Consider the following 72,089-nt stretch of genomic DNA (forward strand, 5'->3'; position numbering starts at 1 on the left):
ATGGTATTGTTGTCGTAAAAGGAAAAGTATCATCTATCATAATGCGGATGACCCTGTGTTTCTCTAAATTTAATATCAACACTCAGTATTAAACAGGTTTGATAGCCAATAATCTCACAATCTCATGATAATATCTTCTTTTTGGAGTTTTCTTTACAAATCCAACTGATTTCAGCTTTTCAGTGCAGTAAGGATATTAAATAAGTAGTCCTACCATGGCTCAGGTGGCTCCTCTCTGTCTCTGAAGTGAAGATCTCTTCTAACAACCCTCATCCTTTCTCCAGAAGTTTGAGTCTTGAATCTGAAAAATTATGATAAACTGTTAAAAACAAACTCATGATTATTTTTTATAGATTTTCCACAAGTTCAGTAACCTGTTGTTCATTTTAGACACTTCAATGACAGCCACACCCCAAAATGGCGGCAATTTTGCGATCTACATTTACAGCGATTGATAAAGAAACTCAACTTGTCACAGTTTGTTCATCTTAGCTCCTAAATCCACTTAAGAGAAATTAAAAAAAAAAAAAAAAACTCAAAATATCCCAAATAATTATGTTTAAACTATTGCTGTTTGGTATGATATCATATTATCTCATATTTTGGCGGCATAACAGGAGGAAAATCAAGGCTATAATAAGCTAACTGATAGATTTAAAGTTTTACTCACCAAACGTCACTAAAATCTGGACAAAACCAGTCCAGTAATGATGGGGAATAAACACAGAATCCTCTGGAATAATAAACTCAACTTAACAATCACAAAAACAGAACTATCCTCATTTGTTAAGCTTATTAAATCACAGTTTAAACTCTGCCTGTCCTCTGACTAACAGTCCTCTCTCCCCACTCCTTGTCCCACGCAAGCAGGTGTTGCTGTGGTAACAGTGACTGGCTTTTCCCGCTTCACGTCTTAAAGGAACAGTTTTAATTACTCTCAATGTTTATTTGCACTGACTTCAGTAAACTAAATTAATTTAAATATATTGAGTAAATGAGCTTGAGCTAAAGCAAAACATATCTTTATTAACTAGCATCACTCTGTGTACCATAGAGGGTAAAGAATAATACAAATAAAAAAATCTGCCTTATTGTTTTAAAAAAACTAAAGCTTCCTTCTTAACATCATTATATCTTACATTGATTAAATGAAATGATAAACTTACAGCAGCATGTTTAAGTAAAGAAATAGCTGCTTAGGTATACTGCATCCACCTACAAACAAAAACATTTAGATTTGACTTACCTTATCACTCTGACTGACACAATCTCTGCAGACAAAATCAAAACGCAAACACTGTGTCCTTTTCTCTAACTCGGTCAAAGATACAGATGATTAAAAAAGTCAGAAGAGTAGTGGTGAATTGATTGGTCAACCCAGTGGTGCAAATTGACTTACAGCGTTAAAATGACAACTACAGAGATGCATGAGTTGCTCAAATAACTCTTTGTCTGAGACAAATATGAGAGATGGACGAGGAGGCTTGGAACATAACACAGAGTTTTACTCACCTGTGTTTACCTGTCATGTCTACAGGATTTATTTAGTTTCTCATTTAAGTATTCATTCAGCTTTGTTTCTCTTGTCTTGTGCTTCCTGTTTTTTTTGTTACTTACCTTGTGTCTCGTTTCAGATTGCCACTTCCTACCTGTATCCAACATCTGTGATTACCCCGTGTTTCAGCTGTGTGAAATTGTCTCCCAGAGTATTTAGTTCTCCCCAGTTCTTTCATTCCTTGACAGATTTTTTCTGGTGAGTTTACTTGCACTCCTGGTGTTTCCTAGTTGTAATTGACCCAGTTTTGTATTTTTGACTGAGTTTTTGCCTGCCGATTTGGATACATTTGCCTGTTTATGAACTCAAAGTACTGATTTTTTGTCTGATTAAACAGACTTTAAATTTGCCTTTGAGTCTTGCATGTTAGTCCTCTGTCTGATTCAGTGTAACACTTACCTGTGATGGATAGACTCCATCTTCAACAGAGTCCAGCCTGATAGTCACCGCTGGTTTGATGGAAAAAGAGAAAAAGAAGGAAAGCTACAGAGGGAAGACGCTTGTAAGACCCTGATGTAATTTTTGACATCATGATGAATATTATTTTGACTTTTACAACATGTTATTGTTTGAGAGTTTAGGTATGAAATGTTACAGAGCTTATACGTAAACTGGGAATGTTGTTTGAGAAAAATAAAATATTTTTTGTTTTTAAATTGCTTTATAGGTAAATGTGTAGTTATTTATAGGGAATCTACATTTTTAACTTCTATAAATAAAAATAGCAGACCATGGGAATTGTTGGATCTACAATTTTTTCTTAACCCTAGATGGCGTTGTTTTCCTTTTTTAAATGCCAAAAATTATCATCAGGGGTGTTATATTAGAGCAGTTAGGCTTAGTGTAGGTTTGAAGATGAAGGGTACACAGAGTTTATACCATATAAAGACCTTACACACACAACAAAACACAGACCTTACTTAAATTAGCAAGAACTGGATTTTGTGGGTGCATTTCATTTCATTTTACTGCAATAAACTGGAACATTTCCCATAAGAAATCATAGGTTTGGCATATCGAATTCAATGCTCTGTATATCAGACAGATAACATTTACTTGCCCACCAAAGTAATTAAAAAAAAAAAAAGTTTTGGACAGTCACCTTAATATTAAGCATTACTGCATCATGGTGTTGTCATAAAAGGAAAAGTATCATCTATCATAATGTGGATGACTATGTGTTTCCCTGCTTTAATATCAACACTCAGTATTAAACAGGTTTGATAGCCAATAATCTCACAATCTCATGATAATATCTTCTTTTTGGAGTTTTCTTTACAAATCCAACTGATTTCAGCTTTTCAGTGCAGTAAGGATATTAAATAAGTAGTCCTACCATGGCTCAGGTGGCTCCTCTCTGTCTCTGAAGTGAAGATCTCTTCTAACAGCCTCACCTCTTCTTTTCTCCTAATGTTTAAGTCTTGAATCTGGAAAAATTATGATAAATAACTGTTAAAAACAAACTCATGATCATTTTTTTATAGATTTCTTGCGAGTTTACGCTGACGTTCAGTTGAGACACTTTAATGACAGCCACACCCCAAAATTGCGGCAATGTGGCAATATACATGTACAGTGCTTGATAAAGAAACTCAACTTGTCACAGTTTGATCCTCTTAGCTCCTTAATCCACTTAAAAGAAATAAAAATAAAAAACTCTCAAAATATCCTAAATAATTATGTTTAAACTATTTCTGTTTGGTATGATATCATATTATCTCATATTTTGGCAGCATAACAGGAGGAAAATCAAGGCTATAATAAGCTAACTGACAGATTTAAAGTTTTACTCACCAAACGTCACTCAAATCTGGACAAAACCAGGCCAGTAATGATGGGGAATAAACACAGAATCCTCTGGAATAATAAACCGGACTTAGCAATCACTAACTAGAACTATTCTTGTTTATTAAGCTTATTAAATCACCGTTTAAACTCCGTCCTCTGAATAACGGTCCTCTCTCCTCACCACTCTTTGTCTCGCGCCAGCAGGCGTCGCTATGGTAACACTCCTGCTTTTCCCGCTTCACGTCTTAAAGTAACAGTTTGCACTCGTCTCAATGTTTATGTTCACTGACTTCAGTAAACTTATTTAATGTGATTAAATCGAGTTTATAAGTTTAGCCCTGAGTTTTAAGACTATATAGGCCTACACCTCTGTCAGAATCTAACACGGAGTGTTTTTACACTGTAATCCAGGACTTAAGGATTATACAATGAATTTCACTTCTAAAGGTCTATAAATAGGCCTACATGTTAATGTTTTTAATGTTTCTGTGTTTAATTTATGTTGTAGCTTGATTCAGTATTTATATTAGAAATATCTGGAACAAATATCAAAAATATCAGTTTAACCCACCTGCCTTTGATGTAAACAAATAACTCTGCACTGTGATGCTCATTCTTGCATTTTAAAATCTTTTTTGTAATATTTTGACATTCTATTTTTTGTCATTTTGATTTTTCTTTGCTGGGAATAAAATGTTTTCTTTCAATGTGTTTTGTTTACCTTTGCAAGGATAATTTTTATGTCCAGTATGAAGGATTTGGAATTGAATTTTTAATCTTATACTATTATTTACTACTTACATTTACTATCTCCTTTTATGCCTCATTTTGCACAGTGGGGGGCAGCATTTTAACTTTGTTGTACAGTACAAGACAACAAAGATATATTTTTTGTTCTGTACTATCCTATTCATCTTGATAGCAGCAAACGGCTGGTGTAACTCATCTTGCTTTTTTACATTAATACACTGCAAAATAAAAAATAAAAGAGAAAATTATAAACTTTTTTTGACATTTGTTTTTAAATCCCCTATTTGTAAAATATGTCACATGAGAGCTACACATTTTACTGACATTATCAAGCTTTTGGAGAACATATGGATTGTTTTAGTCTCTGTAGGGCTTCCTGGTCAAATAAAAACTGATGTCATGCACATGTGCAATAGCTACAGGATGAGCAATGTCATCTTATGAGAGAACAAAAAGAAAAATCTGTTTACACCATACTGCACAAGTAGCCCTTCATCAAACATGATTGAAAAGCTCTGACACTGAGGCTGCACGCTTCATGTAGCCTACCTGTTCAAGCTCTGTGTGTTGAGACTTGAGACACTAGAAACTCTTAACACTTCCAAACACCTGAGTGTTTTTCCCACAGGTTGCTGAAACAAACTGGCAGCTCGTGGAGGAAAGAGCTGGAGAATAAAAGCTGCTACTGATTGTCACTGGGTGCTTCCCAATGTGCCAAAATGCAATCTCCTATCTCCTCTCTCCTCCGCGACACCGGAAGTTCTTTGTGAGCAGCCATATTGGAGGACATTCCAAAGCGCCAAATGCGCTCGGAGGAGAGAGGAGAGAGGAGACTGAGCTGGAGGAGGCATAATCGAGGAAACACAAGTTCAGGCTTCGCGGAAGTCTTCTCACTGACAGACACGCCCCCTTGTGACGTATCAGAGCCGGCTATAAAGCGTCAGCTGACCAGATGTGTGAAACGTGAGCACCATGGAGCAAGATAAGCTGTTTAACTGTACAACCTGGCTCACACTACAGGATTCTCGCCCCGATTTAACCCCGATTTGGTCCTCCCCACAACCAGGGAAGAAATCTGGTCGGGGACTAAAATCCCCAAGCCCCACGATTGTCTCACAGACTCGTCGGAGCCGCCCCGATAATTTTCCAACATGTTTGATATTTATCTGGATGATTACAACATTCATTCTCACTGAGGATGACAACAGACAATTAGAAAGAGCCACAGAGACCAAACAAGTGAAACTGAAAGGCTCCGGGTCAGCTGACTGCGCGCTCCACTGGCCAACTCGAGCCAGTTCAATAATGCCTTTAAAAACAACACATAACCACGCCATTTTCATGCAGTAGCAAACTGTTGTTTTATCAGTGATGGGTGTGAGATCATGCCATCATTGGCTGAAACAGCAACAGTTTCACCTCTGTCCCTCTGCGTGCGTGTAATGGATGAAAGGCACCGCTGCAGACAGCTCCTCTTCTCTCTCCTCCTGTCCCACCAGTGATCTAAGCAGTGCTTATAGCAGAATAAACACATTATTTATGAACACAAAGTGGCCCCAATATAAGAATTATAAACTATCAATCTGGGCCTGGGAAAACGTGACATTTTTCTTTTTAATTCATGAACATATTCATTTTAAACTGATCTAAAAGTGAATATGAATTTTCCGAGCGCTCTGTTGTTTACATTATTTTCCTTAGTTTCTCCCGTGCGTTCAGACCCGTTTATCTAGCTGTTACGCCATCATCGCTAAATTACGTCGCTTCATGTGACGCTCCGGAGGAGAGGACATCTCAATGCTCATAAAATGAACCTCCTCGTCTCCTCTCTCCTCTCTTCGTTTCCTCGGGTCTCTGGCATGCATCGGGGGGGACTAAGGCGCAAGTGGAGGAGGCGAGTGGAGGAGGCGAGGATGGAACTTCGGAGCTTTGAGAAGCACCCCTGGAGAGGGTTGATGGCTTGCTTGGTGAGCTGCAGAAAGAGGAAGCAGCAGCACCAGTGGCAGCTTTGCCAGCGATGAGGGGGAAAAGAGAAGCAGTGATGGAACTTAATCCATGAAGACCACGATGGATCAGAAATCAGTCAACACAGGGTCAGTATTGTTATTGCATTTTAGATATCTTTAAGATGTAGATTTTTATTAGTTACTCAAGTTTATCAAATCAAGGGAAACCTAAAGTTTGATTATTTTTTGACAAAATCATGATATGTTTGGTCCTAAAGAAACTCGAGCTAGTATTAAGAAATAATTGGCAACTTCGATTCTGCACATAAAGAATTTAATCTCTGACTGTTGAGTAATACAGCAGCATTGGAAAAAATACACTAAGTTGGTAAATTTACATTATAGTGTGTTTGTGTTTGGTTTGTGTTTATCAAGGACGTCATGAGCTCAGTCTGCCTGAGTTGGCTTGTGAAGCCTGCAGAGCCACATGGACGGCTGGAATTGATGACATTCTGTAAAGTGACGACTGGCCAGCTACCCTTCACTTTGTAACTATTTATGCCACAGATGTTTTCTTCTCATTTGAAGAAATGAAAAAGACTGCTCCTGGTCTGTCCTGTCGAGCATTTTAAAGAATTTTAGATCAACAAACGGTCTGCTTTGGTATTGAGTATTAAGGTTATCACTCCGTTTTCATCTCTTTAAGTTTTAATTGAACAGCTGTGTCCATAAAGTTGATATTTTAAGTCATCAGCTGTTAATGTTGTTTTTTGTGGTAGACCTGGAAGATCTCAGCTGACAGCTTTCTCAAAAGTTTCTCTGAGTGGGAGGCTGTACGATATGAGGTGGACAGCATCTGCAAAGAAGAGCCCTTCATCTGTCCTTCAGGCAGCTCAGATATGCTCACAGTTTCTGTGGATGGAAACCATAAACATTACTGTTTTAAGAATGCAGCAAAGTACTATAAGATTTTTATAATGTCATCGTGTTTGAACTGAAAACAAAACACAACTCTCTGACTGTTCACTGATAAACCTCATAAGATAAGATTTATTCTGTCCCTTTGCTGTACTTAGATCTGAGGAACAGGATGTTTTTGACAGTGTCTTCATAGCAAAGGACAAAGACGTCACAAGATTTGTCAGCTACATACAAAGCACAACCAAACATGTAATATTGTCATCATCATACAGAAACACTCATCTCCAGTTGAAGAGTTTAGAAAGGAAAGTGTGGATCATTTCATCAATTAGTTTTTATTCTGTAGGTCTCTGGTGGAGGTATTTGTGGAGGGGAATGATCAGCAGCCAGAGAGACCTCCCAAAGATCAAGCAGCGAGCTGGATGAAGAGGGACTGGAGCTGCAGTCTGTCCACACAGGGTGCTCCTCTGTGCCCTCAATATGTACAGGGGAGAAATATTCTCATATCCCCTGAACATACAACACAAACTGAGCAGTAGTATTAGTCCCACATTTCTTCACCAGGAGGGGCCGGATTAAGACTGGGGGAGGAGGTGGAACAGGTCAGTGCCTTCCTCTCTGGTATAGCAGTGACCACAAAACATACGGCAAAAGCAGGTGAGATGGCAAAATGATATAAAGTGTCTGAAGGTTTAAGAAAGAAGTGGAATAGTGAAAACCTCCTGTTTTCTGTTGCAGGGCGTACAGACACGCTGACTCTCATGTCCATGTGCTGGAATCAATCAAAGATCAATAACTTGTCCACCTCACTGTACCACACATATCTGAAAGTAACAGCAGGAGGTTTTGGGGGTGAATAGTCTTTCATAGCAGTTCTTGAGGCTCTGGGCTTCAGCGTCAGACTTTGATGTAGTCATGATCAATAAATGAACATTTTCAGTCTCAGGATTAATGATAACACCTGCTGGTAACATCCTGTATGAGCTGGTTTGTCAAGAAGCACTGAGGATATATTCCAACACTTTGTCCTGGAGTTCCTTCATCTCTCATTTGGAGTCATTTACTAAATGGTTTCCCTCTTATTCTATGGAGAGAAGAGATGTTTAATGTTGGTTTTCATTCAGGAGCAGAATTTGGACTAAACCAACTTCAGTCCAGTTACAAAGTTCAGCATTTCCATATGTGGAGAAATGCTCCAGATTACCCACAATCCTCATTTCCCTCTTTACATCAAACTAAATAAGACAAACTCTGATGATGGAATGAATATTATTAAAGTGGATATGAATGACTCTGAAGATTTCAGCCTCTTGTAGTTTTAGGAGTCAGTAAAGAGGACAGAGGTCACCTCATGGACCAATGCTCCAAGCAGCTCCTCAGCTCCGTTTACTGAGGAGTTTTATCTGCTGCTGCTGGGATAATGTACGGTTAGAGGGTTGTTGAATGAAGTAGAAACAGGGTCAGACCAGACCTGATGCCGTGCTGCAGTGAACCTGACTTCACCCAAACTTACTGTGATCAGAGTTTAACAGCAGAGAAAAGAGAAATATGAAAACAGTCACTGAGAGGAGCCTGAAACAGATCTTCATCATGGCTCAGTTTCTAAACACTTGGTTTGTGATGAGCTGGGATTAAAACAGAGTTTGACAGATTATTAAGAAGAAAATGCTGAGCACAACTTTATTGAAATCAACATTACACAGAATTAAATTGAATTTATTTATTTAATAGGGACGATGCAGTTTAACATAGTTCCATCACTAAGTATGAATCTGATGTGCTGCACAGAGAGTTTATAGCAAATGCTAATTTCCAACTCTTGTCCCTAGTTGGGCCTTTAAAAGTCATAAAATGTACAATATTTAACAGCATAAAATAATTTTAAAAAGTTTACAAAACAACAATAAAATACATGTTCATATCAGAACAAGTAATCATACAACTCAGTTCAAAATGAATAAATACAATTTTTTTTTTGGCAAACTAAGAATGATCACAGTTCTGATTTGCTTTTAGCCAACACTTGACCTTTGTAGAGAAGAGTTTTAAGTCTGTGATTAGTTTGATTTCGGTTGGTAATAAATTCCAGAGTTTAGAGCCTTTAAAAGAGAAGGCTGATTGTCCAAATGTTGACTTACATTTTTGTATGCTACAGTTTCCATTCACCTTGCTTCTTGTAACTCTGCTGCTGTTCTGACTTTGGATAAATTTGGATAAGGGTTCAGGGGCAAGATTATTGATACATTTGAAAACTAATTTAAGGAATGAAAACTGCATGAAGCTTTCAAAGCTCAATAGATTGTATTTTTTCAAAATGTGGCAGTGGTGCCATCGGATAGGTTTTTTGTCCATTACTTTGAGGGTTTTATTATATAAGGATGACAGACTTTTGATTGTTGAGGGTGAACCCTGAGCCCAAACTGTCATGCAGTATGAGAAGTGAGAAAAGATCAGAGTGCATGAATATCTGAGCTGCCTGAATTGGTATGTACTGCCTTTTTAATTTGAAACAGTTTAAATTGCTTTTTACTGATTTAGCTATTTTCTTCACGTGTTTATCAAACCTGAGCTGAGGATCTAAAATGACTCCCAAGAATTTGAATTGATCGACTTCTTGTATTTCTTGAGCCTTTATCTTCACACAAAATCTTTCAAGTTGACACCGTTTCCTCTTGGAGAAGCACATCGACACTGTCTTGTTAAGGTTTAAAACGAGATGATTGCACTCTAGCCACTGCTGGACTCCATACCTATGGTCAGTCAAGATTTCTGCTGCCTTGCTAGGGGACTTAGCAGGAGCATAAATGACTGCATCATCAGCATAAAGCTGGATGCCAATGTCTGGGCACGTTTTGGGCATATCATTTATAAAAAGACTAAAAAGCAGAGGGCCAAGAATTGACCCTTGGGGGATTCCCATTGTGTTTTTTAAAAGGATGATGTTTGTCCATCAACTTTTACACACTGTTCTCTATTTAGAAGGTAAGACTTGAACCAATTAAGTGAGTTTTTAGAGAACTTAAAAGATGAAAGCTTGGAAAGTAGAATGTTGTGGTTGATAGTGTCAAATGCCTTTTTTAGGTCCAGAAACACTGCCCCCACAGCATTACCACAGTCAAGAGACTGTTTTATGTTTTCAACAAAACAAGTATTTGCAGTTTCTGTTGAATACCTTGATCTAAAACCAAACTGTTTAGGGTGAAGAAGTTGATTGGTCTCTACAAACTCTACAACCTGTCTGTCACAACTTTCTCAAGTACCTTAGACAATACAGGGAGAATTGAGATGGGGCGGTAATTGTTGACCAGATCATAGTCACCCATTTTTGAGATTGGTGTGATGACAGCTTTTTTCCAGTGAATTGCAAATGTATTTTCTCTAATTGACAAATTAATAATGTGAGTTAGGGGAGCAACCAATATGGAGCTGTACTTTTTCATGAATTGTGCATCCAAATTATACATGTCTTTTGCCTTAGAGTTTGACAACTTTTTGATTATTTCTGAAACTTTTGCTTCATTTACCTCTGTGATGTTAAACTGGTTGCCTTGTTCTGTAGCTTCCACATGGTTTGTTGTTAAACCATCAAAGTTATGTGTTAACTCTTCAACCGATTGAACAAAATACATATTACATATATTATTACATATTACATATTACATATATATATTAATCAATCCTGAGTTTGTGTCAGATTAATTTTCTGATTCATGATTTAACAAAACAGTTTGTCTAATATATGAGTCAAAGCTAAAATACATCAAAGAAAAAATTCTGGATGATTTTTTCATCATAGAGATGTAAATGAGTAAAGTTGAGTGATCCAGTTTTCCTCTGAGTCCTGCTCTTTGATAACATTCAGACTGATGTGACAGGATAGAAAGAGTCAAAGGATCAGCTGAAGTTTGTGTGTGTTAGTGCAGAGGCTAAACTCTTCTTCAGCAGCTGTTTGTGTTTGTGTAGAGAGGAGGAGACTCTCCCTCCTACACACAACACACACTCACTGAGGAACACACACTCACTGAGGAACACACACACTCACTGAGGAACACACACACTCACTGAGGAATCAGGAGACAACCAAAACCCAGGATAGAGAGGTTCAGTGAAGGTGGAGCTGAAGGTGTGGAGGTGGATCAGTGAGTCAGAGGAGACTCTGTAGAAGGACAGAGTGCCAGCAGGACAGTCCACATACACTGCTACTCTGTCAGAGTCAGAGGAAGGGGAGAGAGGGAGCTCTGTTCTTCTGTTATTGTGACAGACAAAGTAAAATCCATCAAAACAGATAAGACTCCAGGACTGATCATTAGATCTAAGCCTACAGTCATCACTGTATCCTTTCCTTTTGATTCCTCTGTAACTCACTGATATATCAACCTTTCCTTTCCACTCCACCTCCCAGTAACAGCGCCCAGTCAGACCATCTCTACACAGCAGCTGCTCAAAGCGGTCAAATCTGTCTGGATGATCAGGATATGACTGATCCTCTTCCACATGTGTCACCTTCCTGTTGTTTTCAGACAGTCTGAGCTCTCTGTGAGCTGTGTTTGAGTCCAGAGTGAGTTCACAGAAATCTGATGGAGAGAAAAAGACACAACACAGCAGCAGTTTATCATCAGACACACCTGAAGGCTTCATTCTTTGTTAGCTGACAGTCTGCTGTTTGCTCATCAGGAGTCAAAGTGATTCCACACTTACACTTCTTCAGACCAGGTTTTAACCTCTGCTGTCCACCATGGTCCACCCTGGAGGAAGAAACACAGTCAGAGTGATTTTCTGTTCAACATGAGTCCTAACTGCTGCTCAACATGAAGCAGTGATCCTCAGTTTGTCCCTGTGACAGAGAAACAGGCTGAAACTCATCTGAGCCAACTGTCTCCATCACTCTGTCACTTTTTCTGACAGTGTGGAGATCCTGGAGGAAAAGAAGAAGAAAAAGAAGAAGAAAAAGAGTCAAAAAGCAAAGGCTGCCTGTTGCTCTTTGGATCCATAAAGTCCACGTTCTGCTTCTCATGTCCTCTTTGAAATGAGGAAGGCCAAATCCTGCTCTACCTCTGACCTGTCTCTTTAAAGTAGTCGCTCTTTTTAGGAGTCAGGAGGAAAAATTCACCTCTATAATATTTGATCCTGTTCATTTGATCAGACAGCACTGTCTCCTAGAGATGAGCTCTTTCTATTTCTCCATCTTTTCAATCATCCTGATGATCTGACCATGGAACATCTGCCTTCTTTCTGCTCACACACATTATTAGTGGATGAACGCTCAGATGGACTTTTTCTGTAGAGAACAGAACCATCAAAGAAGTGAAGACATGCTGCTGTTTCTATTAAACAGAGTTTTTCTATTTGATGCTCTTCTGCTGCTCTGTGTGTTTCCTGGTTCAGCTCCAATCACTGCTCTGAAAAGAATCAAACAGATTCAGTCTTTGAGCTCTTGTTGTCTGCTTTTACCTCAGTGTGTCCAGTCTGCAGAGTGGATCCTCAAGTCCAGCAGAAAGCTGCTCCACTCCTGAGTCTCCTGGATGGTTGTAGCTCAGGTCCAGCTCTCTCAGGTGTGAGGGGTTGGAGCTCAGAGCTGAGGCCAGAGAAGCACAGCCTCTCTCTGTGATCAGACATCCTGACAGTCTGAGGTTAGAAAAAGAATCAGACAATAAGAAAAAGTCCACTGATTATCACCATTTCTTTATCTCTGACCTCAAGCAGGATGAGCCAAAGACCTGACCTGAGAGTTTCCAGTTTGCAGTGTGGACTCTTCAGTCCAGCACACAGATTCTGGACTCCTGAATCCTGCAGGTCGTTGTTACCTAGGTCCAGGTCTCTGAGCCTGGAGGACTGTGAGCTGAGGACTGAGGACAGAGCTTCACAGCTTCTCTCTGACAGGTTACATCCATGAAACCTTTGAAGACATGAACATTTTATTAACCTGTTACTTTTAAAATAATTAAAAGTCATGTTTGTTTTTATTTATCAGTACGTGATGATTTCTGTGTCCTTCTTGTATATTTTTTTTCTAGACAACTTTGGAAAAGATTGACTGAATATGTTGACTTTTCACTTTTCTTCACTGATAATTTAAGGGGCTTCAGAGTCATAAGAGACTTTGTGTGTTAATGTCTCTTAAACTAACTGCATTATTTTCTGACACAATGGGCTCTTAATTTTGTAGACCAGGCGCAAGCGAAGGCGCACCTGCCCTGTGCCGGCCTTTGCCGCGCAGACAGGGCGTGACCAGAGCACTTTGCAAGTTTCCTGCAGTGCCAAGAGAGGCGCAGTCAAGGCGCAGTCAAGGCGCAGAGGAGCGCAGAGGAGGGCAGAGGAGCACAGAGGTGCGCGTCCACGCCTCCCTCCGCGCAAATGGAAAAGAGGGAGGAGAGAATGGAGGTGATTTCAACACCACAATTGATCCATCTATTGACAAAACATATAATCCCGCTAATAAACGTCCCTGGCAGTCCACAGCATTACTTAACCAGTTCATGGGTGATTTTGGTCTTTGCGATGGTTGACGACTGCTACATCCCTTTAAAAAACAATATTCTTTTTATTCTCCAGTCCACAAATCATATTCAAGAATTGACTTTTTTTTAGTCAGTAATTCAATAATCAAGAATATATTAGAATCACATATACACCCCATCCTCATTAGCGATCATGCACCTGTGTCAATAATTTGAAGACCAGACCACCCCCACAAACGCAGTACAAGATGGCGACTTAACACTTCTCTGTTACAGGACCCAGAATTTGACAGTTTTATAAAAAGGGAGTGGGCTTCCTTCCTAGACATTAACAACACTCCAGAAATATCACCCTCTCTCTTATGGGAAACAGGAAAGGCAGTTTTACATGGACACATCATCTCCTTCTCCGTGAATAAAAAAAAAGGAAAAAGAACAGGAAATTAAGCTAGAAAAGAAAATTCAAGAACTAGAAAACATAAACTCTACCAACCCCTCTGAAATAGTATATAATGAACTCAGAAAACAGAAATCTCAATTTTTACTACAAAGACTGAGACATGAGAAGTTTGAACATTCGAACAAATCCGGCAAATATCTTGCAAATCAAATTAAACAAAACCAAGAAAAAACAACAATCTCTGTCATCAAAAACTCAGCAGGGAAGCTTACACAGTCTCCAGATGAAATAAATGAAGTGTTTCGACAGTTCTATGCAAATCTATACTCTCCAGACAATGACAAAAACCCAGAAGACATTAAGTCTTTTATATCCAGCATTAACTTACCGAATCTCACCGGGGAACAACAAGAATCACTTGAATTACCATTAACAACAAAAGAATTATTTGCAGCTCTCATACTCATGCCAAACAATATATCACCTGGGCCTGACGGCTTCCCTGCAGAGTTTTACTAACATTTCTGGTCAATCCTGTCACCCATATTCATCAAAGTCATTGTTGAAGTCAAAAGAAAGTCAAAAATTCCCCTCCAACATGAACACAGCCACAATTTCCCTCCTGTTAAAACCTAATAAAGATCCAACTCCTCCATCCAGCTACCGTCCGATCTCACTAATCAATACAGACATGAAAATGATAAGCAAAGCCCTAGCCCACAGATTAGAAAAGGTAATTCAATTTATGATCCACCCAGATCAAACTGGTTTCATAAAAGGAAGGCATTCTTCTAATAATACAAGGTTATTTAATTTAATGCAGTACTCAGTATTACAGTCAACAGATACATACATAGTCTCATTAGACGCAGAGAAAGCCTTTGACAGGGTAAGCTGGGACTTCCTGTTTCCTGCACTGGAGAGGTTTGGTTTCGGACCATTATTTATTCACTGGATTAGGACTCTCTACACCTCACCCTCAGCCACAGTCATCACTAATGGGCAAACATCCCAAAACTTTACATTGCACAGGGGAGCTAGGCAAGGGTGCCCACTCTCCCCCTCATTATTTACTATCTTTATTGAACCCCTAGCAGGGGCCATTCGCCAGAATAGTAACATTATCGAGACTCCAACATCTCATCACAAAATCAGTTTATATGCAGAAGACATATTGTTATATCAGAAATCCCAATCTAGATCATTAAAAGAAACAATTAATTTAATCCGATCATTCTCCCATCTATCAGATTATTTAATAAACTGGTCTAAATCAAGTATTCTTCCCATTAAAAACAGCGGTTGGGATGTGGCAACCCATACATCACCTATCCCGATATGCACCAGTCACCTGACATACTTGGGTATTCACATCTCCTCCAGGTTGTCAGAGCTGTTTAATCTAAATTTTACACCACTGTTGAAAACAATTACAGATGACCTTGGACGATGGATGAACCTACCAATATCTCTCACAGGCAGAATAGCTTCTGTTAAAATGTCAATATTACCAAAAATAAATTACTTATTCTCAATGACTCCAATTCACCCTACACGCACTTGGTTTAAATCTCTAGATTCCATCACTTCAAAATATTACTGGAAAAATAAACCAGCAAGGATTAAATTATCCACACTACAGAAACCCAAACATCTCAGAGGCTTAGAAGCCCCACAATTCTTCCACTACTTCTTAGCAAACCAACTGCAGTATATCACAAAGTGGATCCACACTAGTCAATAATGCGACACTTGGTTAGACATAGAAAAAACATTTTGTAAAGAAATAAAAATCTCAGACCTACCGTTCTTAAATCAATCAGTTAAACTCCACCCATGTTTTAAAAGTCAAACCATATCTACAGCTCTGAAAGCTTGGTGGAAATTCCACAAAATCACAAACACCTCTTTCACTCTGTCAGACTACACACCAATTTGGAACAATCTGGATATCAAAATCAACAAAAAATCAATTAACTTCCATACATGGACCAGGAAGGGAATCACTCATTTTAGACACATTTTCACAAATAACACTATGCTGCCATTCTCTGATCTGGTCCAGGAAATCGGCATTGGGGAAAACCATTTTCTTAAATACCTACAACTTAAATCTGCCATTACCTCTAAATTCGATATCACTCGTACAAACTTAAACTTACCCGCCTCAACTTTGGACCTAATTAAAATCAACCCCATAAAGAAAAAATCATTGTCCAAAATATATGACATAATTGCTAACTTAGACAAATCAATATCACTACCAACAACTAGAAAAGCAATTTCTGAAGAAATTGCGCTGTGAATGCAGAATGCTGAAGCAGCTTGCGCTGAACTGCTAATGCAACAAAAGCTGAACCTGAATGACTGAAGATATGTCTGAAAATGGTTGAAAAAGTCTTGAAAAGCTTGCGCTCAACTGCTAATGCAGAATGCTGAACATTAATGACTGAAGGTTTGTCTGAAAGTGGCTGAATGAAGTCTTAAAATGCTTGCGCTGAACTGCTAAAGCAAAATTCTGAACAAGAATGGCTAAAGTTATGTCTGAAATCATTTGAATTAAGTCTTGACAAGCTTGTGCTCAACTGCAAAAGCAGAATGCTAAACATGAATGACTGAATTTATGTCTGAAAATGGTTGAAATAATTCATGAAAAGCTGGCACTCAACTGCTAATGCAGAATGCTAAATTAACCTGCCATGAACTCTTGGATGAAAGGAAACTAATGGATGAATCAATTAAATGGATAAATGAATTTAAAGTTGAAATGGCTGCATCATTTCAAAATTTGAAGCAATGAATTAAATTTTAAAGAACAGTTATGGAAATAATGGCCTGACTGAGGGAAAATGTAAGTCGGCTTTCTTAAACCCTGTTAAAATGTAATCCTGTGTGTCCTGTGTGTGAGTTTTTTAACCATGTAAGCCTGTAGGCTAAGGCCCATCTGAAGCCAGATGTTGCCATGGTGATCATTGTTTACCAACTGCCATCAGAGAGCTGGTGGAGTCTGGTGATGCCCAACACCCCTTTTGAAATCAGGGTGTAAAGGTGCTTGCAATTCTGACAAAAAGAATGATGATGAAGCATGAATCAGTGTTATCTAAAATTGGATTTAAAAGTTTGAATGGCTCAATCAATTCAGGAATTAAAGGAAGGAATTTAAATTTAAAGAAAAAAATCTAGGAAAATAAGGAGCTGACTCAGGGAAATGATAGTCAAATGCTGTTAAAGTGTGATACTTTCTGCCCTGTGTGTGTGTGTGTGTGTGTGTGTGTGTGTGTGTGTGTGTGTGTGTGTGTGTGTGTGTGTGTGTGTGTGTGTGTTCAATCATGTAAACCTGTCTGCTGAGGCTTATCTGAAGCCAGATTTTACATTGGTGATCAATGATAAATTAACAGACACATGCTTGTCTTTGTTCCTGGATGTTTTGATGAGTTACTATAAACAGCTGCATGAGATCAAAGGTTTCCACGGAGACCAGCTCGTTAAAGGCAGCAGGTGCAGGTGCACAACTTTGCCCTTGTTACTGTAATCTTATGAAGATTTTGTGGCAAAGCAAGAGTCCGAATCTCCTGTCACCTTGCCAAAACCGTGAGGGCTAGAATAAAAATGAACACACCGTAGGAATCCTGAGACCCAGAGGAAGCTGTCCGTCTAAATTTCATGCATGAAGGTCAAGAAACGAACCCACGAGAGCGATAGATAGATGAGGGAAATTTTACTGATCTCTGAGAAAACCCCTCAGGAATTAACATGGAGGTATATGGGGATTTTTTTGAACTTCTCATGACAGTTGGCCATTTTGTGAAAAAGTGCTCCATCCTTTTGCTTTAAAAACCACTTTGTCAGAAGCAGGACAAGCCCTCCTCCATTTTGACATATAATATGCCTATGTGGAGTGAACATTGTGACCAAAAGAGCAGTTTACCCAGAATTTTTTCAGGTTTGTTTCCCCCTCTCCCTGCTCTGTCGTTTGAATCTCCCACTCTGAGCCAAAACATTCCGTCCAATACACACCAATGTTAAAACGGCTCGAAGAGCTGAAATGCATCATGACCTTTGAAGGGTCATTGTGAAGAAACTATGAATGCTAGGAAACATTTGAAACCCACTGAATGAAGCCAAAAGATAGCTTAATATTTTGAAGTTCGAATGGAGTTTGTAGCTGAATGTATGACTGAATGAGAAGGGTTTGAAGCAGGCTGAAAAAATGTCCTGAAAGGAGGAAATTTTGAAAATTCCTCATTCATCTCTATGAGACCAAAAAACACACAAATTCTGAAATATCTCGAAAAGTATTTGTGAAAAGTGTCTGAAGAGTCATAGCCCCCTTGTCCCAACTGAAACACACGTTTTGAAGTTTGAACGGTGAAAATCGGTTGAAGTTTGTCGGAGTTTTAGCGGTCCAAAAAAGCGGGCGGAAGAATGAAGAAGAAGAAGAAGAAGAAGAAGAATAAATTTTTTTGTCACAGAAGAACATATGCTGTGAATGCATTGCTGCATTCACAGCAATAAAGTGGGAACAAGACCTGGCCCTCACCCCCAATGCTGACTTCTGGAACCAAATCTGTGAAAACACCTTCTCTATGAGCACCAACAGTAATACTCAACTAATCCAGTACAAAATCATCCACAGGGTTCACTTTACAGGGCACAGGATGTTTAAAATGGGTTTAGCACAATCTGACACTTGCACCCACTGCTCCCAAAACACTCCAGACACTTACCTTCATGCCACCTGGAACTGCACACCTGTCCAACAATTTTGGGTTGATAGTATCACATCTCTCTCAAATATTCTGGGCTGCCCCATCCCTATGTCCCCCTCACTGTGCCTGCTTGGGGATTTATCATCATTAAACCATAAAATGAAAATAAATAGACCTCTTCTCATAGCTCTAACCATTGCTAAGAAAACTATTCTCATGAACTGGAAATCAAAACAAGCAATAAATATTACATTTTGGAAAAACCTCCTTGCCGACCACATATCAATGGAAAATCTAACTGAATCAAACAGGCAAAGGACCGAAGACCAGGACTCAATATGGCAACCTTTTCTAGCATATTTATATTCCTAACCAAAGATTCCTCTCATGAAAGCTAGTACTACCCCCTCGTGCTCTGTTCTCTCGTTTTGTTTTTTTTTTCTGCTAGTTGTTTGTTTTTGTTTTCCCTCTCCTCTACTTGTTTTATATAGCACGGATTCCTGGGAACTAAAGAGGAGGAAATAGCACAGCTTCGTGGGTCCCAAAGGAGGTAAATATACTCTGGTGATGGTGGTCGGAGACATATTTCCACTTAAATACCCAGGTTGGCCCACTACCTTGTGGGGCTAACTGGCCTAGCGGCCTCCTGTGGGGTGCTGCGGTGCTCGGTGCCTTCCCTCGTGTTCCCTGTGGCTGCTGGGTCTGTGTTCAGTCAGCGGGGTCTGGGGATGGCGCTGGCCTCCTCTTGCGGTGGTGCCTTGGCTGGCCCTGGGGCTTGGGAGTGGTGGGCTCCTCTGCGCTGCACCCGTGTCTTTTCCTTCCTACTGTCCGCCCTGCGGCCTCCTCCTTCCCCCTCACCTGCTCCCCCCTCTCCCTTCGCGGGGGGTTGGGGGCCCCTGTCCACCTGGGGTCGGCCGCTGGGGCCTGGCATACTTCCAGGGGGGGCTGCATCATCTTGGCTGTACCACTGGGTCTGGGTGGGGCGACTCCAGATCCTGCCATGAAGCAGGGGATAATGGCGGTGGGTGTCCCCTGGTGCTGGTCCTACCTCCTCTGGTGGCTTGGGCAGGGGGTGGGCACCGGGGACTCGATGTTTGGGTGCCCTGGGGTCCTCCCCTGGGGGGCAGTGTCCGCCTGAGTGAGGTTCCTGGTGGGCACTGGGCCGGTGGTTCTGGTGCTGCAGTCTACTGGGGGGGGAGTGTTCATGCTGAGCGCACCTGCTCACTGGGGCTCGTCTGGATTGTCGCTTGTGGGTCCTGGGTCCTTCTGTTCAGGGAGCCATTCGGTGGTACTCCCGTGCCCTCGCGCTGTTGTGGGTGGTTTGGCCCGGCCCTTACCAGCCCTGCCTCGTAATTGCACTACACCACTCACACATTGCACCTTTGTTTATATTATCACTTTCGGGCAAATTCATAACACTTAGGGTTCTGGGGGTTGGGGGTAACAGGGGGTTGTCCCTGGGCCTGGCGGTTTGGGGACTGTGTGGGGGGGCCCCCACATCAGGGGTTAAATAAAGTTTAGGATGATGGAGTAGCCTACAGGAAGGGCTGGTGATGGTCACTATAGCAGTTAATCATATTCACATCTCTCTGACTGCTAGAAAAAAAATGCATTGGTCTTTTCAACGCTGTCATATGACACAGTGCTCAGCAGAAAAGATAATGCAGACAAGGGAAGAAAAAAAAAGAGGGAAGAGAGGAGCCTTGAGTGGGTTTAACACAGCTGAGCGCTGTTTTTACCAATTAAATGAGTGCCTCTCCTCGCCTTTAAATGCCCTGCGGCCGAGGCGCAGCGTCTGATTGGTCTGAGTGATCCCCAGCACCACGGAAACAGTGTCTGGATAGACCCAATAACAGAGACGGTCAGAGCCGCTGTCCCTGCAGCAGGAGAATGGACAGCGGGGTGCATCGGAGGACACGAAGCGCGTCACCGTGTGGGCCAGCTCCCGGGACAGATGTAATCTGTTCCTTTGTCATTAATAGGAGTATAAAATGAAGAGACAGTTACACAGCTGGCTTATCCATTCAGAATACTTTTGATCCACCTGCACTCCTGGTTTGTCATCGCCAAATAGCAGAACCTTTGGTGATATACTGTATACTCTCCCAGTGTCTCCACCTCATCCTCCTTACAATAATATTCTCCATCTTTTTAGATCATGTTAAAAATAAAGACTAAAACAGAGAAATATGGGGAAATCACAGGTAAATCCTGAGTGACATACATTTATTTTGTCTCTTTTTTCTTCGTCTTTTCTCTCCCTCTTTTCTTTGAATTAAATGAAATGAGAGAACCAGATATATACTCAGTATCAGATGTTAAGTCTGTTTATTGTTTAAGTGTAAGATGTGCGTCAAATTTCCAGCTGCCGTCAGGTTCACTTTCCATTATGACAAACGGCTTTAATCTGACATCAGATGTGACGGGACAGTTAATATAGATATAAATGTATATGCTGGTTCAGACAGTTACATTAAATAGTGATTGCTGTGATTGTTTATTGCATTAAAATGTGCCTGACACTCTAGAAACCTGCCTCTGAGGCTTTGTTGGCATGTGCGCACATGTGCGCCTGTCGCTCCGCTTTGCGCCGAGGATAGACCTGGGCCCTATTCTACGAAGCAAGTTCAGCCTAGCGAGATAACCTTGGAGCTACCTCGCTGAACTGAGCACAGTAGCTGGCGGTCTCGCTACTCGGTTTTACGACGCAGGTTATCAACCTCATAAGTGGATCCAGCTCGGCAATGAGCGCGTGCACGCATATAAGGCGGAGCCTGCTGCATCTGACCAATCGCGAACATGGAGCAGTCTGGAGCGTCAGAGCAGGCCAGAGAGAGAAGGCCCGCATACTTCACACAGGAGGAGCAGGAGGTGATCATGAGGAAGTATGACGAGCTGAAACATGTAATTAACGTTAAAAGCAGCACCGTCGCTGCTGCTAAAGCACAGAAGGAGTGCTGGCAGAAAATTGCTGACAGTCTAAATGCGCAAGTGTAGTGCAAAAAAATCTTTTGTGCCATTATCATCCTGAAATAGAACTGTTCACCATGCACTTTTACTGTAACATGCACCATACCTAATTTATTTCTTAGATTAATTTATTCATTTGTTCATTTCTATCGTGTTTACATTTTTTGTGATATGTAGCCCACATGAGCCCTACATGAATTCCTGTCACAATTTTGATACGGGCTATAAAATATTGTCATGGAACAGAAGTGTTGGCATTGAAGATCTTATTACGGCAATGAGAGTTCTTCATTCCCTTTAACTACCTGTAGAAAGTGTCATGTACTACCAACCCCTCCCTGGAAAACCGGTAACTTTCATAAAGGTGGTCATCCTAAAAAGTTAGTGGGTCGGTGCGGTCCCTGAAAACTCTCACGCGCCGGAGTGCTCCTCGGACAATGCGAGCTCCGATGTCCACGGGATCCTCTAAGAACGGACAAGCCATTTTTTCATGAGGGCTCATTGGTCAGTGTGCCATGGAGACTCGCCTCGCTGAGGAGTGATCCCGTGTCGTTGAACAGGGAATCCGGAACCTATCCTCAAAGCTACCTCGCTAGGCAGTAATCCTGCTTCCTAGAACAGGGCCCAGGTTGGAGCTGGCGAGCTTTCAGCACACTTTTTTGGCACGAAATTGTCACTCCGCCAACATGAATCTGCCAACACCTCCTCCTGGTGCGCCGTCAACTCCCCTTGGCCCGCAGTCACACCCATCTCTACACAGACAATCTACCAAATTGTCAAATTTGCAGTGCACAGTGGTGCACCGCACGAAATTAGCACTCCGCAGGCTGCGCCAGCGGAGGCCCTGCGCTGCGCCACAAAATTAGAGCTCTAAGAGTTAAATTTCAGTTTCATTCTGACCTGAGAGTTTCCAGTTTGCAGTGCGAACTCTTCAGTCCAGCACACAGAGTCTGGACTCCTGAATCCTGCAGGTCGTTGTTACTCAGGTCCAGGTCTCTGAGCCTGGAGGACTGTGAGCTGAGGACTGAGGACAGAGCTTCACAGCTTCTCTCTGACAGGTTACATCCACTCAGCCTGAAGGAGATCATGGAAAGAGAACAAACAGATGTTTTCAGTGTCATGAACAGAATTCATTCTGTTTCTAATGTCTCACTCACTCACTCATTTACTCATTCACTCATTCACTCACACAGCTTTGTTTGCAGCTCTGATCACTGGCAGCAGCCTCAGAAGAGCCTCCTCTGAAGCAGAGTATTTCCTCAGGTCAAACTGGTCCAGATCTTTGTCTGAGGACAGTAAGATGAAGACCAGAGCTGACAACTCAGCAGGAGACAGTCGATCTGTGGACAGACGTCCTGATCTCAGGGTCTGTTGGATCTGCTCCTCTAGAGAACGATCATTCAGTTCATTCAGACAGTGGAACAGGTTGATGCTTTTCTCTGCAGACACATCCTCAATGAGCTTCTTCTTGATGTACTTGACTGTATTCAAATTGGTCCAATAGTCACTTCCTGTCTGTGAGTCACTTCCTGTCTGTGTCAGCAGACCTCTCAGGAGACTCTGATTGGTCTGCAGAGAGAGACCCAGGAGGAAGCGCAGGAACAAGTCCAGGGGTGCTTCCCAATGTGCCAAAATGCAGTCTCCTATCTCCTCTCTCCTCCGCGACACCGGAAGTACTTTGTGAGCAGCCATATTGGAGGACATTCCAAAGCGCCAAATGTGCTCGGAGGAGAGAGGAGAGAGGAGAGAGGAGACTGAGCTGGAGGAGGCATAATCGAGGAAACACAAGTGCAGGCTTCGCGGAAGTCTTTTCACTGACAGACACGCCCCCTTGTGACGTATCAGAGCCGGCCACAAAGCGTCAGCTGTCCACATGTGTGAAACGTGAGCACCATGGAGCAAGATACGCTGTTTAAGTGTAAAGCCTGGCTCGCACTTCAGCATTCTCGCCCGATTTAACCCAGATTCGGTCCTCCCCACAATCAGAGAGGAAATCTGGTCGGGGACTAAAATCCACCCCGACGTTCGGCGAAGATTATCTTCTAGTGTGAGCTGTTGACAGATGAATCTTTAGCCCCACGATCGTCTCACAGACTCGTCGGAGCCGCCCCGATAATTTTCCAACATGTTTGATATTTATCTGGATGATTACAACATTCATTCTCACCGAGGATGAAAACAGACAATTAGAAAGAGCCCCAGAGACCGGACAACAGACAACAAGGCTTAAAGTGAAACTGAAAGGCTCCGGGTCAGCTGACTGCGCGCTCCACTGGCTCACTCCAGCCAGTTCAATAATGCCTTTAAAAATAACACATAACCACGCAATTGTCATACAGTAGCAAACTGTTGTTTTATCAGTGATCGGTGTGAGATCATGCCATCATTGGCTGATACAGCAACAGTTTCACCTCTGTCCCTCTGCGTGCGCGTAATGGATGAAAGGCACCGCTGCAGACAGCTCCTCTTCTCTCTCCTCCTGTCCCACCAGTGCGCTAAGCAGTGCTTATAGCAGAATAAATACATTATTTATGAACACAAAGTGGCCCCAATATAAGAATTAAAAACTATCACTCTGGGCCTGGGAAAACGTGACATTTTTCTTTTTCATTCATGAACATATTCATGTTAAACTGATCTAAAAGTGAATATGAATTTTCCGTGGTCGAGCGCCCTGTTGTTTACATTATTTTCCTTAATTTAGTTTCTCCCGTGCGTTCAGACCGGTTTATCAAGCTGTGACGCCGCCATCACTCCAAGACTGACGTCATGTGACGCTCCGGAGGAGAGGACATCTCAATGCTCATAAAATGAACCTCCTCGTCTCCTCTCTCCTCTCTTCGTTTCCTCGTGTCTCTGGCATGCATCTCTGGTGGGCGGGACTAAGACGCAAGTGGAGGAGGCGAGTGGAGGAGGCGTGGATGGAACTTTGGAGCTTTGAGAAGCACCCCAGGTGTCCGTTTGGACTCTGTAAGGCCCTGTCCACAGCACTCTGATGGAGATGTGTCACTGCTGGTTTGGTTTTTCTTTTTCTGGAGATCAAGGATGTTGTTGCTTGTTGTTGTTCCATCAGGTTGAGTCCAGACTTGGTGAAGGTCAGATGGACGTGAAGAGCAGCCAGAAACTCCTGAACGCTCAGATGGATGAAGCAGAACACCTTGTCCTGGTACAGTCCTCTCTCCTCTCTAAAGATCTGTGTGAACACTCCTGAGTACCAAGAGGCTGCTCTGATGTTGATGCCACACTCTGTCAGGTCTGATTCATAGAAGATCAGGTTTCCTTTCTGCAGCTGCTCAAAAGACAGTTTTCCCAGAGACTCAATCATCTTCCTGCTCTCTGGACTCCAGACAGGATCAGTCTCAGCTCCTCCATCATACTTGATGCTCTTTACTTTGGACTGAACCAGCAGGAAGTGGATGTACATCTGAGTCAGGGTCCTGGGCAGCTGCCCCCCCTCTCTGGTCTTCAGCACATCCTCCAGAACTGTAGCAGTGATCCAGCAGAAGACCGGGATGTGGCACATGATGTGGAGGCTTCTGGAGGTCTTGATGTGGGAGATGATGGTGCTGGCCTGATCCTCATCTCTGGATCTCTTCCTGAAGTACTCCTCCTTCTGAGGGTCACTGAACCCTCTGACCTCTGTCACCATGTCAACACACTCAGGAGGGATGTGATTGGCTGCTGCAGGTCGTGTGGTTATCCAGAGGCGAGCAGAGGGAAGCAGGTTCCCCCTGATGAGGTTTGTCAGCAGCACATCCACTGAGGTGGACTCTGTACCATCAGTCAGGACCTGGTTGTTGTGGAAGTCCAGAGGAAGTCGACACTCATCCAGACCGTCAAAGATGAACAGGACCTGGAACTCTTCAAACCTGCAGAGTCCTGCTTCTTTGGTTTGAGGGAAGAAGTGATGAAGCAGTTCCACCAAGCTGAACTTTCTCTCTTCCAGCACATTCAGCTCTCTGAAAGGGAATGGAAATGTGAACTGGATGTCCTGGTTGCTTTTGTCTTCAGCCCAGTCCAGAGTGAACTTCTGTGTTAAGACTGTTTTCCCGATGCCAGCCACTCCCTTTGTTAGCACTCTTCTGATTGGTTCCTGTCTTCCAGGTGGGCCTTTAAAGATGTCTTCTTGTCTGATGCTAGTTTCTGCTCTGTCTGGTGTCCTGGATGCTGCTTCAATCTGTCTGACCTCATGTTCCTCATTGACCTCTCCAGTCCCTCCCTCTGTGATGTAGAGCTCTGTGTAGATCTGGTTCAGAAGGGTTGGGTTTCCTGCTTTAGAGATCCCCTCAAACACACACTGGAACTTCTCCTTCAGCTCAGACTTCACTTTACGTCTGCACTCTGCAGCAGCAGCTCCTGAATGAAGAAAACAGAAATGTAATGAATGATGTGAAGCCACAATCAGTCTGATGAGTTTCAACTTTCAGACATCAGGATGGATTTGATTTGGCTCCTCTCTGAAATCTCTTCAGCTCATCAGTTGTGAACAGTTTGTCACAGCTCATAGATGTGATCCAAATGTGAGCGTCATGTTAAGAGCAGAGTTTGAAATGTAAACCTCTCCCATGTTGTCTCCATTTCCTCTTTCCATCATGTTAAATGTGTTCAAATCCTCTTACTGCTCTGCAGACAGTCAGCCAGCTCCTCCTGCTTCATTCTCCTCAGGAAGTGCAGAGTGATCTTCAGGAAGGCCTCTCTGCTCCTCCTCTGCTCTTCATCCTCATCCTCCCTCTGACTCTCAAAGCATTCTGGGTAATCTGGACTCAGAGCTCTCTGGATCTCCTTCAGCTGGCTCTTTACGAAGCTGATGATGTTCTCCTGGAGCAGCTGGAAGAGAAGAAAATGTCAGGTTGAACTTGTAGAAGGTCAGATCAGATCATGTGTGACAGACAGAAAGCCTGCTGGTCTGCAGAGTCCAGCATGGAGACTGGATCACAAAGCTGCTCCACCTCTTAGTCTGTGGATGCTCCTGTCATCTACAAATCAAGTTTCTATGAAATGAACTCTGCTGACAAAGTCTGAGTCTGTGTGAGAGCAGCATCCAGCATGACCTCTGACCTGTGAGTGTGAGCAGCTCAGAAATGTGCGGCTTCATTCAATCAGTCAAACACTGAGTGTGAAGAGAATTCAGGCAGAGATGATGTTTGCAGTGTGATCAGGAAAGCATTCAGAAAGCTCCAAACACAATGAGTGTGTGCTCTGAGGCTCAGGAGGAGCTGTGTTTGGACATTTACACACCATCAATATGGAGTCCAGCTGTGTGTGATGCTGCTGGGCAGACTGACCAATGGGAGCCTCTGATCTCTGAACTCTGAGGAACAAACAGAAGATCATGGAGTGTTTCTAACAGAGTGACACACAGTGTTCATGTGATAGACTCTATCTGCTGGATCCTCCTACAAACACAGGACACACATGAAGAGACATGCTGAGTCCAGGTCTTTCTGCCTCCAGTCCTGTTTACTGCTGTTGGATCCTGATAGAAACACAAAGACTGAAACATGTTCACCTTCACAGAGAAAACACCAAGCACAGTTAGGATCAAATGTTTCACACACAACAACAGGAAGTTACCTTTGAAACACTCACCTTTCATCAACACTAAACTCTGATGATTTGAAATTATGACGTATACCCATAGAGTCATCACTCTTTAAGGAGACACAGCTGGGTCCAGGTCCAGGAGAGTCTGGTCTCTCATGTTTGACCCTGACAGAATCACAAACACTGATGAATAAACGCGAACAATGAACATTTTCCAGGTTTGGGTTTTGCTGAAATTTACCACAAACTTTTCTAAAGTCTGAATTCTGATAAAAACGCTGAGATGAATTCTTACTTTAGACGATCAGACTGACGCACAGATTTGAAGTCATGACGTATATCCATAGACCTGTCACTCTTTAAAGAGACACAGCTGGGAGCAGGTCCAGTACAGTCTGGTCCATTCTGACGCTTTTTGCTTCAAAACACACACACACACACACACACACACACACACACACACACACACACACACACACACACACACACACACACACACACACACACACACACACACACACACACACACACACACACACACAGCTGTAAGTGTGAATAATGATGGTGCAGTGATGTTAGTCCATGGACAGTTAGAGATCCTGGTCTCACCTCTGAGCTCTGGTCTGGCTCTCATGGTCCCCACACAGAGGGAGGGTTTTAGAGGGAGGGGCTCCCTCCTCTCTGTCCTCACTCTGATCCATAGCAGAGCCCCCACCTTCACACAAACACAACAACATGTTCATTCATTACAACAAGCTTCACAGCACACACAGCAGTTCTCCCTCCTCTCAGTCTTGTTGGAAGACGTTTGACCTCTGACCTCTTCATCCACGCTCTTCCCTTCACAGTCTCAACAGTTAATGAATAAAAGTGTCTGAGCCAAGTTCAGACCTGTTCAGCTTCAGGTGTCATATGAGATCCTAAAGAAAGGTCTGTGATCACCAGAGAGCTGAAAACTGAGTTTCTTTCTTTTTAGTGTTTTAACTCTTTCAAACCCTGTGATTCAGCTCCTGTCACACCGACAGAGATCCTCTGCAACAACTTCCTTTGTTTCTTACTTTCTATTGAAGTTATAGCAGCCAAGACAAGATAGACACATCCACAAACCAGACACATTATGTAAACTCAGAGAGCGCAGAGCTCCACCAAGCATATTGTGAATGTCACCAACACTTTATTCCTACTTTAATGTTATACTACCTTTCAGCAGACTGTCTGCTACAAATTTGGTGTTAGTTGCAGGTTTGTACAATAATTTGTTTCCTGACGGTGTTGAAAATTATGATGACCCAGTTAGAGCTGGGGGATATATGGAATATACTCGATATATCGCAGGTTTTTTGCAAGTGCGATGTATAAAATGACAATATCATAACCATCGAGTACAAACAGTCATGTAAATGTTTTCAGACGTCAGAACATAAATCTCTTTAGTGATTCGCTCGTTTCGCTCTCTGCTGTTCAACCGGTGCTCCTCTCACAGCGAGCACCACACTCCCACACCCACCCACAAAAAATTGGCCTGCACATGCATATTTTAGTATTAGGAGAGGAGAGCAAAAAGTCACTTGCGCGTCTCCTCTGTCACAGGCTGTGGGTTCCTGCGGCTTGTTTTCTAGAGTGTTGTTGCTTATTTGGGTTTGCTAAGCTGCCGTATGATCCCTGCCTGATTTTCTCCCTGCCTGATTGTCTCCCAGCTCTCCACAACGAGAAACAAACGCGACATGTTTCATGTGACAAGTTTCACTTTCCCTTTTCTATGAACTCTGCACCCCCTACTGCAAGCTGCCATTTTATCAGAAATCACACAAGATTTTGTGGCAACACCACAAGTTTATACAAACATCGAATAACAAACAGAAGTCTGAGCTGCAAAGTAAACAGAGGGAGGAGATGAATACAATACAATTCAACCAGACCCCAGGCTAACAGGCAGAAGTCACAAGAGTCCTTTCACCATGACCAACATTATCCAGGTAGCTGCTTTATGGAAATGAAACTAATATTCAATTGTTTCCAACTTGTAGTGTAATACAATATAATATAATATAATATAAAATAATATAATATAATATAATATAATATAATATAATATAATATAAAATAATATAATATAATATAATATAATAATATAATATAATGTAACATCATATGATATAATATAATATAATATAATATAATATAATATAATATAATATAGTATAATATAATATAATATAATATAATATAATATAATAATATAATATAATGTAACATCATATGATATAATATAATATAATATAATATAATATAATATAATATAATATAATATAATATAATAATATAATATAATGTAACATCATATGATATAATATAATATAATATAATATAATATAATATAATATAATATAATATAATATAATATAATATAGTATAATATAACACAATATAATATAACATAATATGATATAATCAGCCAGTTGAATAAATCTGAATGAATTATTTACTGGAACCAAAAATTTGTAACTTCATAAAGTTTGGTTTAAATAAAAGGTTTGCTGAACTTTACCTGATTGCGATATTCCCTTTTTGCATTCAAATTTAAAAAATCCAACTGAAAGGTCTGCTTGAATCATTAAACTGATATCATTTTATGCATCAAACAGTTGGATTTAACATTAATATAGTGATTTAGAGGAGGAATCAGAATATCAAGATATGTATCGTGTATCGTGATATGGCCTAAAAATATCAAGATATTGGTTCTTGGCCACATTGTGCAGCACCTAGACCCAGTACATATTTCATATTCCAGATCTTAGTATCCAGAATATTGCCAGGATGTAGATTGTACTTTTAGATCTGTCAGAAACTATAATAACCTTGTCTTGTATTGTTTTGCAAAGCAATCTGGGCATTTATCGTGGAGTTATATACACATATGGTGAAAACGGCTCTATCTCACAACGATAAAGAATCCTTTGAAAAAATCCTGGATCCAGATGGTGATCTGGATCAGCTCCAAAATTTAATCACTTCTTCTTTATCTCATTTTGAAGATTTCCTGAAAATTTCATCAAGATTCATTCATTCATTACTTTTTGAGTTATGTTGCTCACAGACAAACAAACAGACAGACAGACAAACTCTCCCAAAAACATAACCTCCTTGGCGGAGGTAATGAATGAGAAATTATAATCACATATTTCATATCATTTTTATTCTATAAATTACTGCATATTTATTGTTTGTTTATATTTCATACAACCAACTTTCTCTGACTAACAGGTGGCGATACACCTTCCTTTTCAGTGCCAAAGTTATTGATCTACATAAGCAGCACATGGCTAATTGAATATTATGAGATAAACAGGAAGTAGGGGCTGGTTAGCATGCTCAGGGCAATCCAGGCTCACAGCAGTGAAGAACTTTAGCTGATCTTTCCATGGCAAGACTAAAGCATGTTGGCTGGATGTTAAAGTTTAAGGTGAACAGCTGTTGCACCAGAGAAACAGTGATACAGCCCGAGCTAAAGGCTAATTAGCCCTTAGCTCAGCTTTCTTCTGCTCTTCTGTCCACAGATCTCTGTGTTTTATCTCTTCTCAGTATTAAACTTCGTCAGCCAGTGTGGTGTTGTCATAGAGACCTACATGTGCCATAGATCAATCCAGTCCTGGTCGACCCAAACTGGAAGCTAAGAAGAAGTGATTTAAAATAACCTGTAACCAGCAATATTGGCACAGATAATCTCATTTTAAAGCATGGATTACATTCAGGCATAAATCTAGAGGGAGACTTTTTCAAGATCACTTTCAAAGTCCTCACAGCCCCTTTAAGTGACTTATTTTTAGATTTCACCTGTGAGACGCCTGAATCTCCCTTGAGGGATCAATAAAGTCATTCAATTCTGTTCTATTCAAACTGCAGAGTCCTTTGTTGAGGTTTTGTGTGAAGGCATGTGGCTGTGAGCTGCTAATGATAGCTAATAAGCTATGGGCTGAACAATTAAACAAATTCAAGCCAACATCACACTGTAATGGAGTGCAACTTTCAAATAGCATTTCAAATAGGCTGCAATTAAAACAAAAAAGGTTTTAAAGTGCAGGTAAAAAGCGCAATCCACACGTTTACTTATTTCAGTGGTTGAGCCAAAATGCTTTTTATTTACATTTCTGCACTTTAGTTTGTGTTTTGTTACTGATGACAGATCAGTAAGATTTTTATACATTTCATATGTATGTTCACACAGTGTTTTTTTTATTATTTTATAAAAAATTGCATTCCACATGTTGACATATTTCAGTGGTTGAGCCAGAGATTTGAGCTGATTTACATTTTTACACTTTATTTAGTGTGAGATTCATAGAAGAGAGGATTCATATTTATTTTTCAGATTATTGTTCATACCAGGCCTGTTGCTCTGCAGTGCTTTGCTCCTTTCTCTGATTTTATCCAAGAAAATTAAGGATAACATTATTACACATCTACAAGACCTGAAGTTAAATCAATCAGTCAATGTTCTGCTGTGATTGTAATAGTTAAGTTACATTATTTGTATCAATTCAAGCATCAATTCATCTTATTTCATCATAACATGTAGGCCTGGCCTACAGGAAAGACTTTTTTATAATGTTGACAGTATCCTTTGTTGCTATCAGATTATTTTCTAAAAATCGTTCAGCCTTTCTAATAAGCTATGGGCTAACCTGGAGTTTACTGGAGCTGCCGGTCGTTTAATGTGTGAAATTCAACAAAAAGCATAAAAGAAGCAGCTAGCCATACACTATGCTCTTTTCTATCCAACTCAACGTTTTTTTTTATTGTCAGCTGGAGTTTTGTACTAAACTATGTGGCTCCAGTCTTGCCCTTGTAAGATATGACACTGGATCAGTGTTTGTTTATATAGATATGTGACATTAAATCCTTAATCTGTGAAATATAACTTAATGTAACTTAACTTCTGTAACGGTTTTATTACAAACGTCTCAGCTGCTGTCACAGTGAGCAGGTGGTCGTAGACATCGCTGTTCCATGGCAGCCGCTGAAATGGTGACGAACACGAGTCAGCTCTAGGATTGGTCTATAGGGCGCTCGTCAGTCACGTCAGCCGAGCTGCGCCTCTCACTATACAAATTTTGGATCTTCATGTTTTCTGAACAGCAGAGTTAGAACTACTCCACATTGTGTGTTGAGGGTGATGAAGTGATTCAGATCCAAGTTTTTTTTTTAGAAGCAGCCTGTAAATTTCTTTATTTTTTTATATAATCTTGCTTAGATCCGCTTCTTGTCTCGGTGCGTATATGTGGTTTCCGGTCTTGTGCATGTGGATGTGCTTCTTCTTTGAAAGCATCAGTTTGACTTACTGCGTCACATGGCTAACCCTAAATCTACAGTTTACACATACCACAAACTTTAGTTATAGTATTTACCTTTAGGGCAAAACATTGAACCAGAAACACAACTTTTATTACCTAATGAAATTAACTGGAGCCAAAACAAAAACAGAATCTTATTTTGTTATCAAATAAAAGACGTTATGAACCTCACCAGCAAAAACACAAAGTGAAAGTCAAGTTTCTGTGTGTGTCAGATCTCCAGTCGTGCTCTTTAACCTACTTTTAACATCCATAAAGCTTCTTTAAAGTTCACACGACATTCCCATGGATTCCCACTCGTTTTCAAAGCGTACAAACCTGAATAAAGAGGAGGAGAGAGGTGGCGGGTCTTCTTTTCACTGCAGCTTCACTCTGTGTAGAAGGAGGAAGCAGCGACGGTCCGTTATCAGAGTCCCTGCACAGCGCCACACTGCCACCTACTGGACAGAAGCACACATTGAATCATACTCAAACCCCTCAGTCACACACAGAGCTTCAACCTGACGTTCTTGCTCATAATCAGCTGATTTCAGCTATATGGAGACAGTTTCTGTGAGGACACTTTGTGATTCCATTCTTAGCATGAATTACAAATCATAACCCAGCATATGACCCATTTCTGAACTCCTAAAGGTTTCTTCTTTCTTTAAATGAAGGAATAAATGGTGTCTGACTTTCCCTTTAATGAAATTGACACAAAATTATTATTTTGTGATGTTTTTGGTGATTTAGGAGAGCAAGTGAGATATAACGTGACACATCTTATTACTGTGGACCTTCGCCTTAAATCACTGTATTGCCTGTAACTGAAAAATCAGATGTTAAAAAAATCTGGAAAATCTTGACACAGGCTGAAATCCAATTCACCACTGCATTTGGAAGAAAAAAAATCTTAAATAGCTGTCAATTGCTGCGACCACTATGTAGCAAATGGTTAACAGAGAAAGTAAATGAAGAGTAAATCAATAATAATCTGACATCAAAAATGAAACATGAAATGTTTAATAAAACACATTTAACTTCAGTGTTTTGTGATTCAGCTGCATCACAGGTACCAATCTGTGTGAGATGTTCATGGTTTACTCCTGTGCACGCTTTTGTAAATACTTTACACATTTGCAAATTTGTTAAGACATTTGTGGATTGACTCACACATTTGTGGATCAGCTCATGTATTTGTGGATACATTTACACACACACAAATTTGCATTTATACATTTTGGAACTGATCTGACTCCATAGTAGTCTGTGTTGAGTTGGAGAAAGCCTAAGCAAAGCTGGTAAATGTCTCGAGGCTTCATTATAGCAGTATGCTCAACACATAACAACAATCATACAGCAATGATGACAATACTTAGATATTAAAAACTATTTCATTTATTGTTTTTTGTGCACATTCACAAAGGATACGTTGATGTGTGATCCAGTTTGCCACAGTGGGCCAGTTGCACACAGTGTGGGTGGGCTTTTTTCTGACAGTTTGGGATTGGATGGACGCCAGGGTTGATCTGGTCTCCCTCATTTTTTTTTTAAATGATGCATTTAACGATGAGCCCTGCTTCAATCTGATTTTTCTTTAGAGAAGGTGAGGTGAAGCTGGCCTCTGAACTGACAGAGAAGGCATGAGGGACACAGTGTAAAACACAATGGCCTTGATCTGAGAAATGTTTGCATGTATAAAAACAAGTGAAAACTGTAGATCATATGACTAATGGACGTAGTCCTCCCCCCCTGATGTCACCCGTCTGCTTTTGAAATGGATTTTTGGAGCAAATCGGCTATAGCCATGTTGGAAGTGATGAGGGCTTTGATTCCTGCTTTGAATGCTTTTTGTTTGTTTTTTTGCTTGGTGTGTTTGTGACTTCTGGTACTTCCTCAGCCATTCAACCATCACTTCAGCATTGTCTCATATTTTTAGACTGGAGGTTGCTGCTTGATGCAAACTTGATGCCGTGTGCAAAGCTGATTTACATGAAGGATTGCGTCTGTCAAATGAGTGAAATAGCACATGCAATCTATTTAGCTTGTTTGTGTTCATGAGTAGAATATATGCAGATCATCTGCACAAAATTCTGGCAGGAGATGCAACTGTCATCATTTAGCATCCACAAATGCTGTAAACAGGCAACAGAAGTGAGTCAGACTGCAGGCGTATCTGGTGTATTTGAGGCTTAAAGCAATACCAGGAGCAGCAGAGGGGAGTGAAGAAGGAAATGTGAGGTCAGCAAGGAACAGGAAGCAGGAGGAGGAGTTAAAAATGTCATGAATCATGTTTCCAAACTTATGTTTATGTTTTTAAATGTTTAATAATCACCTCCATGATAATGTCTGTGTATCTGTTCTCTAGTTTATAAAAAGTTTCACTCAGAGAGTTTGACAGAACAGACAGTAACAAGTAAAACATTGGAAATAAAGTAAAATGTGCTCAAGCTGATCAGATGATCCTTAATCTTAGTTTTAAAATAATCCACATGTAAACAATAATCTAGTCTTTGGAAACTCTGTAGCTCTTAATCAGAATCAGAATCGTCTCTATTCACCAATTATCTTCAAAACTATACCAGGAATCTGAAGAGGATATCAGGCTAAATATATCTGTAATGTTAAAATTGAATACGTTTCTAAAACTAAAATGCTCCAGGATGTGATTAATTATCAGTTCATACTGAAACAACATATTGGTTTTATCAAAGGAAACAACAAGATTAGACATATGTTAAATTATAAGACCTGATGAGCTGATGTTAACAATGTTTGTTTACAGAGTAAAGTTATAACCCAGGTTCATTCCTTACTGCATCATCGTCTTCTTAAGATTTATTTTCTTCAATTATTCAATTACAGGTTGTTTTAAGAAGCACCTCTGTTACAAATGACAGACTGAATGAAGTGTTGTGTTCACAGTCTGTTTACAAAATACAAAAGACTCATTGAACACTTTGTGTTTTCTTTTTTCAAACAAAAAAATCACAGATGGACTTGTCTTTCCAGTAATTTTTCTTTACATGAAACCATCTAAAATTATCAGCACTCCGTACTCAAAGCACTTGTTGGTACTTTGTTCTGTTACAACGTTATGTTTTGATTCACTGACACAACAAGCACACACCACACGGTGGTGAAATGAATGTAAAGGGTCAAATAATAAAGAGATAAAAAAAATAATAAAGTAGAAAAAAAAACAGAATATGAATAATAAAATGGATTCCATCGGGCTCTACCTCGGGGACTGTTTTGAGGTCCTCCAGGATCCAATCAGTGAGTGACGTCCCGTACAGAGCTGTGTCCATCAATGAAAAACCTTCTGCTAAGGCTGCTTCCATGGATCCTTTCTAAACGTTACTCCTATCTCCCTCCTCTACCCTCCATCCTCTGTCCTCAAAGCAGCTTTGAGAGATCTGGAAGGCCCCTGAAGGTAGATCCTAAACTCTGAACTGCAGTCTCCTCTGGCCTCAGCCAAACAGGAAGCACTTACTGACCCACTATTATAAGACATACTAAAGGTCTAAAGGCTGCTCAGAGGACAGAGGATGGAGGATGGAGGAATGGGAGGAACGATGAGAGAGGATGGATGGAAGTCTTTTCACTGACAGACACACCCTCTTATGTGATGCCACACTCTGATTGGATGCTGCAGCGGCTTTGACTCTGCAGAAACTTTACATCACCAGAGTTTAATAACAGTGAAAAGACAGACCTGAAAACTGTCACTAGAGGGCGCCCTGACACAGATCATAAGCATGAGTCAGTCTGTGTGTGACAAGCTGAAGTAAAATAGTTTGATGAGAGAATACTGAAAATAACGTACATAGAGTCAGTATAACAGAGTGTCACCCACAGGTCTAAACATGGACACATTACAGGAGGACACGTGTTTGAGTTTTTACAGGATCTGCTTTTATTTACATCTTTTTACATTAATTTTCTTCTGGATTCATAAAGTAGATCGGATAACAGTGAAAGTCTCAATCAGCTCAAGTGGCTCAGAAATCTGTTCTTGTTACAGAGTGTGACATGTGAATTTTTATTTTTACATGATCTTCAGAGTTCCTGAGTTTGCTTCTTGAGGTGAGCTCATAGAGGAGTTATGATTGGACCCACACTGAACTTTGGTCCAATATTCAGACTGAACAAACATAAGGTTAAGATGCTCATCATGATAAATTATCCAACAAATCAGCATAAAAACAGCTTTAATCCAAGAGTCCAGATAGAGTCCAGCTGAGGATCATCATCATCCATTCAGCTGTCAGAATGATGGGAAGCTGTACCAAGTTTGTGTCTCTCAAGTGTCCAAACAGTCTCAGAGTTTGGACATTAACTGTGACTCTGAATCATTGTTTATTGAGTAATTTTAGTCCTTTTTCTGAATCTGCTGTAAATTAAGTGAATTGTTTGAGGATAAACTGGAACAATCCTTCACTTTTCATCCTCATTATCAGTTTGTCAAAACCATCACAGCCAATTAAACACAATTAACTGTTCTTATATGATCAAATACAAGTCAAACTATGTACGTCTTAGTTATAAATAACATCTGGATTTACATGCTTAAAGATGCTGCGAGGAGGATCTGTTTTAATTGCACTCCCTCGCCACCTTGTGGCCTGGAGTCTCACTCACACTGTTGTAAATAACATTGAGTGAGGTGTGTGTTTGTTTTGGAATTTAACTGAGATCAGATGGAAACAAATTTTCTTCATTCAAGACAACTTTTTACTGGATACAACGCGCCGAGGTAAGGTATTTATCAGAACAGTTACGTAGTGCTATGGTTTGAAATGTGACATCAAGCAAACGTTTAAGCAGCAGGGTGTATGTAGTGCTATCGTCAGCCTCTGCTGTATCTGTAGGCTCATGTGAGCCAAGTAGACACTGTCAGTTTGTCTGTAGTTTAGTAGCTGTTTACATTTAGCTCAGCTGACAGCCCGGTGCTCTAAGACATGTCTGTAATGTGTAACATTAGTGAATCCTGGTCATGTCCTACCAGTCATCTACCAATCAGAGCTAACGTAACCTCACTCTTCATTTATTGATAGACTCTAAAGTTTGAACAGACCACTGCAGAATAACTGCTGACTGTGGGTTGGAATCAACATTAGAACAAACAGTTTAGCCCCTGTGTTAGCATTTAGCTCGTGCTCTATCTCTCTCCTGTTTATCTTTCTTCTGCTCTTCTGTCTTTTTTCTGTCTGACAGTCAGGCTCCAGTGTCCACCATCACTACAAAATTAATCACAGAAATTGTTTTCAGCAGAGAAAAACACAGATCTCTGTTCTTTCTACTAAACTAAACTTTGTTAGCCGGCGTGCTGTTGTCATAGAGACTTTGCTGTAAATAAATCTGGACCCGATCGGGAAGCAAAGTAGGAGCATTTTACAATAACCTGTAATATTGGAGCTGATAATCTCATTTTAAAGTGTGGATTATGATAAGGGATATATCTAGAAGGAAGTCTTTTGCAAACTCCTCACAGCCCCTTCAAAGCTAAAGATTAATATAGAACATGGTGAAATTTAGAGAAAGAAAAAAGACATAAAAAAAATGTATAAAATGCATTTAACAACTGAACTACATTCTAGTGTTGTCATGATACCAAAATTATGGTTTGATACGATTCCTGCCAAAAAAAATTTTGATGCCAATACTTACTTCAATACCAATACTTAATCGATATCATGGCAAAACCCAAAACATCAGAAAATGAATAGAATAAGGAGCTTGACAGGAAGGCTCAAGTGAGTTTTCTGAAATCTGTTTGTGTGTCTGTGAGGCGGCTAAGGGGGATTTGTAAATTGTGCTAATATTTCACACACACAAACACACACACACACACACACACACACACACACACACACACACACACACACACACAAAGTTTTATAGATTGCATGCAGAATCAATTCTTAGAGGGAACCTGAACTCATTTATTATTCTCAAGAATAATTCAACTAAATAGAAAACCAGAAAAAAGTCATTGTTGTTCAGTAATGAGCAGGTAAAATAACCCTGTCAGACTTTAACAGACATCTATTGTTTTCATTCTCAGCACAGTATACTCTAATGGTGCGGCCACACCAAACACGAATTTGTGGCGCGATTACATACAAAGTCAATGCAAAGACGCGTTTAGCCGCCAATTCACCCCGGGCGGCGCGATTCGCGCGTTTGGAGCGGCCCGTTTGGAGCGGCCCGTTTGGAGCGGCCCGTTTGGAGCGTTCACGCGTTTGGGGGGAAGACGCGAATTCGCTCGAGTTCAAAATATTCCCCCACGACGTCATTGTTTTGAAGACGTTGGGGGGGAACTGCCGCCTGCTCTGGCTCCAACCCCGCCGGAGGATGGAGGAGAAAACAATCTGTGTGGTGTGTCATTATTCAGAGTTATATGATACGACGTGTGTATTCTACAGAGACCGGAAAAACAGGAGCAGGCTTGGTTGAAAGTCTCTGAGGAGACAGGTTTTGAATGTAAGTTCTGAAAACATTTGTTCCCAGCTGGATCTGCCTGCACGGGTCATCACTGAGTCTGACTGTGTTTTCCTCAGTGGAGTTCTGAGCCTGATAGAGAGGAGGGAGGAGTGGGGCAGGGGCAGAGCCAGGGAAAAGATGGAAGTTCTCCCTGCTCCTCTCTTTCCTCCAACCCTTCATTATCCCCAGGAACCTCCGGGAACATGGGTCGGGGGTTCGGGTGGTCGGGGGTACGGGGTGTCGGAGGTTCGGGGGATCGGGGATGAGATCGCAGGGAACAGCCAAGCAGGGCTGGTGGATTACCAGGGAGAGGCAGAGGCATTGATTGTGATCTCCAAAGCTTTCACACACTCTCCTGTCATGCTTTGGAAACCACAGCTCATTGTTTTTCAGATGCACTTTTGGACTTTCGGTCTTTAAATGAACGAGCTCTCTACTCCGCATGCGCAGTACCCCGCTAACGCACGTTCGCCCCTCAGCTTGTCAAAAAAGTCCAGCGGCGAGACTCGGGCGTTCACGCGGCGCGTGACAAGCCATTCGCGCAAGTAAATTCGAACTTACATTCAAAACCTGTTCGCGTTTGGTGTGGCCGCGACTTTAGTTGCTAGGTGCTGCCCAAGTAGCTGCCTGTTGCAGCAGCTCTCTCTTCTTTGTCTGTTTCTTGTAATTTTTTTAGTCTCTTTTTCGTCATCTTTGTATTTGGAGTGGATCATTACTTTGTATGGTTCATTGTTGGTCATGGACACCAAACTTTTTGTGGCTTCAGTGATATTTTTACTACTTTTCTCCTGTGTTCGTCTGGAGATCCTACATGTAACCATGGCTGCATTGTTTACATGTGAAATTAGCTGTTAGCAGCCTGTAGCACGGCAATGCTAACTAGTGTAGGGCTTGATGATTTCCCCTGAGGTGAGGAGGAGGAGGTGAGGACGACGTGCTGGTTCTCTGGTGTGAGCTAGGAGATGACGACGAGGACCTGTCCTTCCATCCATCGTTGTTGGGAACGTGGGATCTATCTCGGGTGGGATGGACGAGCTAGCCATGCTAGCCCAGCAGCAGAGGGGCTGCCGGAGGGCAGGGACGCATCGTGCTGTTCACGGATGTGACTGACGGAGCTGACATCGGACGCTAGCGCCACATTGGAGGAGCTTCGCCTGCTGTGAGCAGACAGGATCCAGGAGACAGAGACTGAACAGACTGCTGGGGAGGCTCAGTCCTGGACCCTGTGGAGGTGGAGACTGGCTGGGCTGGAGAGTGATGGACGGGATGTCGTCATCTATTTTCTTGTGGACCTTTTTGCACTTTCTATACACTTTCTTACTTTTGTTTTCTTAAATGCTGCTGTGACTCCTGAATTTCCCCTCGGGGATAAATAAAGTATATTCTATTCTAGTATAGTATAGTTTAGCTTATACTGTGTGTGTTGAGGCACTGAAAACCACACTTTTAACATGAATACTCTAAAACAAAAGTACCCGTGTAATTTAAGCTCTTTCACAGATGCAACACTTTAATGTCTCCTATAGGTTTCTATCATCGTTAAAGTTATAAAACAACTGGTCACTTATTTGAACTGTGTCAACACCACACAGCTGTGAGACTCAGGGCTGCATGTGCTCCACACAGCTCATGTGTTTGTGATGCTGATTGTTTGTCGTATCAACTACAAGCAGTGGAGAACTAGTTTTTTGTTTGGGCGTGTCGTTCGAATCTGTCACTTTTGCTCCTTAAGGAGGTAAGGATGCTGAAAGGTGAGGCACTTCATCATGTATGTATCGCATGAGTGTCATGATGACACTCTTGATGTGGATCAACGTCAATGAGGATTTACAAAATTAAACCTAATGGCTCTGTTGCTAATTGTGAACATTTCTGAAGACTCCGTTGTAACAGCTGGATGGATCCACCAGTCACTCATGTCCCTTCAAATAAAACCTTGTTAATGATGAAAAACCTCATCTTAGCCTCTTGGAGTAATGCATCACTAATTAATGCTCCCATGGTGAGCCGAGCTTTGCTGGGAGAACCGAAAGATGACATGGCTCCCAAAACACATAAATGGGACACAAATGCAAACACAAATACAACCACAAATACAATAATACACACAAAAAATACAAACGATACAGAAAGGCTCTTATAAGTGCCGTTGGTTACCTGTGTGTGTGTGTGTGTGTGTGTGTTTGTGTGTGTGTGTGTGTGTGTGTGTATGTTGTGTTTGTAAATGGAAATGGAAATGTTGCTATGAAGCTGCAAAAAAAATGAGAGAGAAAACAGTATTAGAGAGGTTTGCAAATAAGGGATCATTCATCATTTTCCCAGGCCAAATGTATTTTAAAAACAAAACAATCCCTACTGTATTCATCAGACAGCAAAGAGTATTCACACTGAGAAAAGCAAGTACCCACACAAGTAGGCCAGCTGTAGTTATTTCTTTCCTCACTGTAATCTCTTCCCTTTGTTATTTGTGACTTTGAGCAACCTCCCCACAGTGTCATGAATGGAAAATTGGGTGAGCCCCTGCTAAATAATCAAATCCACTGGAAAGAATCTAGGGCCACCTACATCGAAACTGTTATAGTTCTACATTTTTTTAAATTACCCTGTTAAATTCTGTCTCTTTCTCAGTCCAATAACTACAGAATTCATACTTTTAACTCAACTGGGTAAATGTTTATTAACAGTTTCACATGTGTGTATACAAAGTTGTAGCTCAGCCCATTCATTCTGGGTCCCTCACTTAAATTGGTCCGTAATGCAACGGTTGTACAGAACATTTTAGTTCCTAAGGAACATACACATTAACAATAACTCCTATGTGCATCCTTTCTCTTTTCTGAGAGTTTTCTCTTTTCATATCACTGTAGATAAATCATATTCAACTTAAGCATCTGAAGTAACAAACAGAACATAAATGACAATAATCATCATGTAAACAAAGTGTTATAATTTCCTTTCAAGCTATTCTGACTTCGCATAACTCTATGGGAAGTTTCACAAACATTGGCTATGAAAATATTCTTAAAAGTTGTATGTAACGATTTGAGTATTAACATAGATCAAGATTTCAGAACACTTAATTATAAATCAGGAAATTTCAATCCAACCAAACGATTCCCTTTTTTTTTTCTCTCTTCCTCATTTTTTTGTCTCTCCTAACAAAGAAAACTTAGCCAGTACTGCTCAGTTATGTAAAGGTCACAAAGTCTTTGAGACGTTGTGGTTTCACTACTGTGCGACCAGCTCTGCTGGTTTTCGGGGTGTCACTGTCACTCGTAACAGTGGCTGCATTTCTCTCAGGGTCAGCACGGGAAGGAGCAGGCACTGGGTGCTCCTGGATCTCAGTCCTGATGTTATAGGCCCTACTAATCAGAGAGCAGAGCCTGAGGATAACCTGGATAATGTGGGCATCATTTTGGAGGGTGCATGTTCCTGATGAGCTAACAATCCACTTGCCACTTAAAGGCCAGAGGCCTATAGCATGAAGTACGGTCAACTTATCCGCGGTAACTCACATCTATCCAGGATTGAATAACCGTAACAATGGCAATCTGGATAATTGATAGCACGACGCAAGTTATCAACATGGTAACTCAACCCAGGATTGTCTCATCAAGAGCCGTGACGGCAGCTGACCAATCACAATCATGAGCGACTAAGAAAGCTCCATACTTCACCTCTGAAGAGCAGTGGCTGATAATGCAGCAATACAAGGAGAGAAGCAAAAACTCGGTAAGGGGGACAAGCGAGAAAGACAGGCTAAAAAGACAAGCGAGAAAGACAAGGCAACAGCGGCAAACTCGGCTGTTCCGACCTCACTCCAGTGCTACCCCGCACATAACACTGGGCTCTGCTCCACTGTCTCAGCACAGACACGCCGAGACTTACGCCGCCATACCAACCCCTGCTCCGGTCCCGGAAGGAAACAACAACAGAGCTGCATGTCCAGCCAAATTTATCTCCCCCAGAACAACTGTTGAGCCAATCATTGGTTCCGCCCCAGCTGCAGCACATCACCGCTGCTCAGCCGGTTACATATTACTGGTGAGTGCACACTTTTACGCACACACCTCCAATACCGGCAACTGCCTACTCCCGTGTGAATCTCTGCTTCTACCCAAACACAAACACACACACACACACACACACACACACACACACACACACACAAACACACACACACACTCACAAACCCACACTGCTCCTTAATCTTAAGCTATATGTCTCCTACAGAGAAAGTAGCATTAAACTCTGACGAGTGAAATACTTGTGGTGTGCTATCACTGCTAGTTTCCAAGCCTTTCTTCTTTTGTTCCTCTTTCTTAGTTCTACTGGACACATTTCAGAGCGACGGGTTGATTAGTTCAAATCAGATCAGTTTGACCATGTCCAACCATCCATCCATTTTCTATACCGCTTATCCTGTTACAGGGTCGCGGGTGGCTGGAGCCTATCCCAGCAATCATTGGGCGAGAGGCAGGGTACACCCTGGACTGGTCGCCAGTCAATCGCAGGGCTGACACATAGACAGACAACCATGCACGCACACACTCACACCTAGGGACAATTTGGTGTGACCAATTAACCTGGTAAGCATGTTTTTGGACTGTGGGAGGAAGCCGGAGTACCCGGAGAGAACCCACGCATGCACGGGGAGAACATGCAAACTCCACACAGAAAGACCCACCGGCCGAGGTGGGGATTTGAACCGGTGACCTTCTTGCTGTGAGGCTGCAGCGCTAACCGTTGCACCACCGTGCAGCCCAGTTTGACCATGTCCACATGCCTAAATGCATTGAGTTGCTGCCATGTGATTGGCTGATTAGAAATTTGTGTGAATGAGTAGTTGGACAGGTGTGCCTAATAAAGTGGCCGCTCTCTATCATTTATTCTCTTTTCTGTTGTTCTGTGATCCTCGACATGTCCTGTTCATGGTGTTGAAGAGGAGTGGGGAGTTTCAGACTGAATTCGTGTTTTATTCATATATTTTAGCCAGATACCTGGGATTCTCTGAGGGGTAAGGAATTAATCCAGAATACCAAAAATCAACTAAAAAAAACTTCTGTTCAGGAATGAGACTAAATGACTTTAAATTGGTGACCAAAACATCAAAACATGCTTCACTGATTCATACTGCTTCTGTCTTGAGCTCCACCCAAACTGCACTCTGCAGTCAGAGGTATCAGCCCCTCCCTCTCACCTACCTGTCGTAATTAGTTTCACTTTCAACACGACATTGTGTCGCAGTAAGAACTCCATCAGCAGGTGAGTAAAGTGGATCAAACGCCATCCAGAGAAGCAACAAAGTAATATTCCGAGTGTTAGAGGAGCTGTGTGTTTGCTGATGTGAAGTAGAATTGGTGTAAAAACGTTATAAAGTTCAAATCTGTGAGGTGTAGGAGGACATACTCTGCATTCTGACCGTCTTCATTACAGCCTGGAAGATGAGCTTATCAAATCATCAAATCCACGTTTCAAAGTTTGTTTCAGTCTGAATCTGAAGGTCCTCTTTGATTACCAGGCAGTTTGAGAAATTAGATGATTTAATCCGAAGTTTGTGACGAGCGATCAGAGACGGAGAGGTTTATACAGGACGCCATTTCAGCGGTCAGGGGGAGGAAGACTTGCTCTGATACAAGATGTCGTAAAGTGTAAAATGCAGCAGTTATCTTTGAAATGTGTGTACGCTCCTTTCCACGCACAGATCGGCATTTATCAATCTGAACGTGGGCGTCGGGTACGCTCAAATCCCACGCCAGGTTTGTGTACGCAAGTTTCATGTCAGTGGGGAGCACGGTGCAGCGAGTAAAATCTGTCTGTGGGGGATCATGTCAGCGCAATATATTTTCTGACAGAAACACTGACGTTCTTAGATTAATATTTACATCGTTGAATTAGATATGACAACAAGAATGTTTCTAACATTTCACTCTTCTTCCGCCAATCTGTAAAATACATCGCTATGAAAGAGCAGCGCGAGCTGTCAGCTGATTGCTCCCCATAAAAAATGTGTTTCCTTCAATGGTTTACTTTGAAGAAAAAAAAGAGATGCTGTTAACAGATTTCTATACACTCCCGTGTCAATGATAACGTCTCCGCAGAGAACATACAGACGACGCTGGATCAAACTTTTAGCTTGGATTTTTGGAAGGAAGCCGTATCAATAACAGGATTTATAGTGGAGAAGATTATTTCACTCCTCGCAATATTATTATCAAACTTCACCTGTGTATAACAGAGTGACTATTCCATAACAAAACGCTGTTCATTTAGACGGGACACAAACAAACAACCTGCTCATCTCGTGGTATGAATGATCATAAAACTCCGGTGCGTAATTGCGCACGATGGACACACTTCAGCTCGACTCCCTCCTCAGTCTGTGACAGTGTCAGGCTAGAGTCTGCACCTTCTTTCAGAGCTCAAACACATCTTTAAAAGACAACTTTCCACGTTTCTGGACCTGGATCAGAAACATTTAAAAATACTGTGGCGTCTAATAGTCAAATATTGCGGATAAATAAATCAAGGTATAAACAAATGATGTACAAATCAAATGTTCAAAACTTTGATGTATTTTAGTTTGTCACATCCACGCTGCTGACGGCTGCAGTGATTTACTTGCAGACGAGTTTTTCTAACTCGCTTTGACGCCACTTTTCAGGTGTTGCACCGAAATCTGTGACCATCAGAGTATGTGACCGCAGGGGGCGATGAGGGGCATTGACTATCTGTGCGTTGTCCTAAAAAGAGGAGAAGAAGTTGAGTTAGTAGACAGCAGAGCCATCTGGTAGACAGCACACTGAAAGATTCATCTGGAGTAAACGTTTGCAAAATTTGTTGACATTGTGTGTAATTTATACAAAGCAGTCGATCGATGTTGCTTTATCTGCGACCCACGAGTAAACACCGCTTGTTATGGCTAAGAGGCTATATTAGGAATAATTGAGTCCAGATCAATGTGAGAGGATGACAAAGAGCCACAAAAAAGTTATTTAGGTGATTTTATAAGTTATTATGTGAGTAAAGCAGGGTCACATTATCCGATGACTACGCTGTTGTGTCCTTACAGCATGTTCTTAGATCGTTTTTTTTAATCAATAATAGACACGGGGACTGCAGATGTAAACTAGCTTCAAGCTAACTGGTACAATGCATCAAATGGTGACATTTATGTATTGTACATGGTCCCTTTATAAAATAAATTAAAAGAAAAAAAACACTCGTTTTTAATTTTTACTTATTTATTTAACATGTTTAGAGGGATTAAATTATATAACAATTGTGAAGTTAAGTATAAATAAACTAAAACGTTAATTTAAAAAGTTTGGTACATGTATCTCATGACAGCAGGCACAGCGAACTACATGTTTGAAACAGGTGGTATAGACTTTCATATAAAATACAGCTTTTAGCAAACATGGATTATAGTATATATTTCCTTCAAAAGTCGCCTGATTTAATAAAGGTTTTTCAGTTCCTGGGTTATGTTACTGTTTATAGGATGGTTTCTCCTTTATCAGTAGGAAGTCACAACAAGCGGTACTTACTCGTGGGTCGCAGATAAAGGAACATCGATCGACTGCCTGTTTAAATTACACACAATTTCTACAGATTTTACAAATGTTTACCCCATATGAATCTTTGAGTACGCTGTCTACGTAACTCAACTTCTTCTCCTCTTTTTTGGACAACCCACACATAGTCAATGCCCATAATCGCCCCCTCTGGTCACATATTCCGATGTTTACAGATTTCGGTGCAACACCGGCTACTAAACAACACAGCGTCATTTCTCTCTACCTCTATTGCTATGGCATTGCCTATCCGCTGCACTGGGAAGTTTCCTTTTTCCTGTAATGCGTCCCTCCATGTCGCAATTTCTGTGGGTTCGGCCAGCTGAACCTTGAATATTTAGGGGCGTGTCATGTAAATTACAATTGTTTTTCAGCCACCACATTTATCAACAGCTGATCAGACATATGCGGTGATTGGCCCTGGTACGCACGCTTCATAAATCACACGCAAATGTTGCCGTAAGCTGATATTAACATCCAGATCTGCGCCAATTCCCACGTAAGATTGATAAATGAGGGCCAATGTTCTTATTAGGTCGTTTATTTGAATGTCAAACCATGACCCCACTGTGACGCCAATATGCAGTTTAATTTAGTGTAGTTGGACTTTATTTCATTCTGTCATAAAAATATGTGTGTATATATATATATATATATATATATATATATATATATATATATATATATATATATATATATATATATATATATATATATATATATATATATATTGGCTCATTGGCTGCTTTCAGTCAATTTAACCAATCTCTGATAACACAAACAATGAGAATTTCCCCCAGTGGACGATCAGAAAGTAAATCTTATCTTTTCTTTAATCTTTCTCCAGGTTCCTCGACTCATCAGTTTATCTTCAGCTGGTCTGAAAAGTCTCCCGTAGAGCCATCATGGGAGGCTCCTCCTCTAAACCAGGTAACACTGACTCACTGATCACATCAAGACTGAACTGAGGCTGCTGACAACACCATGAACTGTTCATTACTTACCCCAACTACCTGTGTCCAAACAAGAACCCCACACACTCTGAGTTGCTGGTATGAGATACAAACATGCTCAGGCATTGCTTGTAGACACTGCTACAAGCTAGCATTCTAGCACTAAGCCAACCAGGGTATTAGTGCCACACCTGCAGGTGTTGAGGTCGTCCAAAGTCAGGATGAGTCAGATGACAGCAGTGGCTCATATAATGGCAGGGGGAGCTCCTCTGTAAGATTACAGAGACTGGCTCAGAGACTGATGATGTGGAGCAGTGAAGCACCTCTGGGGTTGGTTCAACAGGGGAGCAGATCTGCCTTCCAGGGGCAGTCCCCTTAACTGAGGCCCCGTTTACACGGAGACTCCCGCAACGATTCTTCCTTTGCGTTTTCAAAAGCCACCCGCGTTTACATGAGGACGGCGCGTTCATACGACTCCAGGAGGAGAAGTCTCCTCTTCTGTTCTTTCTTTTTCTGCCGTTTTGTTGTGTGAGACGGTCGGCAATCCAACCATAACGCACATTACCGCCAACTACTGGCTCAACTGGAAATGTGGCTGAGCGCGGAGCCTTCAACCTGAAACTGCGAGTGCGCATGCGGTGACGTCAGCGTTTCACCCTGAGACGCTCCGCTCTGTGTTTACACGAAGCTGGATGGAGGAGCGGATTCAGATCTTTCCACTCTGGGGAGCGTTTTCAAAAGTTTGCGGTTTCACTGAAAACGCAACGTGGTCTCGTCTAAACGGAAGGCCAAAACGCAACGAAATGTTTGCGGAATCGACCGTTTTCGGCGTCGTGTAAACGGGGCCTAAGAGTGGAAGCTCAATTTAACCGAATCGTGATACTAGTTTGTAGAATAATAACACCAAGGCTTGAGACACCAATACACCAAAAGCCCTGTCTTCTACAGGTTTGTGAGTATCAAAACGTGCAAACTTGATAGCGCGTGCTAAGCTTATTTAGTAGCCCGGTGCACCGAGGATCACTCTTGTCAAATAATCAAAACAGAACATTTGCCGTCATGAATATGCAGAATGTATGCAAATCATCTGAGCTCACAAAATTCTGCGAGGAAGAAATGCAAATGTAATCATTTAGCCCCCGCAGAACCAGACACTGTTAGTGGTTTCTGTTTTTGTGTCTATATTTAGCATGTTTGAAAGGTAGGTGTAAACTTGCAAGGTTTTACGCACAAACAGCTGAGGTCATTGTGGCCAGAAGGAGCCAAAGATGTAATGACAGACAAGGGAGACGGAGGGAGAGAATCTTTCGCTTGGACCATGGAGATATATTGTCTATCCAGCAATGCCATTTTCAAGCTGCTGGATGACCTAAGGGCTGATTTGGAACAAAAACACCATATACGAATTGAAATAGTGTGGCACGTTTTTAGTTAAACAAAATTGAGCTTTAACAGCCACCAGGGAACAGAAAACCATGGATAAAAAGTACAAAATAAATTATATTATTTGTATTATTGACTGTCTCTCTGTTTTTCATTTCCATAAACCACATTCTTCAATTGGGGCTTTGTGTTTTGTGCTGGTCTCCACCCCCCTCCCTCTTCATTCTTCGGTGGCTAAATGACCATGGCTTCAAACTTCATTTGTCACTACGGCCACTCTGCCCTCCCAAATTTTCCATGGTGACAGCCGGTAGCACGTGCTACATCCTCACTTAAATAAGCATCTGTTTAAAAGTTGTGCATGTAGTCTTGGTAGATTGCCTGCAACACGCCCATTAATAGCACATGCAATTTTAAAGTTTGTACACACAATTAAGTGCTGGTTATTTGGGATTATTTGGGATCTTAGCAGATCAGGCCCTGAGACCGAAAGTCTCTTTGACAACACCACGCCAGCTGCTGAAGTTTAGTAGAGAGAAGACTGATCTGTGTTTTTCTCTGCTGAAAACTGTTTTTGTGATTAATTTTGTAGTGATGGTGGACACCAGAGCCTAACTGTCAGACAGAAAAAGGACAGAACAGCAGAAGAAAGAGAAACAGGAGAGAGATAAATATATATGCTACAGGTTATTCCAACCCGCATGCAGCATTCAAACTTGAGAGTCTATCAATAAAATTTAAATATTACTTATCCTTTATTAGTCAAACATACAGAGGGGCAAATAAAGGATTAGAGATACTTTATTGTGATTGGCCAAACAACAGAAATAAGACTGGCTTTTTAAGGTTGATCAGGGTTAGATCAGGAAAACATGCAAATCAACAAATTATAAGGAAATACATTTTGCAGATCAGAGTTTATGTATCCCCACCTTATACTGCATCCCTTTAAACATGGACTGAATGCAAAACTGTATGTATTGATTACAGCTTAAATGTGGATAGGAAAATGATTCAATGTCTTTGTTTTTGGAAAGAGAGAAAAAGGAAGACAACAAAAATAACCACCTGCCCAACCAGCCTAACTAGCCAAACCAGCACTATCAACACCAGCAGGAGCAAGTCAGCTCCTCCCCCTGGTCAGTGTCAAGTTACTTTTAGTTATTACCCAGCTCTTTCATAAATCACATAACTGTGCAAAATACTGGCTTCTGATTGGCCAAAAGCCTATAACACTGAAACAAAAATGTTTACTACATCCCAAATGTATTGTTTTTTTTTTGTTTTGTTTTTTTAAACAAAAAACAAAAAAAACAGTGCTTTAATAAAAATATGTAGGGGGAAAAAACAACAAGATTGGGTTGACTGTAATGCAACAAGACACTCACTGGTTCTTATCAAATAAAATAATTTATTCTAAATTAGTGTTAGATCAGGAAAACATTCAGGTCAAAGTTTGTTGCTCCCTGACTCTATTATACATTCCTATAACTATGGACTGAGTATAAATAATCACTGTATATATGAACAGCTTTAATGTGTATTGAAAAATGATTTAATGCCCATGACCTCCTTTAATGGTGCGGAGACTTAGCTGTCAGCACTTTCTGTTATTGCTGGCGTCCTTTTAAAAAGGGGTTGGATTTGGCAGAAAGACAAATCAACAAATGACATGGATGAAAAAAAGAATCAGACACCAGAGCCTGCTGTTGGCTCATGGAGAAGAATAAAAGAGTACTGAGAGGGAACTTGGGTCCCGGGATCATGGCACAAGGGAAGAGACAGACTTGGGAGCGCATCGCCCAACAAATCATTGCGTTGCTCCCGCTCCTCCTTCTTAGACAGTTTCATGGGCTGCCATTCAGGGTATAACATTGGTTTCTTTGATATTAGTAACTTTATGAATGAATGTTCATCTGCTCATTGACCGGACTGTTAAGGGGGAGATAATCAGCTGTCTCAGGTGGCAGAAACTGTGTTTAGCATGTTGGGAAAGTCCAACACCAGTATCAGTGTTCACTTTTAGGCATCTTTAAGTCCTTCTAACAGTTTTTTACCTTTGGAGCTCCATTAAGCCTTAAGATGCATTGTGCATAACTTCTATCTTACCGAGGGAAAATTCTAAGAAAAATCTTAGAATCCAAGGGATTCTATGATTTTTCTAAGAATGACGTCACTGAGAGCTGCTTTTAGCCTTAGGATGCTTTGAGAAAAGGGGCCCTGGTTTTTATAGGGGAGATGATTAACAGAGTGGAACCAGGTGTGCCTCTGCTGCTGAGAGGAGAAGCCAGCCACACCCCCTGCCACTCACATACCCGCAGGAGAAAGAAAAAGCAGAAATGGAAAGGGGAGGAGGAAAAAGCAGAAAACCCTACAACAAAACCAAATAGAATCAAAACAGTCACCATAATTTCTGACAGATGTCAAAGTACGATCCAGATCCTGGCAATATTCTGGATACTAAGATCTGGAATATGAAATGTGTCCTGGGTCATCATCATTTTCAACACTGTCAGATAACAAATTATCGTACAAACCTGCCTGCAGCTAACTGTTACGGGTTAGATAAAGTTTTAGGAAACCAATAAACCTGGGAAGCTAACCCTAACACTAACAGTGTGGTAAGAAGGATTGCCCAATTTTAGGGACTGGTTTCATGAACGAGAAATACATACCGAGGATAAGCTCACCTGGGCTGTGGAGTCCAGTGACAGATTGGCTGGCAGCGTTGAGGGAAACAGCCAGCCCCAGCGTTGTTGTCACAGTTCAGGGTTTATTAAAAGAAGTTGAGACATTATGAAAAGCAAAGGGGTTTCACACCAGAAATCCAAAAGTGTTGTTTTCTGACAGAGCCAGCACAGACTCTTGAAACCACCAGCCCAACCAGCGGTAGTAGACAGCAAACAACCTCCTACTCCTGGTCAGTGTCAAGACACCTTTTTTTTTTTAAATTACCCAGCTGTCTCACAGTAAAGCTATAGAAAAACAAGCCCCAAAACCTGAGGCCTTGTTCATCACCATAAACATCATAAAGTCATCAATATTCAACTTAACATGCAGGCCTTCTGAAATGATAAAGCAGCACTTAAATAAACTTCTGGATTTCCTTTTCACAAAGGAATAACTCTTTTTTTTATTAGTGGTCCAATCCCACTGCACAGCTGTGGCATTGATGGCTTCAGCGGGATCCTGAGCTTTTATTAATGGCTTAAATCCACCTTTGCAGCCCGGAACGTCATTTTCATTGATAATTTCAATCTCTTCTTGAAACGTCCGGACATTTTCCACCCAGGTTAAAAGCCCAGGTTCTCACACTCCAATGGATAACATGAGTGGCGAACCGTGAGCACTACAGCTGGGCCTTCACCTCAGCCCTCACAGCCCAGAAAAGAAATCATTGCAGAAAAAAAACAGTATGATGATTTAAAAGTGTTGAACAACTACAATGGTTTAATTAAGGATGACAAGGAAGTAAACAAATAGACCATAACATCAATAACATTTATTATGTTTAATATTTATCTGTGTGTAGTAACTGTAGCTATGATTTTGCTAAATATTTTACTGTAAATATGAAGTTTGTCTGCAGCAATCTCTGGCTAACAAAACAGGTTATTTCTTTTATGTAACTTTAAAAGAAGACAATGAAAATGCTTCTTAAATAAAAGCAAATAATAACAGCAGACATGCATGTGTGTACATATCAGGGTTATTATAGTTAACTAAAACATTTTCATTGAAAAAATAGAAAAAAATGACTAACATTATTAAGTGAGTTTACAAAACTCACTAAAATAACCTAAAATGATGAAAAAAATGTCTTTAGTTTTCGTCTTTGTCAATCTGTGTCATACATAAACTCGTTACTTTTACCAATTGAGAGTGCCATAGTCTGTATATTGAGTGGACAGTGTACCTCTGCCATTTATCATTGTACAGATTTGAAGCCAAAATGCCCCCGTCACAGGAGCAGCCATTGAAGCAGTTGTAAAGCCAGAGTCTATGCAGTAGAGTCTGTGAGGGATACTGGGGGAATCTGAGTGAAGCCTGTTGACAAAAATAATTTATCTAATCACTTCTTGACTCTACCTCCCGACATATTTTACAACCCCCGAAAAAAATGCACGAGAACGGCTGCCAACCATCATTAAATGTTACGTAAAGCCTCATTTTTAACCTTGTATAACTAATGAAAATGAAACTTTTCAGAAAAAAGAGGACTTGAATACAAAGCAGCCCAATGAGATCTTCAAATCATCGCAACAATCGGACGTGAGAAACATTTCTACGAGGAGTATTAATTTTTTAAAGTTTGACCACAGCTCATCTGGAAAGCCTGATTTATACTGCAACCAGCCACTAGGGGGAGCAGTTTTAATGGAGACCCGTCTTCGAGCTGAGCACACGGACGTTCATTTTTTTTTTTTACAGTCTATGGTGCTGACAGGCTGCAAACACTCCTGAATATGGAGGGAGTCTCTCATTTTTTTAAATCCTTTCTCCGGCTGGTCTCCTGGCCTGTGATTTCTCCTGATTGTCCCCCAACTTTAAGTTTGCTCCTGTGAGCTCTAATACTTTACTAAGTCAAATCAAGTCGGCGTTGTATTGAAAACTCAAAAACCATCCACCCCTCTCTTTCTTAGTTGGTTTGATCCAAAGACGCTGCAGGAGACCTCAGAGACGGAGACAAGAACCTGTGCAGCGCTTATTGATGAAGAGTTTCTCAGAGCCTTAGCTGTTTTCTATCTCTCTGTTATGGTGTTGACATGACATGTCGTGAGTTGAACTAACATAGCTCTACTCTAACGTAGTATCCTCTTCAAAAAGGAGAGTTTAGAGCAGCGTGAATCTTATTGTGAGATGGCTGACCCTTAGTGAAATGCTTGTCGTTGTGAAGTTCAGCCCGTGCTGCACATATGCGTTGCGTGTGTACGCTACTGCACTCTCCTCAGGCCAATTGAGAGTTCAGGTGGAGGACACTGACTGTGCCAGTGAAAGAGAGGAAGAATTCAATCCACAATATCTCATACAGTACCCATGATAGATGGAGTATTAAGACAAACGCACTCGCACGAGCGCGACCAGATGAAATTTTTACTCGCACACGCTGAAAAAAAGGTCACATATGCGACCATTTTGTTCGTAGTCTCGAGCCCTGTCATCAGTAACTTCATAAAACTGGAAACCATTTAGTTTACATTATATAAACCTGCTCTTAAGCCAAAACCTGAAAATATAAAATAAGGTCACCCAGAACGTCACCCCTTGACACTGCGGCTCATTTCATCACCATGGACAGCGCTATTAATCATGGCGCACGACAAGCCATACACACATTGACAAATAAATTCATGAGCATCCTCAAACTATACAAAAAAAAAATGGCGATGCTAACAATGTAGCCACAACCTCGCTCTTGTCTTCTGCCATTTCTTTCACAGCTCTAACAACTCTGCCCACTGTTCAGACTTCAAGAAGGCCTATGATCTTTTTTTTCCGCTGTGACAACCCCTCCCGCTTCTCCTTCTCCTTCTCCTCTTTTCCTCCCTGCCTTTGTCTCACTCTGCTCTCTGTTGCAGTTCTGGAAGGAGGTGGAGTTTTGAGCTGGGAGGGGCTGTCACCTGCGAGAGGTGTGGCCATCAGAAGGCATAAAAGCCTTCCTGGTGGCATTAGCTCTCTCTCTCAGCAGGGCCTGGTAGGCCTCTACAGCCATCTTCTCTCTGGGTTTGCTTTTCATTCATCATCCACCACATAGACTATAACACATGCACATTTTTGGCAATATTGAACTTAAATCTTCATATACATAGGGTTATTTTTGGTTTTGCCAATAAATAAAACGTAACCAGTTTCTGTTGTGTGCCGCCTTCCTTTTGTTGTCTGTCCTGGCTGGCAGTAACACCGCCCACAAAAAATCAAATCGTGATTGGGCAATTTTCCTGTCTCTCTCCAAACCAAAACACATAACCTGGGCCCTGGACCCTGTTCTACGAAGCAAGTTCAGTCTAGTGAGATAGCCTTGGAGCTACCTCGCTGAACTGAGCGTGGTAGCCGGCGGTCTCGCTACACGGTTTTACGACGCTGGTTATCAACCTCATAAGTGGATCCAGCTAGGCAATGAGTGTGTACACGCATATAAGGCGGGGCCCGCTGCATCTGACCAATCGCGAACTTGGAGCAGTCTGGAGCGTCAGAGCAGGCCGGAGAGAGAAGGACTGCTTCACACAGGAGGAGCAGGAGGTGATCATGAGGAAGTATGACGAGGTGAAACATGTAATTAACGTTAAAAGCAGCACCGTCGCTGCTGCTAAAGCACAGAAGGAGTGCTGGCAGAAAATTGCTGACAGTCTAAATGCGTAAGTGTAGTGCAAAAAAATCTTTTGTGCCATTATCATCCTGAAATGGAACTGTTCACCATGCAGTGCGTGTTTACATTTTTGTGTGATATGTAGCCCACATGAGCCCTACATGAATTCCTGTCACAATTTTAAGACGGACAATGAAATATTGTCATGGAACAGAAGTGTTGGGATTGAAGATCTTATAACAGCAATGAGAGTTCTTCATTCCCTTTAACTACCTGTAGAAAGTGTCATGTACTACCAACCCCTCCCTGGAAAACCGGTAACTTTCATAAAGGTGGTCATCCAAAAAAGAGAGCCTTATACGCGTGCACACGCTCATTGCCTAGCTGGATCCACTTATGAGGTTGATAACCAGCGTCATAAAACCGTGTAGCAAGACCGCCGGCTACCGCGCTCAGTTCAGCGAGGTAGCTCCAAGGCTATCTCGCTAGGCTGAACTTGCTTCGTAGAACAGGGCCCTGGCCTTCGAGAAGTCCTAACCACTGAACGAGCCAGCAAACCGGGCTCTGATAGAGAAAACATGTTTCAAGACAGTAACCAATTCATTGCTGAAGTGAACTTTGCATTTCAAAACTTATGATGTATTAAATGAATTATAAATGTATTTTATTAAGCTAAATAAGAAACTATATATATATATATATATATATATATATATATATATATATATATATATATATATATATATATATATATATATATATATATATATATAAAATTGATACATATAGGAGGGAAGAGGTATGGGAGAAAATGAACCAACAGTAAAACAAAAATGTGTATTCAGTATTAGTCTTAACACTAATGAGCAAATGGCTGAAAAAATAATACAAAGGGTAACAAAAGTGATGGCATAAACAATCAAATGTCTTATCCTTACACTGAAGACCAAAGTAAAGTGACGATAAAAATGGACATTATAATGACTAGCTTGAAGTGAGGTTGCCATGAAAACTGCTTCCCCTGGTGGCTGGCTGCAGTATAGGTTAAAAAATCTGCCTCTCCTGTCATTTCAGGTGAGCTGTGGTCAAACTTTAGAAAAAAAATACACCTCGTAGAAATGTTTCTCGTGTTCAATTGTTGTTGTGGCTTGAATATATAATTAGGCTGTCTTGTATATAAGTCCTCTTTTTCCAGAAAAGTTTTGTTTGCATTAGTTGTACAAGGTTAAAAACAAGGCTTTATTTCACATTTAACAATGATTGGCTGCTGTTCTTGTGTATTTTTTTCAGGGATTTCAAAATATGTCAGGAGATAGAGTCAAGAAGTGATTAGACTCTCAAAAGAAAAAAATAAATAAATATAGGTGCAAGTAGCAATATCGGGCCCGAGCCCCACAGCAAATGTGACCCTGCTCTGGCATGATCTGGTCGCCACAAGTGCAGCAAAATGTGGCTTAACCAAAAGCCATGTGTATGGATAATGTTTGGTCCTGGCAGCAAGCATACATGCATAATTGCAATCATAGTTCATATGAATTCTGTCCAATAGGTGGAGCTGCATTATTACTGTGATGCATATGGACAGCAGTCCAGAGCACGAGTGAGGAGATGTGTGTAAAATTGGGAGCAAAAGTTACAATGGATGTTAATAAAACTATCATGCTTTCCAGAGAGTGGCTATTGCAGTAGCAGAAATTTGAGGTTGTAGAAGTGTTGAAAGATGGAGTTTCATGATGTGTTTGAAGTTTGAAGGAAATTGGACCTTATATGAATAAGTTACTATTACTTCCTGCTTTCTATCGACATTTGCCAGATAAAGAACGTGGCAAAGACACACCCTTGATCTTCAGGACATGACCTGATTTGTAATGCTTTATGAAGGCTTGAGAGAGATTTGCAAGCAGAATTTAAAAGGAAATGCTAAAAAAAAATGAAGGACCTTTTATTCACAGAGTAAAAGACATGACTTCCTGTACACAGTAGGGGGCACTGTACTGTTAGATGAAAAGAAGCATATGGATATGTTGAGGATGAGACACTTAACGTGTGTGCATTTTGGCCTGATCCAACATTGTATAATAGAGTTATGAAGAATTATGTTATGTAATGAAGCGGCAAAATGGTGAACTTTGGTGATCATTTGTGGCCACACCCTACAAGATTTTAACAATTGTGTTATAACTTTTCATCTTCAATGTGTGAACTTTCCACAAGGCAAGGTTGGATTTAATCTGAGAAAAGAGCTAGGACTAGTTAGGGAAGAGCTAGGGACTACGTACCCCATAAAGGTAAATTTGGCAATTTGGAGCCATTGCCATTTAGGGGCGCTGTTCTTTCTGGGAGAAATAATGACATGGCTGCGTCCGAGGAGCCAGACTGAACATGTGTGTCCATTTTCGTGCAGTTCGGACAAAGTTGAAAAACGCTGAACTTTGAGCCTGTGTCCTAGCGAAACAATAAAAATCCTAACAATTGTATTTTTAACTTTTAATCTTCAATGTGTGTAGTTTACACAAGCCAAGTTTGGAGTTGCTGTGACAAAATCCCTAGGACTAATTTGTTCAAATACGTAGGCTACAAACAGTGAAAATCCCAAGTTTACGTGCAAATAGCGAACTTTCTCTTCGAAATTCTCGATAGTTGTGAGACAGTTATTTGTTCATCTAGGGATGGTTATTATACCACCCAAATTTCCGTGCTGTAGCTCTAAGTGCACAAAGGGGCTGCAGTTTCAAGCCCCTAGGGGGCGCTGGGCAGGGTGAATTTTTGCACAGAGAGTGGAATCATAAATTTTTTGGTAGGCTTGAATTTTGTGGCTAGGTCTATTTGCCTGTTTTTCAAGCCAAAAGCATGAAATTTGGCATTATTTTGGCAGAAAGAAAAAAGAAACAAAAGAAGAAGCAGGGGGAAAAAAATAATCCTAACGGTTACAGGAGGGCCTCGCCCCGGTTCTCGACGGCTCAGGCCCAGTACCCGGCTCCACTCAAATTCTCCCAAAACTCCCTCACAGTCTCAACTGTGCAGACTCTGGCTATACAACTGCTTCTATGGCTGCTTCTGTGACAGGGATATTTTGGCTTCAAAACCCTACATTGGTAAATGGTGGAGCCACGCTGTCCACTCTATATACAGTCTTTGGGTGAGACAAGACCCAGATGAGAAAGTTACTGTGTTATTTATTAGATAATGTCATTTATTCTAAATTAGTCAAGCATGCTGTGCTGCTCCCAGAAGTTAAGGGATATTTGGTTGTGATTGGTAACATAACAAAAACACCACCTGCTTTCAGCACATTTGATCAGGTTATTTCAGGAAAACATGCAGTTCAGAGTGTGCTCCTCCCTAACCCTATTTTCTGTCCTAAGAATATGGATTGGACCCCAATAATCCCTGTGTATGTAGATTACATCTTAGATATGGATAGAAGAATAACTCAAAGTCCTAATTTTCTGCATTTGGACAGAGCCAGGAGGGACCTCTGGACAAAGAATCACCATCCCGGTCACCAGCAGCTCCAGTAGCACCACTTCCAGCTCCATTACCAGCAGCAGCAGCACCACTTCCAGCTCCATTACCAGCAGCAGCACCACTTCCAGCTCCATTACCAGCAGCAGCAGCACCACTTCCAGCTCCAGCAGCAGCAGCAGCAGCAGCAGCAGCACCACTTCCAGCTCCAGCAGCAGCCCCTCTGTCAAAAGCCTCAGAGGTATTCAACCACATTATTCTGCTGATTTACCTTAACTTAATACTAAGCTGTCTGACTCACTTACACCTGACTGTTTAAAGCACTTGAGTCTGGTTGGTCTAAACACCCAAACAACAGCTATACATTCTAAACCCAGAGACGACCCAAGGAGACAACCTGATGACATCCATCACATACACTGAATCAGTCAATACCTGGTTTTTAACCCAGTCCAAAAAGGCTCATTTGGTCCCACACCTTATAAAATGATAAGAAAATTCCTATAGGTAGACCAGCTAGTGTGTTTACTTTTCTTAGATATTGTTTGCTAACAACCTGTTTCTATCTTTAGCTGTTGACCAGCTTTAAGTGGGATAGGAAACAGCAATGTTTCAGCATGCTCTAATTTATTTTAAGTGGACTCTTCCAAAAATACGTCTATGTGTTCATCCTCTGATAGCTTTCTAGCTAAAGATTGTTCTGCAATTATTGGCTTTTTACAGCATTGTTTGAGCATCATCTCCCGATGGGTGAGGAAGCAGTCCAAGCGTCTCTGCACAGATGTGACTCTCTCCAACAACTCTGCCCATCTCCTCCTCCAGTAATCCAAGGTGTACTCAGAGCAGGTATGATCTTTAAGATCTCTTCAAGAGTTTTGAGTCAGTGCCATGGCCTCCTCTCAGCTGGACGTGCCTCCAACACTCCCAAAGGGAGGTTTCTGGGAGGCATCCTTATTACATGCCAGACCCACCTCAGCTAAATCATTTTTGTGTGATGGGTCAGCCACTTTATACTGAACTCAGTCCTGGTGTCTGTGATCCCAGCCCTCTCTCTAAGGCTTAGACCAGACACGCTTAAGAGGGAACTCATATCAGCCCCTTGTATCCACAATCTCAAGAACCCAGAGCCCATGACCATAGGTGAGGCTCAGAACATGGATCCACTGGTAAAAAGAGAGCTATGGAGCTAAACTCCTGAAAAAACCTCCTAAAACAAGGACGATGTGTTTTACAGTGACAGTCCTATTAGTGTACAAGATTGTGTGCTTTGCATAGAAAACACATCTTTTTTCTTTGAGTACATGATATGTTGATATGTGATATGTTGATATGTTTCTTTAGAAGAACAAAAAAAAAGTTCTTTACAAGACAAAAATCCTTCCTGTAGAGGATCATGTAGCGTGTGTGGTGAGATGCATTAATGATATTTTGTAATCAGATGCCTCATGTACAAAGAGTATGTTTGCACAAAAATATGTTAATATGCTCTTTTTCACTGCAAAGCTCTGATGCATCAAGAGTGAAGTGACTGGAAATGTGCAGTGCCTCACTCCAATTTCCCTGCTGGCATACGCATGTTTCTACAGCTGTTGATCCTTTCTATTGTAAATGGTAAATGGACCAGTACTTATAATGCAATTTTCTAGACTCTCAGACCACTAAAAGCGCTTTACACTGCACATTTTATTCACCAAATCAAACCACACTCACACACTGAAGTTGAGGGATTCTTAGCAGGAGCTATCAGTTTCAACTAATTCATTCAGACCCATTCATACACCACTGACCAAAATAAGCGTGGTTTACAGCATTTCCATGCTTTTTCTACACATTACATCATTTAATCATCCTGCACCCAAATCTTACAACTGTAGTCATTGCATTTGCTGGTTTACTTTAGTGTTGTTTATTTGCACAGATTGTATGAAGACAAAAATAACTTTTAACACAGACAGTTGAGAATCCTTTCTTTATTAATACAAGTCCTACAATAAAAGGTTTAAAATTATTATAAAGAAAATGGAAAAAACAGGCCTTACTGAAATCAGTACTAAACCAAACTGGGGAAAAAAACAACCCTAAACCTACAGAATGAGAAAGAGGGTAAACAAAGGAAAAATAAATATATCACACCACTGAAATGGACTACAATATGACAGACAGAATATAATTTTGTCTTAACTGTCTCCTGAAAAAAGGAAAATCATCCTATTTTGGGACTCCACCTTTAGGAGTGAAAGGGTCCCACATCATTCTGACTCCACTTTTTAACTTTTTTTTTATATATATAATTTTATTTATAGTTTTTTTGTTTAACAATACAAGAAAAATGAGAGGCAGAAAAAAGAGAGAACAACAACAAAAAAAAACAATCAAACAAAAAGGAGCAAACAAGTATGCACACTACCATAGACAGTACAACAATTATAGAGAGGTCAAAATCCATGCCAGTCCAGAATTGATATTTACAAGAGATGACAGTCCAGTCCTTAAGTCCAAGATTGAATTAAAGATCCGAGTGCAAAGTCCTAGTGTTGATTCCAAAAGGGAAGACCTTGGCTTAGATACATGGAGGGATGATTTATAACTGATAAAATCACTTAAACACATTATCAAAACCTCACAGTACAACAAACAACAAAAAAATATATATACATACTTAGTTAACAGACTGTTCCTTCCCCTTTTTTATATATTCAATAAAGGGCCCCCAGATTTTTAGGAACTTTGGGTGTGAATTGGACAGTGTGTAACGAATCTCTTCTAAGTATAAGCAAGAAACCATATCATTCAGCCAGGCTTTAAAAGAGGGAGGGGTGGTGGACTTCCATTCTTTCAGAATAGTCCTTTTTGCTATAACCAGGCCAAATTTTAAGGCTTTTTGCAGGACAGAAGGAAGGGTTAAAAAATTATCAGAACAGCCCAAAATAACAAGAAGACAGTTGGGAGATAAAGGTTTTTTATATATGATTCTGTAAAGATGAAAAATGTCTTCCCAGAAGCCTCTGAGTATCGGACATGACCACAGTTGATGAGCTAATGTCCCGTCCCCTGTTTTACACTTATCGCATTTGGGAGATACAGTGGGATAAATTCTGTGTAACTTGGTTTTAGAGTAGTGCAGTCTGTGAATGACTTTAAACTGAATTAATTGCAGCCTTGCATTGATTGAACAAGATTTTATCCCACTCAGGCCTTTTGCCCATAACTCATCTGAAATGTCTATACCAGTGTCACTGACCCAGGCATCCCTGATATGAAGAGATGGGGCTTCCAAAGAAAAAAGTTTAACTAAGGATGTAATCAACTGTTTTGAGGTGGGAGATTTTTTCATTAGTTAATAGAAATTGTGTTGTTTTGGCATTGTGTCGAGGTGAAGAAGGGTAGACCTGACAAAATTTCTGATTTGAAGATAACGAAAAAAATGTCCTGATGGTAAGTTATACTTCAGCTGTAGTTGGGCGTAAGTTGCAAATCTAACATTAAAATATAGGTCCTTCACAGTTGATAAACCCCTATCAGACCATTGGGAAAATACACTGTCCATTAGACCTAGCTTGAAGGAGGGATTTAGGCAAATAGGAGTGTAAATTGATGTTCCAGAGAGACCCAGCACACCCCTGATTTGCTTGAGGATCTTGAGAGAGTTGCAGAGGACAAAATCACTTTTTAGCTTTTTTTTGAGGAATATTAATGTTGGGAAATAAAACGGCAGACAGTGATGCATCAGAGAGAGATTTAAGTTTTTCAGAATCAATTCTCTGCCAGCTAGGAAAAGAAAAAATGACCTGCTCTGTTGGGGCTTGAACATGACTCCAAAAAATCCACATCCTAGCGTTACATGCCCAGTAATAGTGACGGAAAACTGGAAGACCTAGTCCCCCGTCTGATCAGGGTGAATAAGTTTGCTCAGATGTTTATTTAACCGGTTCGTCAGGACTTTGGCAATAATTTTTTGATCACTATTTAAGAGACTCAGAGGACGATATGAAGAGACATGGGTGCTATCTCTATCTTTTTTTAAAAAAGATGCCTTTCCATTCGGGAATGAACGGATAGCTGCCTTAATTTCCTCCAAAGTAAAATCTGCATCCATTTCTTGCCTGGCAGCCTCTTCAAGAATTGGAACTTCTAATGAATTAAGGAAATCTTCAATATCACTCTCAGATGAATTTGACTGTGAAGCGTACAGTTGACTATAATAACTAGCAAATCTTTCATTAATTTGCTTCGGATTAGTTAGTAGTTCTCCAGTAGGAGAGGATATCTTATAAATTGCTCTTTCAGCTTGCACACCTTTTAATTGCCTTGAAAGAAGCTTGTCAGGTTTATCACCAAGTTCAAAGTGTTTCTGTTTAAGTTTCTGAATGTGGTTAATAATCTGTTCTCCAAGAATTTTATTGTATTCCATTTTTATTTTTAAAATAGAATCAAGGGTGTGTGAAGATTTAGATACTCGATAAGCATCTTCTAAAAGGGACAGTCCTGACTCAATGGAAGATGGACGACGCAGTCTTGCCTTCTTTTTTGAAGATTGGTAAGAAATTATGTTACCCCTCATTACAGCCTTAAAGGTCTCCCAGAAAATTGAATCCGAAACCATTTTATTGTCATAAGTGTGTAAAAAATCAGAAATTTTTGCTTTCATGTATTCACAGAAAGAGTTGTCTGCAACAAGTGAAGGGTTAAATTTCCAGTTATAGTGTCGTACTGGCAGACCAAAGTTAATTTTAATGGTTAGTGGAGCATGGTCTGAAATTAATATGCTATGGTAGGTTGAACTGATAATGTTTGAGAAGAGACTGGAATTAACTAAGAAATAGTCCAATCGAGAGAAACTACCATGAACAGCAGAAAAAAAAGAGTAATGCCTCTCTAGGGGGTGCTGGTGCCTCCAAACATCAACCAGGTCGAGAGTTTCCATAAGATTATTAATAGTTGGGATAGACTTCAGAGGTGTAGCTATTTTTGAAGAAGACCTATCAAGTTCAGGGTCTAGGTAGCAATTAAAGTCACCACCAATGATAATATTGCAGTTATTATATTCAGATACAAGATTAAAAACTTTGCAATAGAAGTCTGGGCTATCAAAATTAGGGGCATAGATGTTTAATAAAACTATTGGGAGAGAGTTTATTGTGCCGCAAACGAGACGATATCTCCCACCTGGATCACAAACCATAGATTTGAATGAGAAAGGGATTGTTTTGCGAATGAGTATGGCGACCCCTCTTGCCTTAGAAGAAAACGTGGATAGATATACCTGTGATACCCAGACAGATCTCAACTTTCTCTGTTCTGTCGGTCTAATATGGGTTTCCTGCAAGAAGACCATATCCGATGATAATGATTTTAAATGAGAAAATACTTTGGCTCTTTTCTTCAAAGTTATTTTATTGACTTTTAACATTATATACATTAACGTGTACACACAAAAAACATTGTATTCATTGAATAACAACCCCCCCCCCCCCCCCCCCCCCCCCCACCCCACCCCACCCCCCAAGCTGTCATTCCTGTATAAAAGCTCTGCACTACTTGGGAACATTTCGTTGGTGGCTGAGATACAAAACTATCTGTTAAGGCACATAGTGGTAAGTAAATAAATAAATAAATAAGATAAACATACATAAATACATAAAAAAAGAAATAAATAGAATACAGATGTATAGAAAAGATGGAACAAATAAATACAAAGGAAGTTAAAAAAAAAAAAAAAAAAAAAGACATAAAAATAATAACAAATGAGTAAAGTCCAGAAGCAACATGACCAGACCATAAAATAGAGTGTGTCAAGGGCTAAAGCAAAGACAATGAACTATTTATTCCTGCAAAAGTGTGGAGGGTTCGCTGAAAAATGTAAGGAAAGATCTCCAGGTTTCATTAAATTTCTTTTCAGAACCATGCAGTGTGCATCTGATCTTTTCAAGTTTCAAATTAACAATGACATCCCTTATCCAGTGAGAGATCGAAGGTGGGGCAGTATCCTTCCATCTCATAAGTATCAGACGGCGCGCCAAAAGGGTGGTGAAAGCTACAACTCTTTTCCCCCCAAATGGTAACTGTGTACCCTCAGGAACTACTCCAAAGAGAGATACCAGAGGATCTGGATTAATTCTAACTGTAAAAATAGTGGAAAGGGCTTCAAAAATTGCTTTCCAGAACCCCTCTAGGTTAGGGCATAACCAAAACATGTGAATTAATGTTGCTTCCTCAGTCTTACATCTGTCACAAGTAGAATTGATTTGCGGATACATTTTTGCTAGTTTGGATTTAGACAGGTGTGCACGGTGCACTACTTTGAACTGGAGCAATGAATGACGAGCACACATTGAAGAGGAATGAATTGTTTTCAAAATCCGAGCCCAGTCTCGCATATCAATTGTCATTTGGAGGTCTTGCTCCCATGCATTCAAAATACCAGATATAGAACTGTTGTCTAGTTTAGAGATTAGACCAAGTAATGATGTAATTGTGCCTTTATCTGCAGGATTACGGGACATAATGTTATTTATTATATTATCTGAAGGTTTCTGGGGAAATTGTAACAAAGATTCTTTCATATAATGCCTTATCTGTAAATATCTGAAAAAATGTGAACCCGGTATATTGAATTTCTTGGATAATTGTTCAAAGGAAGCAAATGTATTGTTGATAAATAGATCACTGAAACTCTTCAAGCCTCTCCCATGCCATATGTTAAATGATGTATCCTGCATTGAAGGTAAAAAGAGATGGTTAAAAGCTATTGGACTAGAAAGGCACATATCAGGTAAATTGAAATGTTTCCTGAATTGAGAGTAAATTTTAAGTGTTTGATTAATCACAGGAGAGATGATGAACGCGGTTGATGGTAGGGGAAGGGGTGAACCAACTAGGGCTGGTAAAGAAATAGAGCCACAGAGATTAATCTCCAACTTTACCCAGGTTGGACAATTATTGTCCAAATGATGATGAGTCCAGTAAGATATACACTGCAAGTTTGATGCCCAGTAATAGTATCGGAAATTTGGCAGGGCCAAACCTCCTTCGTTCTTTGGTCTTTGTAGGTAATTTTTGCGTAAGCGAGGCCTTTTACCATTCCATAGGTATGATGAAATTACTGAGTCCAACTTTTTAAAGAAAGTACCGGAAATAAATACAGGTAAACACTGGAATATGTAGAGATATTTTGGGAGTACAGACATTTTGATTGTGTTGACTCTGCCGATAAGTGACAGGAAGAGAGGGGACCAGTTAGACAGATCTTGTTTGGTTTGAGTTAGCAGTTTTATGAAGTTCTGTTTATAAAGGTCTGAAAAATTCCTAGTCACTGTGATACCAAGGTACTTAAATGAATCTGATGATATTTTGAGGGGCAATCTGGTGTTCTCAAAGAATGTCATATCCAAATTTAGTGGGAAGATCTCACTTTTGTGTAAGTTAAGCTTGTAGCCCGATATCTTCCCGAACTGTTCTAATAGATTTAGAGCTGAAGGAATCGCTGTTTCTGCGCTTGACATATACAGGAGGAGGTCATCAGCGTACAATGATACTTTATGTTCTATGCCCCCTCTCACTATGCCTGGGATAGAACTTTTAGATCTAATGGCCAAAGCCAGAGGTTCAATGGCCAAAACAAAGAGGAGGGGGCTCAGGGGGCACCCCTGACGAGTACTGCGGTGTAAAGCAAAGGGCTTTGAGTACACATTGTTGGTCAGAACCATAGCAGAAGGACCAGAATACAGGAGTTTAATCCATGATATGAATGTTTTGCCGAATCCAAACCTTGCCAAAGTTTCAAATAAGTAGTTCCATTCCACTCTATCGAATGCCTTCTCTGCATCCATGCAGAGAAGGCATTCAGAGACCCCCTGGCAGGGAGAGTACATTATGTTAAACAACCGTCGGATATTAAAGAAGGAGCGTCTTTGTTTAATGAAGCCAGTCTGGTCAGTAGATATCATATTAGGCAAAACATTATCCAAGCGACACGCCAAAACTTTAGCTAGTATTTTATAGTCTGTATTTAGCAGGGAGATAGGCCTATAAGATGCACAATTTAAAGGGTCTTTGTTCTTTTTTGCCAACAATGTTATACATGCTTGGTTGAGAGTAGATGGGAGAACTCCAGCTTCAAGCGAATCTGAATACAGAGCTGAAAGGATAGGGGTTAGCTGTACAGAGAATGTGGTATAAAATTCACCTGGCAAGCCATCGGGACCCGGTGATTTCCCTTTTTGAAGGGATTTAATGGCATCTATGATTTCCTGTTGTGAGATTGGCTTATCAAGATCAGAAATTTGGTCTGGGGAAAGGGAAGGGATGTTTAAGCCCCTAAAAAAGTCCTGCATGTCCTCTGAGTGAGGAGAGCTAGAAGTGTATAAATTGATATAATATTCCTGAAAAACACTGTTAATTTCTTGTTGGTCTGTAGTGATCCTGCCATTCTGAGTATTTACCTTACTGATAATTTGTTTGGCTCTGGCACCTCTCAACTGTCTAGCCAAAATTGCCCCTGCCTTCTCTCCATGTTCATAAAAGTTACTTCTATTTCTGAAGAGTAGGTTTTCAATTAAGTGTGAGGAGATCTGATCATATTCTGCTTTAAGTTTTAGTCTTTCTTTATATAAGTCTGGGGATGGATTGTGTGCATAGGTTTTATCTAATTCAGCTATCCGTTTACTGATTTCTAGTTGTTTTGCTTCTGACTTCTTTTTCTTATAGGCTGTAAAAGATATAATTTGACCTCTCACATATGCCTTAAGTGTCTCCCAAACAGTTGAAACCGAGACATCTGGGGTCATATTGATTTCTAGAAATAAGGAGATTTGTTCTGAAATAAATTTAACAAAGTTTTCGTCTGATAATAAAAGGGAATTCAACCTCCAGTTTCTACGGTTTGCCTTTGTTCCTGGTAAATTTAATTTCATTGCGAGTGGAGCATGGTCAGATATTATTATGGTTGAATATTCACACGTGGCTATGAATGGGGTTAATTTCTTATCGGCAAAAAAGTAGTCAATTCTGCTATAGGAATGATGAACATGAGAAAAAAATGAATATTGTTTGCTTGTTGGGTGCAAAGAACGCCATACATCAGATATACCAAATTCAGACAGAAAAGAATTTATACAGGAAGCTGACTTAGATACTGAATATCCAGCTCTGACTGACGACCTGTCCAGAGCAGGGTCTAGACAAAGATTGAAATCTCCTCCCATAATTAGGAGGTGAGAATTTAAATCCGGAAGTTGTTTAAAAAGGTGATGGAAAAACTGGGCATCATCCGTATTAGGGGCATATATATTTGCCAGCATGACTTTAGTGTTGTAAAGTTGGCCTGTAACTATGATGTAGCGCCCATTAGGATCTATTATAGAGCTAGAAGGGGTAAAAGTCACATGCTTATCCATCAGTATGGCTACACCTCTTGCCTTTGCCTGGAAGGTAGTGTGAAAAATTTGTCCCACCCAACCACATTTTAAGCGAGCATGATCTAATCTGCGAAGGTGCGTTTCCTGCAGGAAAGCGATCCCTGTCTTCAGATGTTTTAGATGTGTTAATACTTTTTTCCTTTTAACTGGGTGATTAAGACCCTTGACATTCCAACTGATAAGGTTAAGATCCATTGCCATGGTGCATCTGTGGACTTAGTGTGCTTCTATACATCGAACAGAAAGTATGCCAATAACAGATGTGCCAAGTAATTGTATTCAGAACAAAACCAATCACATGGCTGGGAGTGACAGCAAAACAAAAATACCCTTCCCCTAACACTAAGGTGAAATCAGTTGTCTGAACTAACAACACACCTTCCCTAACTAACTTATGAACTTCCAACTTGGTGCTCCTCTCTAACTAAAACCTCTGCTCCACAAACACATTCAGGGTGATGCAAATTAAAAGAAAAAAAAAAAAAAAAAAGGAAAGTACCCCACCTGCGATAGGGGCTGGATATGGTAAAAACAAAAAACAGGATAAACAAACAGGTGAAAATGATCCCTAAAGTAGAAGGTACAAACTGGGGTCATTTAACATTTGCTTAGATAAATAACTTTATCCAGTTCCAAGTGGAGATATAACTATGAGATATAGGAAGAGTTACCAACTTAAAATAAGAAGCGAACCATTAACTTGTATTTAAATGGTACATAAAATGTGTATCTGCAGGTTTATCTCCGTGATAGTGGTCAAAGCTTACACAGATTGTATCATCAGGACGAGGTCGTTCATACCTGTAACACTACATTTGTGGTAGCGCTAACCGTGCAGTGATCCACGAGTCCAAACTAAGCCAATATGTAGTCATTCAGCCAGGATCCGGGATAGTTTATGAAGAGTCATTAAAGGCTTTGATGAATTTTTCCGCCTCTGCAATCGATCCGAGCCAGGTACGGGAGCCGTCGGTCTGCGTGATGCGGAGTTTGGCCGGGTAGAGAAGAGAGGGCTTTAATCCCATCTTGAACAACGATGACATTACATTTCTGTATTCTTTCCGCTGGTTGACCACCTCTGGAGAGTAGTCTTCGTAAATCCTAAAAGTGTGTCCCTGGTACGTCAGCGTGTTTTTTTTCCTTGCTTCTCGGACCAACAACTCTTTAATCTGGAAGCGATGAAAACAAAGCAAGACCGGCCGGGGTCTGCCCCCGGGGCCCGGTTTAGGAGCCAGACTACGGTGTGCCCGGTCCAGCTCTGGTGCAGTAGGAAAGACTGCCTCGCCGAGGGCTTCTTTGAGCAGCTGGGAGAAGAATTTGGTGGGCTGTGCCCCCTCGATACCCTCGGGGAGACCGACCAGCCGGACATTACTCCTCCTGCTCCTACCTTCCAGGTTAGTTAGCTTAGCCTGTAGCCTCTGGTTATTGGTCTGCATCAGGTCACAGGTAGCCTCCACCTTTTCCAGTCGCTGATGTAGGGTCTCGGCATTTTCCTCCAGCGAAGTCAGTCTGTCGTTGTGGCCTGAAACAGTTGCTTGAAGCCCATCGATTTTCTCGTTCAGAACTTTAAATGATGTCTTAAACTCCGAAATTAGCGCAGCTTTATGGTCCGAAAGTAGAGCTTCCAGATCAGCTTTGCTAACCGCGGCGTTATCTCCTGTTTTCTCGTTTGGTTTGACGATTTTGGGGGCCATCCTGAGCAACAAAACGTGCCGAAAGAGACTGTACTATCACTTGGAGAACTACCAAGGGTTGTATTGTAGTTAAATACAGGTGGGGTTAACTTTGAAATTGTTATCGTGGGAGCTCGAGGTGAACGCGTCTCTACTCCATGTGCGCCGAACCGGAAGTCTACTTTGGCTCTTTTAATGGCACTTCCAAGGCCTCTACAGATCCAAGAAGTTAGTGTAATAGGACTTACACCTGGCCTAGACGTATAATCATCCTGCATTTAAAAGATAAACATAAGATAGGATAAAGGCTGGCATAGCAAACAAAACTGGTAGTGTGACATACAACAGAGACAAACAATAACCCAGAACATACCCCAAAGTGCAGCATATGAACAGGCTGCACATCCCACTTCCTACTTAGGAGGCTGCTGGGTAACGGAGCCCACCGGAACCTAAACTCTGGTGACCAAACTTTACAGCAGGCACTGCAACTCCTCAAATTATAAAATCAATAATAAAACATATTTAACTGCATCCAAATGGCAGCTCTACGTTGCATATAACATGTACTAGAACTTAAGTTCAAGTGTTGAGATAAAAAGTTCTTTTAAACAAGGTAAATTATATACACGCACCAGTTAAACATTTTCAAAGAGTTTAACTAACAGTATCAAAAGGCAAATAACACACTGGTGTTAGTAGTGTAGAAAATAATAATAATAAACAAAAAAGGTCAGTTCCAGGGAAAGTCCACAAAAAATCTATATAAAAAATAATGCTGTTAGAGACTCAAACAATCAAATAAAAAAAAACATCTCCAAACCTTCAGGGAGAATTATGGGACTACAACAGCCTGTGAAACATACTAAACAAAATGGTTTGACTTGCAACTAAACAATTAAAATTTAGAAAGTTTGAACTGTAATAGGGAAAGCTGAAAATACTGACATATTGATAAAGGTAGTAACAAAAATAGGTACCGGACCTTTGTAAGCCGTTTAAATGTCCTTGAGAGGGGTGTTGAATCACAGTCTGAAGCTAAGGACGTTCAACCAGAGAGTCAGCAAACCGTTCGGCATCAGCAGAAGATTCAAAGGGGCTGGTTTCATTGTTGAAGACCACATGAAGCTTGGCTGGGAAGCGTAGCGTACATTTGGCACCTGCATCAGTAAGCCTTTTCCTCACTGCGTTGAAGGTCTGGCGCTGGGATGAAACCTCGGTTGTGTAATCGGGGTAAATTGAGACTTTCTGCCCCTGGTATTGCAGCGGTGATTGTTGACGAGCAAGCTGGAAGATGTTACCCACGTCGCGGTCGTTGTGTACCTTGGCAATGATAACTCGCGGTCGCTCATTAGGTGATGGCTTGGGTCGTAGAGAGCGGTGTGCACGATCTATTTTAACAGGCTTACTGAAGTTGTCTTTGCCAAGCAACTCCGGGATAAGACGTGAGACAAATTCAGAGGGACGACCACTTTCCTCTCCCTCTTTAATGCCCACAATCCTTATATTAAGTCTGCGAGAACGTCCCTCCAAGTCATTCAGCTTAGCCTTCAACGTACCGTTAGCCACCTGTAGGTCGTTGCATGTAGCTTCCAGTGCGGTGATCCGGGAGTCATTAGTTGTCGGTGCTTTGTCCATGTCATCCATATGTCGTTTAGTTTCACTGTGCTCCCTCTGAAGTGTTGACAGGGTAGCGTCAATGGAGTCTAGGCGACCTTCCATTGAGTTCTTTAAATCGTTCATGAGACGACAGACTTTCTCCAACTCAGTACCTTGGTTAGCAATAGCGGCTAATATAGCTTCGTTGCTAGCGGCCGAGGAGCTCGGTTGGGATGTCGTCCTATGACTGTCGTCTTTCTTCGGAGGCATAATGCAAAAGTGATGTCAGGAAGCTGTAACGTAGTCCAAATGAAAAAGCGGAGATAGTATGTTGCTGGATGCAATATTTAAACCATTAAATATAAAGAGGAGTGCGGAGCCGTCACAAAACGCACCTACTCCATCACTGCGCACGAGCGCCCCCTCCCTCCACTTTTTAACTTAAACAATCTTTCTATTCATTATTCTGTCTCATTGTCAGCCCTGCTGTTATATTGCAATACTAATAAAGACAGCTTTTCAAATTGCTGTCAGAGGTTTAATTAATATGTAAATCACTATCTGTCACAGTCCCCCCTGGATCCCCTCCATCACTGGCCTCCCTTTATTTAAGTCGAGTGCCAGCTCCTCTGCTGGGGTCAGGTCCTGGCTTGGTGGGCCACCCCCTCTGCTGGTTTGACAAGTCTTTTTTTTTCATGGCTAAAATTGTTCAAAAATTCATTCTCAGCAGAAAACAAATGTATCACTTCATTTGATAATTGCTCTTTGGGCTACGCATGAGTAACTTACCAGACTGCAGAATAATTTTATATTTGGGTTTCACCTGCTGCCTGCAGGTTTGTTCTTCTTGACG

At 40.9% G+C, this 72,089-nt stretch overlaps 1 protein-coding gene across 2 annotated transcripts; it reads right to left on the reverse strand.

Annotated features, from left to right (window-relative positions):
- Positions 1-10,963: 10,963 nt before the first annotated feature.
- Positions 10,964-27,873, reverse strand: LOC141790158 (NLR family CARD domain-containing protein 3-like). 2 transcript variants are annotated; one of them, XM_074669835.1, is made up of 12 exons: positions 27,687-27,873; positions 27,358-27,459; positions 27,087-27,224; positions 26,736-26,808; positions 26,117-26,324; positions 24,444-25,853; positions 22,687-23,113; positions 22,398-22,571; positions 12,683-12,856; positions 12,412-12,585; positions 11,659-11,705; positions 10,964-11,534 (listed from the first exon to the last, which is right to left on the reverse strand). In XM_074669835.1, the coding sequence occupies exons 1-12, from the start codon at positions 27,782-27,784 to the stop codon at positions 10,999-11,001; spliced, it is 3,561 nt and encodes a 1,186-aa protein (XP_074525936.1). In that variant the 5' UTR covers positions 27,785-27,873; the 3' UTR covers positions 10,964-10,998. The 2 variants fall into 2 exon arrangements, with proteins under 2 accessions (XP_074525936.1, XP_074525937.1); XM_074669836.1 differs by lacking the exons at positions 12,683-12,856; positions 27,358-27,459 and having other exon boundaries at positions 26,736-26,799; positions 27,087-27,206; positions 27,651-27,873.
- Between the last annotated feature and the right edge of the window lie 44,216 nt (positions 27,874-72,089).

Source organism: Halichoeres trimaculatus, unplaced genomic scaffold (genome assembly GCF_033239565.1).
Source record: "Halichoeres trimaculatus isolate MK-OKI-2021-1 unplaced genomic scaffold, fHalTri1.1 fHalTri1_scaffold_5, whole genome shotgun sequence".
In the NCBI taxonomy this organism is placed as follows: Eukaryota; Metazoa; Chordata; class Actinopteri; order Labriformes; family Labridae; genus Halichoeres; species Halichoeres trimaculatus.

Excerpts from the sequence above, each read along its gene's own strand:
- LOC141790158 (XM_074669835.1), bottom strand. The coding sequence starts at position 27,784 with ATGAACATGTTGTTGTGTTTGTGTGAAGGTGGGGGCTCTGCTATGGAT. Across the intron at positions 12,857-22,397 it reads TGCAAACTGGAAACTCTCAG|GTTTCATGGATGTAACCTGT; the intron begins GTCAGAATGAAA and ends ATGTCTTCAAAG. Across the intron at positions 11,535-11,658 it reads AAAACCTGGTCTGAAGAAGT|ATTTCTGTGAACTCACTCTG; the intron begins GTAAGTGTGGAA and ends TCTCTCCATCAG.